Genomic DNA, 72089 nt, shown 5'->3' with positions numbered 1-72089 from the left:
AAAGCCTTGCTGAATTCAAACACCTGGGAGAGGGAGGCCTGTCTCTTGGGAACCAGAAAGGACAACCAAAATCCTGTAAAGAAAGGAACTCCAAAACAACTAACAAGCAATAGCTCAGGACAAGACAGAGGCCCAGAAAGATGGAGAATACCCTGCAAACTGCATTTGTCTTGGATAGACCTTCCAGGTAGGAGGGCTGAAGTTTAAGAAAATTTCTGTCATCACCAGATGCTTTCAAGAAACAGACATCTCAGGGAGTAAATCCCAGAGTAAATATTTTAAACCATTACAATACACAGTATGCAACAAAAGAGTACAAGACAAACTGAGAAAAAGGAAATGATGACCCATGCAAAGGAAAAGGAAAAAAATCCAGAAAACACCAAGGAAGAAATGAGAATGTGGACATATTGAACAAAGTCTTTCAAACAATGATCCTAAAAATGCTTAAAGAGATAGAGGAAAATATAGAGAAAGAAATAAGGATATTGGGAAAGTAATGAATGAGTAATAGGAGAGCTTCAGTAAAAAAAACATAGAAATTTTAAAATGGAACTAGATATAACGACTGGAGTTAAAGAACACAATAACTGAAATGAAAAATTCCCAGGAGGGGGAAATGGACTTGGCCCAGTGGTTAGGGCATCCGTCTACCACATGGGAAATCCGCGGTTCAAACCCCGGGCCGGGCCTCCTTGATCCATGTGGAGCTGGCCCGTGCGCAGTGCTGATTCGTGCAAGGAGTGCCCTGCCACGCAGGGGTGTCCCCTGCGTAGGGGAGCCCCACGCGCAAGGAGTGCGCCTGAAAGAAAATGCAGCCTGCCCAGGAATGGTGCTGACCACACTTCCTGTGCTGCTGATGACAACAAAAGTGGACAAAGAAACAAAGAAACAAGATGCAGCAAATAGACAAGGAGAACAGACAACTGGGGGGGGGGGGGATTAAATAAATAAATAAATCTTAAAAAAAAAAAAATTCCCAGGAAGGTTTCAGAATAGATTTGAACTGGCATAAGAAAAAATCAGTAAACTTGAAGACAATACACTTCAAATAGGTCAGGTTGAGGAGCAGAAAGAAAAAAGAAGTAGAAAAGGCAAAAAAGTAGGACATCTCTGGAACACCATCAAGTTAGCCAATATAAACATTATGTGAATCCCTGAAGGAGAAGAAAGAGAAAAATAATGAGGGAAAAATCATATTCAAAGAAATAATGACAAATTCCCAAACTTAGCAAAAGACATGATTATGCCAAGAGAAGAAAAATATACCCTTCATATATTGATCACACTATTGAATGCAAAGGACAAGGGAAGATTTCTGAAAGCTGCAAAAGAAGAGCAATGTGTTATGTACAATGGAATACCAATTAGATTGAGTTGATTTCTCATTGGAAACCATGAATGCAAGAAGTCAGTGAGTGGAAATACTTAAAGTGATGAAAGAAAGCAACTGTCAACCAAGAATTTTATGCTTTTCAAAATGACTTTCAGAAATGAGGGGCAGATTAAGACATTCTCAGATAAACAAAAGCTGAGGGAGTTAATCACCACTAAACTCTCCTTATGAGCAATGCTAAAGGTAGTTCTTCGCACTGAGAGGAAAGGACACTAGACAGTGTTTCAAAGTGACTCAAAGAAATAATAACTTACAATAAAGGTTACCTTTTGGGTAATTATAAATGCCAGAATTATTGTAGTGTACCACATGTATGTAAATCCACTTCTGACTTCCTACAGGTGCTAAACTGCAAATACATAAAAATTAATGATAACTCTTGTGGTTTGGGGCATACAATGTACAAAGATGTAAGTGGTAAAAGTGCAAAACATGAGGGGGAACAGAAGAGAATAGGAAAAATACATGTGCATGCTCTTGAAGTTAAGTTGGTACCAAACCAAATATTGCTATATATTTAGGATGTTAAGTCTAACCCCATGTTACCATAAGAAAAAAAATAAAAATTATATCCAGATGAATATGAGAAGGCACTCAATATTGTTCAAAACAAAAACTCAAATAAATATAACAGTGGGTATTAACAGAAGAATCGAGGGGGAAAAAGGTATAATACTTATAAAGTTTATAAGAAAATGAAAGAAGAAATTCCTGCATTATTGGTAGTGATTTTAAGTGTAAGTGGATTAAACTCTCCAGGCAAGAGGCAGAGATTGGCCTGACCCAACTATATACTGTCTGCAAAAGAATCATCTTAAATTCAAAGAAAAAAGTAGGTTCAGGGTGAAAGGATAGAAAAAAAGATATGCAGGTAGTACCGAAAAGAGAACTGGACTGGTTATAATAATATTGGATATAATAGACTTTAACTCAAAAAACAGTTACAAGGGAGGCAACCAGCAAGACAGCATCAGAGTATGGGGCTCCAAGAGTCACCTCGTGCTACAGGGGAGTTAGTAATCACTATTTAAAGCATATTTGGGGACTCCAGGAGACCATAAGAGCATCCTGTAAAATCCTTGAGAGAATAGAAGAAGGAGACTACCCATTTGCAGAGAAGATTTGTAAGTAGAGTCCTCTGTGCTGTGGAGGACAGTGCCCATCCTCCACTGATGGCACAAACCAACTTGGGAGCTATTCTGTGGCTGAAATTGGAAGCTCCACTTACCAAAAATGGAGGAGGAAGAGACAGTTGAGCACCAATTTCAGCTATTGATTAGTAAATTTGGCTGGCCAAAGTATAAACCTAAGAACAGCTAAAGTTTGAAACTGTCCAAGTCAGAAAGAGAGCCATAGCTGCCATTTTGACTCCACCCACACACACACATGAGGGAAAATGGGGCAGACTGAAAATCACAGTGCTGGTAAGGACCAGCTTCTTTCTGTCCAGATCAGTTTGCAACTCTAGCTTAAGCCTCAGCCCAACTTCCAACACTGAGGGAGCTCAGGGAACCTGCACCACCCTACAGGAAAATACAGGCCATGCAGAGGAGGCTCTTGATCACCCTACTCTGGTGGCACAGACCACCTCAGGAGCTATTCTGAGGCTGGAATTGAAAGCTCTGTTTCCCAAAAACAAGGGAGGAAGAGATGGTTGGCCACTGACTTCAACTACTGATTAATAAATTTGGCTGGCTAAAATATGACCTTAAAAACATCTAAAGCTTGAACCTGTCCAAATCAGAAAGAGGCTGGTAGCCACTATTTTGACTCCATCCCATGCATGAGGGGAAGCCAGGCTAATTGAAAATCACAGCGCTGGTAGGGACTGGTTTCTTTCCACCCAGATTGGACTGCAGCCCTAGCGTAGGCTTCAGTCCCATCTCTACCAGGGAGGAAGCTGGTGAACCCGGCACTAGCCTATTCTGGTAACTGCAGGGACATTTGGGTAGTACAGATTGAACAGTCAGAAGTATATTGGGGCAACTGCAGTCATTTTGGACCCTCAGAGCATAGATTGCTGCCCACATCTACAGCTCCATCCTGCCCCTGGCAGGGAAAGAAGGGGTATGAAACTTCATCAATCTCTCTCGGCAACTACAGACTAGGTCTGTATGACTTGGGATTATTACACATGGGCTGTGGCTATGTCCATACTCCTGGAAAAGGAGAAAGTTGGGAGACATGTCATTGATCCCTGAGGCAATGAGGGAAACTTGATCCTCCACAGTTTAGTGCACCAACTACATCTTTGGCTCCTACTAAACAACCAGCAAGAGAGAAAGCACAAGAAAGCCTTAAAATAGAGAGAAAAATTGCACCCAGAATCAATACATCTAGTAAGCCAAATACCAATACACCACCTGAAAATTAAAATCCATACCAAGAAACAGGAAGATATGGCCCAATTGAAGGAACAAGATAGGCCTCCAAATGACATAAAAGAATTGAGACAACAAATCATAGATGTTCAAACAAATCTCCTTAATAAATTCAATGAGATGACTAAAGAGATTAAGAATATTAAGAAGACACTAGATGAGCACAAAGAATAATTTGAAAGCATACATAGAAAAATAGTGGATCTTATGGGAATGAAGGGTGCAATAGATGAAATTTTAAAAACATTGGAATTATATAATAGCAAATTAAAAGAGGCAGAAGAAAAGATTGGTAAGCTTGAAGAAATGGCCTCTGAAAGTGAACATACAAAAGAGCAGATGAAGAAAAGAATGGAAAAAAATTGAACAAGGTCTCAGGGAAATAAACAACAGCAAGAGAACATGCATATGTCAGGGTGTCCCCAAAGGGGAAAAGAAAGGAAAAAGAGCAGAAGAAATATTAGAGGAAATAATGGTAGAGTATTTCCCAACCCTATTGAAGGACATAGATATCCATATCCAAGAAGCACAACATATTCCCATCTGTATAAATCTGAATAGACCAAGTCATAGATCCATACTAATCAGAATGTTAAAATGCCAAAGACAAAAAGTATTCTGAGAATAGCATGGGCAAAGCAATGCATAACATATAAGGGATACCCAATAAGATTAAGTGCCAGTTTCTCCTGAGAAACCATGGAGGCAAGAAGACAGTAGTATGATATATTTAAGATACTGCAAGAGAAGAACTTCCAGTCAAGAATCTTATATCCAGCAAGGTTGTCTTTCAAAAATGATGGTGAGTTTAGAAAATTCACAGATAAACAGAAACTGAAAGAGTTTATGACCAAGAGACCAGCTTTGCCTGAAACACTAAAAAGTGTTCTACAGTCTAAAAAGAAAAGACAGGACAAAGAGGCATGGAAGAGAGTCTAGAAATGAGGATTATACCAGTAAAAGTAATAGTCTCAAAATAGTGGAGAAAATAATATATGACAGGTAAAACCCAAAGGTAAAAAGGAGTGAAATAATTGCCTTTACAGTAATAACATTGAACGTTAATGGATTAAACTCCCCAATCAAAAGACACAGATTGGCAGAATGGATAAGAAAATATGAGTCACATATATGCTGTCTGAAAGAGACTCACCTTAGACCCAAGGATATAAATAGATTGAAAGTGAAGAGCTGGAAAAAGATATTCCATGCATGCAGTAAGAAAAGCAAAAACAAAAAAAGCCAAAGTAGCTATACTTGTATCTGATGAAATAAACTTACAAAGACAGTAGTAACACACAATTTGAGGAGGAAGTCAGGAAAAAAATTCCATTTACAATAGTGACTAAAGAATCAAATATTTAGGAATAAATTTAACCAAGGATGTAAGCACTTGTATTCAGAAAACTACAATGTATAGTTTAAAGAATTTTTTAAAAAAGATTTAAATAATTGGAAGACCAGTCCATGCTCACAGATTGGAAGAGTAAATATCATTAAGATGCCAATTCTACCCAAATTGATATACTAATACAATGCAATTCCAATAAAAATTCCAACAGCTTTTTAAAAATAAATGGAAAACATGATTATCAAATTTATTTGGAAGGGTAAAAGGTCCCAAATAGTCAGAAACATCTTAAAAAGGAAAAGTGAAGTGATGGACTCTCTCTTCTGGACTTTAAAACATAATGTCTAACTACAATGGTAAAAATAGCAATTTACAGCATAAAGACTGACCAGTGGAACCAAATTGATGATTCAGAAACAGACCCTCACACCTATGGTCAAGTGATTTTTGACAAGCCTGTCAAACACACCTAACTCAGGCCGAACAGTCCATTCAATGAATGGTGCTGGGAAAACTGGATGTCTACACAGAAAAGAAAAAAAGAGGACCCCTATCTCATACCTTATACAAAAATTAACTCAAAATGGATAAAAAACTTAAATATAAAAGCAAGAACCATAATGCTTCTAGAAGAAAATGTAAGAAAACATCTTCAAGACATGGTGGCAGGTGGTGGATTCTTAAAAGAGATAAGAGGAGGACTGAGATAGACTACTGATGTTTAATGCATGGAGAAGTTTTAATCAACTTTACTGTAAAAGTGTTGAAATGTACAGTTGATGATAACACATTTTAGTGAGCAACAGTTGGTTTACAAATAGGAATGTGGCTGAAAAGGGTAGTCTAGGGATGTAAATGACAATTGAAAGAAAGCTAGAGAATAATCTAGTGACTGAATAACACAGTAAACCCAGAGGTGAATGAGAATTGTGGTTGATGGTACAGATGTAATAGTGTCCTTTGTGAGCTAGAGCAGATGTACATCACTATTGCAGAGTGGTGGGAATCTGGAAAAAATACAACTGGAGGGACTTATGAACCATGGTTAACAGTAATAATGTAATACTCATTTATCTATGCCAAAGATGTACTGTGTTGATAATGGGGGCGTATGGAAAAAGTGCCAAGTGCATGCTATGGACCTGGTAATAGTCTGATGATGCTATCTCATAATCTCTAACAAATGTTCTACCATAGATGGTGTGTTACTAGAGGGGTGCTGTATGGGAATTTTGCACATATGCATTACTGTTTTGCAAGTTTACAACTTCTGTCATAAAAATATATTTAAAAAATAGTAATAGGTTAGGCTGAGGGAAAAACACACCAAATATAAGATATGGACTATAGTTAGTAGTAAGATTTTGACTATATTCTTTCATAATTTGTAACAAATATCTCACAACAATGCAGGGTGTTGTTGGTGGGTTGATGTATGGGACCCCTGTATAATGTTATGCATGGTTACTTTGTAAGTTCACGACTTTTACTATACACTTATTGTTTATGCATGTTCATGTATAAATGATATATCCTTTAAAATAACAATAATACTATGGATTGGGGGAAAATCCACCAAATGTAAGATATTTTGGTTAGTAGTAATATTTTGAAGATATTCTTTAATAATTAGTTAAAAATATTTCACAACAATGCAAGGTATTGGTGGTTGGGTGAGGTATGAAAGCCCTGTGTGATATTTTGTATTTGTTTTTTTATTTTCATAACTATTACTATGCACTTATTGTTCATGTATGTTTATGTATAAATGATATATTTTTAAAAAACAGTTAAAAGGGACAATGATGGTTTTATATACTCATAAAGGAGACAATTCAACCTGAAGATATAACAATTATAAATATATATGTACCTAATAGCAGAGCCTCAAAATATATGAAACAAATACTGACAGATTTGAAGGGTGAAATTGATATTTCTACATTAATAGTAGGAGACTTTAATACACCTGTCTCAAAAACAGGCAGAACACTAAGCAGAAGATCAATGAGGAAGTACACACTTGAATGATACTCTAAACCAACTAGACCTAACATACATATACGGAACTCTTCATCAACAAAAGCAGAATAAACATTGTTCTTGAGGGCAAATGGATTATTCACCAGAATAGATTATTTGTTAGGTCACAAAACAAGTCTCAACAAGTTCAAAAATATGAAATCATAAAAATGTATATTCTCTGGTCACAATGGAATGAAGCTATAAATCAATAACAGAGTGAGAAATGGAAGATTCACAACCATGTGGAAATTAGCAACATACTCTTAAACAACCAATGGAATAAAGAGGGAATCAGAAGAAAAATTAAGAAATATCTTGATGTGAATGAAATTGCAAATAAAACATCCTGGAACTTATGGGATGCAGCAAAGGGATAGCAGAGAGGGAAATTTATAGCTATAACTGCTTACATTTAAAAAGAAGAAAGGTGTCAAATCAGAGACCTAATATCAAAATTGGAAGAACTAGCAAAAGAAGAGCAAAATAAACCCAAAGCAAGATGGAAGGAAATAAAGATTTAGAGTGGAGATAAGTGAAATAGAAAACAATAAAAAAAAAATAGAGGTAATGAACAAAAACAAAAGTTGGTTTTTTAAAAAGATCAATAAAATTGACAAATCTTCATCTAGACTGACAGAGAAAAAGAGATACAATCAGAAATAAAAAGATGGACATTATTATCAACCTGCTGAAATAAAAAGGACTATAAAAGGATATTACAAACAACTGTATGCCTAAAAATTAGATAACCTAAAAGAAATGGACAAATTCTTATAAACATAAAACTTCCTACTTTAACTCAAGAAGAAATAGAAGATCTTAACTAACCAATTGCTAATAAAAAGATTGAATCAGTAATAAAAAAATCTCCCAACATAGAAAAGCGCCAGATCTGATGTTTTCTCAGGGGAATTCTACCAAGCATTTCAAGAAGACTTAACTACAATTCGGCTCAAATTTTTCCAAAAATTGAAGAGAATTGAACACTCCCTAATTCATTCTATGAGGCCAATATTACCAAATACCAAGCCAGATAAAGAAGATATAAGAAAGCTACAGATCAGTATCTCCTATGATTATAAATTCAAAGATCCTTAACAAAATACTAACAGAACAAATCCCACAGAATATTAAAAGAATTAAACACTAATTAAGTGGCATTTATCTTGGTAATGCAAGGTTGGTTCAATATAAGGAAATCAATTAATGTAATATACCACATTCACAAAACAAAGGAAAAACGCATGATCACCTCAGTTGGAGAAACAAAGGTGTTTGACAAAATCAAGATTCCCTTCTTGATACAAACACTTAAAACATTGGGAATAGAAGGAAATTTCTTCAACACGATAAAGTGCAAATATAAAAAGTTCAAAGTTAACACCTATTAATGAGGAAAAAGTAAAAGCTTTCCCTCTAAGATCAGGAAGAAGACAATGATGCCCACTTTCACCACTGTTATTCAACAGTGAACCAGAAGCTCTTGCAAGAGTGATTAAGCAAGAAAAAGTGATAAAAGGCATTCGAGTTGGAAAGGAAGAAGTAAAACTATCACTCTTTGCTGATAATATGATCCTTTATACAGAAAATACTAGGAAATCCACAACAAGGCTTCTAGTGCTAATAATTGGATCCTGCAAAGTGTCAGGGTACAAGATCAACACCAGAAAGTCAGTAGTGTTTCTATACATAAGCAATGAACAACTGGAACTAATATTCAAGGAAAACATTCCAATCACAGTAGCAACTAAAAGAATCATATGTTTAGGAATAAATCTAACCAGCAATTTAAAGGATTGTTATACAGAGAACAACAAAACATTGCTAATAGAAACCAAAGAAGACCTAAATAAATGGAAGAACATTCCATTTTCATGGATTGGAAGACTGAATAATGTTAAGAGGCCAGTCCTATCTAAAACAATTCAACGCAATGCCAATAAAAATGGTAAACAACCTTCTTTGCAGAAATGGAAAAGCCAATCAACAGATTTATATGAAAGAGGCCCGAATAACTGAAGCAATATTGAAAAAGAAGAATGAAGTTTGAGAACTCACACTGTCCAATCTTAAAACTTATGACAAAGTCAGAGTAAGCAAAACAGCATGGTACTGGCACAAGGACAAACATACAGGCCAATGGAATAGAATTGAGCATTTGGAAGTCAAGCCTCACATTTATGATAACTGATTTTTGACAAGGGAGAAAACAACACTCAGTTGGGAAGGACAGTCTCTTCAACAAATGGTGCTGGAGAAACTGGATCTCCATTTGTAAGAAAGAAAATGAAGGAAGGAAAGAAGAAAGGAAGGAAGGAAGGAAGAAAGGAAGGAAGGAAGGGAGACAGGGAGGGAAGGAGGGAGGGAGGGAGGAAAGAAGAAGACCCCCTACCTCACACCATATATAAAAATCAACTCCAAGTAAAATCAAAGACCTAAATATGAGATCTGTACTATCAAACTCCAAGAAGAAAATGTAGGGAATCATCTTCAGAATCTTTTGTTAGGCAATGGTTTCTTAAAATTATCACTGAAACCACAAGCAACGAAAGGAAAAATAGCTAAATGGAACCTTATCTAACATAATAACTTTCATGCCTCAAAGGATTTTATCATGAAATTAATAAATATGACAACTTACACAATGGGAGGAAATATTTGGGAACCACATATCTGATAAAGGATTAATATCCTTTCTATATAAAGAAAATTTTCAACTTAGAACAAAAAATCAAACAACCCAATCAAACACTGGGCAAAAGACATCCCTCCAAAGAAGATAAACAAGTGGCCAGAAAGCACATGAAGTGACGCTCAACATCATTAGTCATCAGGAAAATGCAAGGCAAAACCACAATGAGATATAACTTCACACCCATCTGAATGACAACTATTAAAAAATAATAATAACAAGTGTTAGAGAAGATGCAGAGTAAAAAGAACAATACTTTATCACCAGTGAAAATGTAGATATGGTACAATCACTGTGAAAAACAGTGGTCTAAGTATAGAATTACCATATGACCTGGCAATCCCACTACTAGGTACATAACCAAAGGAACTGAAAATGGGGCTCACACAGATATTTGCACACCAATATTCATAGCAGCATTATTCACAATTATGAAAAGATGGAAGTCACCTATGTGTCCACCAATGATGAATGGAAAAATAAAATATCATATAGACATACAATGGAATGTTATTCATCTGTTCAAAGGAATGAAGTCCTGATACATGTGACAACATGGATGAACTTCCAAAACATGTTGTGTGAAATAAGCTAGACACAATAGGACAAATATTGTATGATTTCACTGATTTGAAACAATTAGAATAAGCAAATTCATAGAGTCAGAATGTAGCATATAGTCTTCAGGGTATGGGGTTGAGATAGGGAAAGGGAAGTTAAGGCTTAAAATGTACAGAATTCTTCTTATTTGGAACAATGAAAGGGTTTCGGTAACGGATGGTGGTGATGGTAGTACCACACTGTGCACACAGCAGCACTGAAATACATATTAGAATTTGATTAAAAAGGGAAACGTTAGACTGTATATATGGTAACAGAATCACAAATTTTTGAAAAGTTGATGGAACCATGCTATACAAACAATGAATCTTACATTAAAGCATGGACTTTAATTAACAGCACAATATTTAAAATGTGCTATCATAAATTGTAGCAAATGTTCCACACCAATGCAATGTGTTGATGGTGGGGTGGTGTATTGAAATCCTGTATTTTATGCATGATTGTTCTGTAAATCCCCAACAACATCTCTAATAAAGAAAAAAGAATAAACAAAAGCATATTACATCAGGGAATCTTATGCATAAAGCAATTTGAAAGCAAATAAATCTCATGAATTTAACTTTTGAATAAATCTGGAGTTTTTGTATATAACATATATTTCTTGGGCCACAGCAAATAGCATCAGGTGGAACTGGGGTAGAAGTGAAAGGTAAACACTAAACTTAATGGAATAAATAAAGTGGAAACTTTCTGACATGTTTCTAACTAACTGGAATCCTCAAGTCTATTCTCTTTAAGTCTTTCACAGACTGAGAGGGAATGTTCTGAAAATTCCCATATGAGATTTGAACACCAGTTCTGGATTGCGCCACTAATAATTATTTTTAGGTGCCATGTTCTGCTACAGCCACCCCTGAGGCAACCCTCTCTGTCATTTGTCACTACATAAATACTGCCTGTCTGGTTGGTCCCAGTTTGGGTGTGGTGGTTATTCTGCCACTGTGGATGAGCATATTTATCTTTTCTCTTGTAATCATTCTCATCAGAGAAATTTTCGGTGTTTGATCTTAAAAAAGTAACAACAGTGTTTTATACCTTCTGTATTATTAAGAAACCCAAACTATACCGCACCTTAGTTATAATATGGCTTCCCTCTCCCAAAAATGCTTTGTCCTGATCCAAAGATGCTGGGGTAGGAGCAAGCATAGAGTTGATGAAGAGATGAGGCAGAGATTGTCCTTATACCCATCACAAAGACCTCCTTTTTCTTCCCAGGAGACCTGAACAGTTAAGGAGTGACCTGATTATGAAGTAGTTTGGGTATCTTAGTCCTGGTGACTTAGTCATGGGTGTTTTACTGAGTTATTGCAGACCATCCTAAAAAGTGTTCCAGGTAATCCTGCCCCTTAAAATATATAGGGGCATCAGACTTTTCAATGCACATGACTTTAAGCCTTCATTCTGAGTCTTGAGTCTCACACACACTCAGGTTCTTTAAAGTAAGGCACACACACCAACACACACACAAACGTGCCCACATGTTATAATAAATTTAAAAATCCAAGAGCATGTTCAATAAGGAAAGAGGAAAAATAAAAATGAAGCAAGCATATTTCAAACATTTTTTCTTAAAGTGTGCTATCAAAATAATTCCCTGCTGATGTTAAAATTTCAAATTTGTTTTGTTCCTATTTTTTCCAATAGAATGAAAAGCCAATTAGCTTTGTTCATTTATAGAGTCAATATTGTCCAATTAACACAAAAGTGTTCTAATTAAATACTGTCAATGGGGAAATTATTCTATCAAAAGAAATAACTCATGAAAAATGATTTCTAATCATTTGTTATCAAAAAGTATTCTTTCAAATGCATTTTTTAAAATGTCTTCATATGTGCATTTATTGTTGATGTATTATAGAATATGGCTGTCACAATTAATTTCAATCACTTTTTAAAAGGTGTAAGTTGGTAAAAAAAACTTGAGACTAGTACATCTGATCATGATGAGATGACATGTAAATTAAGTTGGTGAATAAAAAGCCTTTTGAGAAAACCAAGAGGGCAATAGTAAAAGTCATCCTATTTTTGTTGAAAAACAGTGCTTTGATATTTGTCTTTCTGTTCCACTTCCAATTCCCTTCATGAACAATTCAGTCCATATACCATTAGATGGAACTGAAAGCAAGAGACCACCATGCCAGACACTGGGCACAGTACTCTATGTGGATCTCAGAATCATGCAGGGTAAAGAGGATATTCCCTGGGAAGTTGGACCAGTGCAGGGAATCAGAACCAAAGTCTTGTTTAGTATGAACACATGAGGGTGCAGCTTGGCATGGGGTTTCAGAACCAAAGCATGGTATTTCAGCATCTTATGGAACTCCTTACATGAGCAAACTGAGAAGGGTGTTCATGTAGAAGGTAATAAGTGACACTCTGTGGGGTATTGGAGTCAAAAGGGATGAGGAAAACATCTATGGGGTGAGAGAGGAGTCACTGTGCCATGACAGGGTTCAAGAGAAGTGAGTAGGGCATATACAAGAAATAGGAGTTGCAGGGCAGTCTGGCATGGGCTGCTGGAGTGCAAATGGATTAAGGAGGGGTAATTCCAGTTTGGGTGACAGTGTTTGAGCAGCATGAGAAAGGTATTTCAGTGGGAGAAGGTTAGTGTACCATGATGCATTAGATCTTGAACAGACTAATGATGTCCTCAAAAGAGGAAATGTCTTCACTGAGTGCTGGAGCCCAAGGGAGTTGAGGAGGGCATCCACAAAGGACTGTCCAGCATGGGCGTCATGACACTAGCAGGGAGAGAGTATATTCATTAGAAGATCCGTTGTCAGAAGGTTATTGGATCCAAGTAGGGTGAAGAGGGTTGAGTGAAGAGGGCTTCCACATTTGGGGACAGTTGTTCTCAGGGAATTGGAACAAAAGCAGGGAAAGGAGAACATTCACATATGGGGAGGGAGCAGTGTAACCTAGTGCAAGCTGTGGAATGGAAAGGGCATCTGTGCATGGTAGAGGATGGCAGCAGTATGGGGAAATTGAACATGAAGTAGGTTTGATCACATAAATAAATATACCAAGGAAAATAGGAACTAGGTTTCTCACTATAAGAGAAAGGAGTTACGAATATAACCAAGGGAGAAAGTTTGTGTGAACACTATGAGATTATAGTGAAATTAAGTGTGAACTCATGATTAATAAAAATTATATGTATATATACATATATATGTGTGTGTTTATGTTCCCGTTTTCTAGGCTATCTCCATTGATAAAACCTGATAATAAGAATATCCCAATAACAATGAGCTTACCTTGAATTCAGATCCTGGTTTCTAAATTTCGTTCTTCCTTTTAAGGAACCAGGATTCCTTGGAGAAAAGTCTGATTCCAGAGGTAGGTCAGGAAAGGACAAAATGAGCTTAGAACATCCTGTCCTACCATAAAAGAGGAAAAGTTTAAAAAATGAGGTGGCATGAGAAAGCAGCCTGAGGGCTCCCACTGGCCAAATCTGGAAGAAAATTTAAGGATCAAAATAAATAATGAGAGTAATGGATTACAGCCTATTGAATAAATCAGGAAACTATGGCATATAGTCATATAAAAAGTAAATGAATAAATTGAATGTTTGTACACTGAAGAAGATGGTAGACACCACCTTAATCAAGTTATCAAAGTTAACATTACCAATAATGGAACAAATTGAAATCTTAGGCAGTCAATTAAGATGCAATGAGAATAACACAGTATTATGTTTATTATATCCTTTCCAAAGATACACAACCTGAATCTAATTGTGTGTAAATATCAGATAAACTCAAACTGAGGGACATTATACAAAATAAATGGCCTGTACCTACAAAGTTGGCATTGTATGAAAGCCAAGTAAAGACTGGGAAGATGACTGCACCACACAATTCTGTGTTGGATTTGCTATAAAATAATTTTTTGAGGGGAGTGGATGTGTCTAAGTGATTGAGCTCTGGCTCCCCACATACAAGATCCTGGGTTCAGTCCCTGGTCCAGTACCTCCAAAAAAAAAAAAAAGAAAAGGTTTTTTTGAAACCATTGGTAAAATTTAATGGAGTTTGTTGAGTAAATGACAGTAGTGTATCAATTTTAATTTTTCAATTTTGGTGGTTGTATTGTGGTTATGAAGAACAATGACCTTGTTTTAACAAGTACATACTTAAAAATTTGTGGGCAAAGGTGCATCATTGCAACAACAGTTTTACACGGTTAAGGAAAAGTAATTTATTTGTACCATATGTCAAGTTTCTCTGTAACATTGAGGTTGTTTCCAAATCAAAATTAAAAGAGTAAGAGCAACACACACACACACACACATATATATATATCAGCAAGGTATTATCCACATATACTAACATAATTGGAAGAATGAAAATAATTTGATGTTCCTTCCACCCTGCATCTGACCATGGAAAGAAGGCTATAAAATTTTTTAAAAGTCTGATTTGGTGTCAGAAGGGTTCCAGAACCACCTCCAATTCTTGCTCAATGTGTGGAACTGAGCACACATTGTCTTTTTCAGATTTCAGTCTTCCTCACCTAATATGGGACATTACTGCTTACGTTCTTTATGAGCTTATTCAAATTAGTCGGCTGTGAAAGCAATTTGAAAAATAAAGTAACATAGTCATATGAGTGCACTGGCCTCCACCTGTACTATGTGTTTCTGTTGCAAACTTCCTGATGTTTGCTCAAAATCAATCAATTAAATTCTGATTTAATCACTCTTCTAGTTGGTCTGGCATAAATTCCACATTTGTGTCATATGGTCCTCAAATGGGAATGTGATTTTGAATCTACAGTATTCCTTCTAGCTCCAGATACACAGTGGGCTGGAGAAATCTAACTACCTTTCTTTCAGGTGTTTTTGACAAGTACTCAGCCAAGCAGAGCTTGATTTCTGCAAGGATTCCTTCAAGTAGGCTGAGCTGGCTGAGTTCCATAAATGTTTCCTTACAAATCTGTCTTAACTTTGATATTAAGAACACTTGTACTTGATATTAATAGAAGTTAGGCAGCACAAAATTTTCCCTTTTTTGAAAAATTTTCAAAGTGCAGTAACCCTCTAAGGAAAAGAGTGGGCATTTTTGTCTATGTCAGTGTGCTTTGTGTAGTCTCTTATTTTTTCACGGTACTAATTTGGACCATTGGAAAAATTAGAAAGGTCACTTGGTTTCCTTCAGATAACTCAGAACCAGGCAATAATCTATAGCCTCCATGATTTTTAATCAACTCTGTAGTTATGATTTTACTGTAGATTTTGACACAGATGTGAAATTTATTTTTTAACTGGATGCCACAAAAGAAGATGTGTGAAAGAATTTGGCAACTTCCTCAAGCATAAATATTTAAAGAGCTTTCAACTCATGTCTCTTGGTATAGTTTGGTTTTTGTCAAACCATAACTCTTAAGCAGAATCAGTAAAAGCTCATGCTGAGCCATATTAAAGGAAAAAGGAAAACTCATACCTGTCTTTAATTTTTAAAATTTTGTTCATTATGGATCTACCGCATTAGTTTTTATCTTTGAAAAAATATTACATTAAATATTATTTAACTTGATTGCTGATATTTTAGACACCCTTAAATTTTGTGCCTCACTTGCCTCAGCCTTGTCCTGCTTCTGGTACCTAAAATAATGTTGGGGATAAAGAAGCTACATGATCGCATCCATTGATGCAAAAAAGGCATTTGACAAAATCCAGCATCATTTCTTAACTAAAAATGCTTCAAAAAAGTATTGATATGATATTTCTTTAACATGATACAGGACCTATATGAAAAACCCACATCCGACACTGTACTCAATGGTGAAAGACTGGAAGCTTTTCTTCTAAGATCAGTAAAAAAAAAAGGATATCCACTGTCACCATTGTTTTTTTTTTTTTTGACTTTGTAATAATATTACATTAAAAATATATATGTGAAGTCCCATTCAACCCCACCCCCCCACCCCCCCTCTTCCCCCACAACAACACTCGTTCCCATCATCATGACACATCCATTGGATTTGGTAAGTACATCTTTGGGCACCTCTGCACCTCATAGACAATGGTTCACATCATGGCCCATACTCTCCTCCATTCCATCCAGTGGGCCCTGTGAGGATTTACAATGTCCAGTGATTACCTCTGAAGCACCATCCAGGGCAGCTCCATGTCCCAAAGACACCTCCACCTCTCATCTCTTCCTGCCTTTCCCCATACCCATCGTCCACCATGTCCACTTTTCCCAATCCAATGCCACCTCTTCTATATGGACATTTCACCATTGTTAGTAAACATTTTGCTAGAAGTTCTAGCTACAACAATTAGGCAATAAAAAAAAATTAAAAGGCATCTAAGTTGGGAGAAGTACAACTTTCACTATTTGTGGATGACATGAACCTATATTAAGAAAGTTCCAAAAAATCTACAACAAAGCCACTAGAGTTACTAAACGAGTTCAGCAAAGTGGCGGGGTACAAGACTAACACGCAAAAATCAGTAGTGTTTCTATATACTAGTAATGAGAAATCTGAAGAGTAAATCAAGAAAAAAATTCCATTTACAATAGAAACTAAAGAATCAAAAAATTAGGAATACATGTAACCAAGGATGTAAAGGCTCCATCCGTACTCAGGAAACTACAAAACATTGTTAAAAGAAATCAAAGAAGACCTATCTGTGTCAAAGGAAAGATGTTCTATGTTCATGGATGGGAAGATTAATTATCATTAAGATGTCAATTCCGTAAATTGATTTACAGATTCAATGCAATTGCAATAAAAATTCCAACAGCCGACTTTGCAGAAATGGAAAAATTAAAGATCAAGTTTATTTGGAAAGGATAGGAGCCCCAAATAGCCAAAAACATCTTGAGAAAGAAGAATGAAGTTGGAGGACTTGTGCTCCCTGACTAGAAAGCATATTACAAAGATAAGGTAGTCAAAACACCGTGATACTTGCATAAATATAGACATACTGATTAATGGAATCAAATTATCCAGAGTTCAGAAAAAGACCCTCACATCTATGATCAACTGATTTTTACAAGGCTGCAAAGTCTATCATGTAGTTTATTGTGGAGAATGATCCACGAGCACTTGAAAAGAATTTATATTTTGCTATTTTGGGGTGCAATTTTCTGTATATGTCTTTTAGGTTTAGTTCATTTATCGTATTATTCAAGTTCTCTGTTTCCTTTTTGATCCTGTATCTAGATGTTCTATCCATTGATGAGCATGGTGTATTGAAGTCTCCAACTATTATAGTGAAAAGGAAGAATAATATAAAAACTCATTTGAGAAAGCCAATTCTACTTTTTATGTGGATTTTAAATGGTTATTAAATGATAAATCTGACTATGGTTATGTTTAATACTTGTAGAAAACAAGCCAAGTGCTGCCTTCTAATTCCATCAACTAAACTTTCTAACTCAACAGCATCTTCAGTTTGTCAGCAATGATTGTTATGCAGTTCTCTTTAGCTCGAATTTGTTTATATCATGCAAAAGGTGAGAAGAAAAATATTTCAGGAAACTGAACTTATAAACCTTAATGGACTATAAATTAGTCTGCCAAATATGGCAGGGGAGGATCACTGGTGCAGGGTGTCAGTAGTGGTGAACTGTGTGGTAAAGGGTGCACCCAGGGCATGTCTCTATGGAATAAGAATATATTCACATGGTCATAGGGTATTATTTCAGTGGGTGGAGACCTACACATTAACCAACAAAAGATTGAATTCTCATTCTGGTAGTCATGCTACATTATCTTACAGAGTGGCAAGAATCTCTAGTGTACATAGACAGTGCTTAATAAAAGAAGAGAGACCAATACACCAACCCCTTGATATTAATCCTTGTGCTTATGAACCTTATTCTTGTAAAGAAATTTAGCCTAATAAACTTAAGAGTTGCCTCCTGAAAAACCCCTTGTTGCTCAAATGTAGCCTCTGTCTAAGCCAAACTCAGCATATAAACTCATTACCTCCGCCTTCACCACCCTCCTGACATGAGACATGACTCTTTGGAAAGAGCTTCCCTAGCACCAAGAGATTATTACCAAGTGCTAACTAGCTATGCATTTGGAAAAGAACTTAACCAAAGGGGAAAATATTAAATACAAATGAGATTTTACAACTAAGAGATTTCAAAGTGAGTCAGGAGGTCATTCCAGAGGTTATGCTTATGCACATTTCAGGAGGTTCTCACTGACTGCCACAGTCAACAAAGTCTCAAACAGCGGTGCTTCCAAGGGCTCTAGAGACATCTGTACACTATAGGCAAGGCACACACCCCATGAATCAGTACCCCACTGTGTGTGTGGGGGGGCTTACCTTGAAATACACATTAATCTATTTCCCCAGTGTAAGAGTTAGACTCATTTTATATTTTCCTTACACATGATTCTCCTACTCCTTTTATTTGAATCAGTAATTAGTACTATACCCATTAAATATATGTCCCAGACACTTAAATCTTCCAACTGTTCATATGTCAGTTGAGATCTGAATCTCAGCAAAGTTGCAGCCAAAACCTACTCTTCAATTCATCAAACTTGCCTGGGACAACTAACACAAAGATGATAATGGACAATGTCCATCTCAAAAATCAGAGTGTATCTATAACTGCATGCAAGACAGTTCTACCCAACTGCCCCAAGGGATCTAAGCCCCTCTCACTCAGAAGCAGAGTGGGCATCATAATCCCAAAGTGATCAAGATTGAGGAATGAACGAACATAAGGGGGGAGTGCAAACATGCACCAAAGTAGACTTATTATTATTGTAATAACAGAAGAACTTATAACATTGATATAAAGATAATAGCTTACTGGAGATTCTGAAGGGAAGGGGAAGGAAGAATAGATATAAGATGGGGCATTGTGGTGGCATTGGAATTGTTCTGCATGACATTGCAATGAAGGATACAGGTCATTATATATTTTGTCAAAACCTATAAAATTGTACAGTGCAAAGTGTAAACTATAATATAAACTATAGATCATGGTTATAATAATTTTTCAATACTTGTTTATGAATTGTACCAAATGTATCACACTAATGTAAAATGCCATTAATAGGGGGAAATATGAGGGGGAGGGTGGAGTATATGGGAGTCCCCTATATTTTTTACGTAACCTTTCTGTAATAAAGTTTCTTTAAAAATAAAGCTTAAAAAATAAAAAAATAAAAAAGTCTGCCAAATTGAATTTTTTTTATCAAGAAATAAAGGTAACAGTTGAGCACATTTCAATTAATCCCTTTTAAATTCTTCTATTGCTACTTTTGAAGATCTGCAAGAAATCTGACAAGTAATGTCATTTTTTCACACCTTCTCCATAGAGATGGTCATTTAGATGATTGTGATGGATAGTAAGATATATCCAGAAATTATTAGGCAAAGGAACACTTTCTTTCCCAAACATTAATTGCTTGAATCTATATTTAAAAACTGCCATACTGATTCTTGCTCATCCTAAAATCTGTGCTGCCACTTGCAATCGTTCTGAAAGCTTTTTCTTTCCTGTTGAACATCCAGCAATGTTTCACAAAACAGCATGCTTTCATTCACAGTGTTTTCCAAAATATGTCTCACAAATGCCAACAACTGAGCACAACCTGAAACATCTGTGGATTTGTCCATTTATGGGGCATAGTAATCACTTTCCATACTCTTTAAAACCAGCTGTTCACAAACATTAATTGCTATGTCACTTATACACTTTAGAACAGCAGCATTTGACAATGGTGCACGTGTTAATTTGTTTACCACATCTGGATCTTTTTCTGTGAAAACCAACTTCATGGCAGATGGCAATAGAAGAGTTGTAGCAATTATGTCGTTTAGGAGGACTCTGAGTTCCTATGGGTAGAGTCTACATTTAAGTGACTAAAATTTTATATTAAAACCATTATGTAAATTTCTCAAATTTCTGGCTTAAGAGTTCCACAATCTATGTTTTGTTTTATTTTTAGAAATATGCACATTGATTCTACAATAGCAAAATTATTTTAAAGACCTAACAATTTCATATGACAGATCCTTAAAAACTATACTAGTGCCTGTCTTAGAAGATATGGAAATGTTGGTGCCTCTCTTTCTTAAATGAGCTAAGAACATCAAAACTGATCCATAGGTAGGGTGATCAAATTAAAAAAAACCCAGGATGCTTAAAACAGAACTGAAGAAGGTGACATTGTAAGATTTGTCTAGAACAGTGGAAGGCCACCATAGTTTGGGGAGCCACACTGGTTCTATTTGGTTTCGTTGTTGCTGTTTTCTTGCTGGAGTCTTCTGTTTGCTTCCACAAAAACCCCCAGCAATAACAAAAACCAACTCTATCCTGAATATCCAACCTGCCTGAGGAAAAAAGTTCATAACCATTCCATTAAATATTTAGTCTTCTGAAATACCTCTGGAATTGATATATTAATACTCTCTAGTAGGTCTAATTCACTGCCCTGCCTTGGCTTGACTCCTCAAACTATTTTACACTCTTGAACAATGAAGATCTTTATTTCCTTGACTGTCTTTCCTGGTTCTTACTCCACATAATTGATCATGAATTCTCAGGGTAATTATTATTAATTTTTGGTCTAATTCCTCTTCTTACATCTACACTTTTAAATGTTGGTGCTCCCCACAAACAATGTCAAAGGCAAACAAATCCTAAGGATACCTGAAGAATTTAAAACAAAGGCTAACTTTCTTAATGGATCATTTCCACCACCAACAACAAAATGCTATAACATCTGATATTTAAAAATATATATCTCCTTTGACCTTATAGCCCTTATGCTACTGCCCCATTTCTTCTTTCTTTAGAGCAAATGTGTAGTTGCCTATATTTAATGTCTCCAATTCTTTTCCTCTTATCTCTTGAATTTAGTTTAACCACGATTTAGCAATCAACCAATCAGTTCTCATCAAGTCACCAATGACATATATGTTGCTAAATCTAATGGTTGATTTTAAGTCCTGATTTTATATAACTTATGTGGCAGTTTGAAGCTGGGTAGACCCCAGAAGATCACGTCCTTAGAGCTAATCCATTCCTGTGCATCCGAACCTATTGTAGATGGGAAATTTGATTAGATCACTCAGTAGGGTACGACCCAGGACAGGTCCTAATCCTTTGACTGGAGTCCTTTATAAAAAGAGGAATAAAAACCTCAGACACAGAAAAAAAGAAGACACAGAGAAATCCTGAGAGGCTGAGAGAGAGGTCCTGGAGGCTGGAGGCTGGAATCAGCAGAGCAAAGAGGCACAGAAAGTGGCCACCAAGAAGCTAAAAGAGATGGGACCCAGTGGAGAGGTGAGGGAAGAAACATATGCCTGATTGCCCCAGCTCAGCTCGGGGTGAAAGTAAGCCTGGAGGAAAAGGCAGAGACTGACAGAGCCTGCCATGTGCCTGATCACCCACAGCTAAGTTCGGAGAGAAAGCCTCTTAGACGACACTGCCACGTGCCTGGTCACCCACAGCTGCAACTGGTGAAACAGCATCTCTTGATGATGCCTTGATTTGGACACAGGCTTAGAAACTATAAGCTTTTAACTTAAATTTCCATTATAAATGCCAACCTATTTCTGGTATATTGCTCCCAGCACTTTTAGCAAGCTAAAACAACTTATCAGTAGTATTTGACATAATTATTCCCTCTCCTTCCTAGAAACACTTCCCTCACTTTGCTCCTAAAACACCATTTTCTATAGTTTCTCCTCTCCCATGTGACCATTCCTGATTCTCTTTTTCATTTTACCTTCAGTTCAAGGATTTCTAAATATTAGAATGCTCTAGTGCTTAGTCCTTGTACATCTTTACTTTTCTGTGGACCCTCACTTCCTAGAGTATCTCATCCTCCTTATGAGAGGGCATATTTTATAGTAAAAACTTCAAAGTTTATTTCTAGCCAATATTTCTCCTCAATTTGAGATTGTATAAAAGGCTGTTTATTGAAAATCTTCACCTGTGGTGTAATTGGTATCTCAACCTGAAAGGAGTGTTTGAATAAGAGGCTAAATTTTAAAAACATAAATTCATGTGTTAAATTGAACGTGAGACCCATTTCCAGACTTACTGTTCCTATAGTGTTCTCCATGTCAGTAAATAAGAATTCCATTATTCAATTTGTTTTGGATACCCATGCTTGTCTAACTCTCTTTTCTGACAGTTCTCATACAATCCAGCAGCAAATTATGTGAGCTCTCCCTTCAAAATATACTCAGAAGCAAGCTATTTCTCCCCCTTTCACTGTTACTCTCCTGGTTCCAGTTACCATCATCTCTGGCTTTGGCCTCTTAACTAGTTTTCCTTCTTCACCTGCCCAGGTCCCTTCCAAAATAGTCTACTCTGAAAACAGTAGATAGATATTTTGGAAATGGAAATCAAATCATACCTCTCCTTTCCTCAAAACCCTTCAGGGATTTCTGTCCCCCTCAGAGTAAGATTTAGCCCTCTTTCAAGGCACATAATACTTTTTATCTTTTAATCAATGACTGAATTCTGGCTGTACATTAATTTCATCTGATAAGCATCTAAAAGATAGGAATTTTGGTGTTCCACTCTAAATTCAGACTTAATTTGTATAGGATGGGGCCTGTTTATTGGTGTAAGGAGAAGATTAAGTTTAATTTTCACGTATAGATGAAGCCAGAGCTGGCTCTGCAGTTAGAGGAGGGATGGAAAGGGATTCTAGAGGCTTTGGCACCAAGAATTTGAAAATTGGCACCAAAGCAAGGGGAAGCAAATGGTGAGAAGCAAGAACAGGGCAAAAACGAGAATGGGGCCAATAGTTAAATTGGTGCCAGGAGTGAAGTCAGCACCAAGCCCGCCCAGTCTGCCGGAATGTAGGGAACGAGGGACTGGCAAGTTGAAGCTGGAGCCATGTAATTTAGTTAGACCTCTTGGATAGGCTGTAACCCCTGATGTACCCAATCTAATGGGGAAAAGGAGAGGAACTTGCATGTTAAGTTTAGGGTATAAACATCACAGTTTCTTGCTGTTTGGCATGCTGGCCATTTTATCCAGGCAGCACTCATTCTTGCAAGATTGTTAATAAAATTCTTTTCTCCTCCACAATCAGGTGAGCTTTTGTTTTCTTACAGGTACAGCTTTCATTCTAACAATTGGTAATTTTTTAAAGCTCTTGCAGATAAATTTGAGAACTGCTGCCTCATTGTCCAGCTAATAACTGCTGTTCTAACCACCATTTAAGCCACTCTTCCCCTTGCTTGCTCCAGTAAAGCACATCAGCTGTTTTGTTGTCCCTCTGACTTACCAAGCACATCCCTCACTTAGAGCCATTACACTTGTTGTGTTGCTTTTCCTCTTTTGACCCTCCCATCCTCCATTATCTCCCTGGTTCTCATATTCTCGTTTCCTTTAAATCTCTGCTGAATTAACGCATAATTGGTGAAGATGTAGCTAACAGCAACTACATAAAAATTATAATACAGCAATTCCACCACAGCTACCCCCACCACTCTTTATCCTCATTTTGTCAACTGTGTATTTACTAATTTACTCTCTATCACCCCAACCCCTAATAAATATAAGTTCTAGTGGTCTGATTTGTTCAATGTTACAGAAATTGTAGGAATAAAGCAAAGCCTGACCTCAATAAGTACTGAATGTGTGTTTGTGCAATTAATGAATGAATACACAAAGAATAAACAGTAAGAAATAGACTTAGAACTAAATTCTTAAAAGTTCAAAGAATATACACAGCAAGTGGATCAATCAGGGTCCATTAAGGTAGTCAAAGAAAGACAATGCAAAGAAGATTCATTCAAAAGGGACTATTTACACAGTGTAGGGAATCCACAGTGTAGGGAATCCACATAAGATAAGTGTAGAAATCCAGGTCTAGTAAAATTTCAGCTGGTTCCAACCCTAGGTCTTGAGGAACAATGGAAGGAAATGGCTAACAGAACCTGGACTATGAGAGCAGTATAAAGTCTATGTCTGAGAGGAGCTGTGACCTTAGACCCAGTAACACGGTTTGCTTAAAATGGTTCACTGTGCAGGAAGGGATTACCAGGGGAATATTCTGATTTTTACCTTCTTCCCTTCATCTCTCTTCCCCATCAGGATCCCATTGGCTGAATCCAATGAGAAACTACAGAACATGAAACCCCATTGATGTAACCCATATGGGTTAGCTCCCTAGACAGAGAGCAATGTAGAAAAAAAGTGGATCTGGAGTGGAAAACAAAAGTGGAAAACAAAAGCTATTTAGTACATTTCAGCCCTTTTGCTGCTCAAACCCAACTTTTTTTCCTTTACCTACATTGTTTCAGTTTGCCAAAGCGTTGCCAATGCAATGTGCCAGAAATGGTTTGGCTTTTATAAAGGGGATTTATTTGAGATAAAAGCTTACAATTCCAAAGCCATGAAAAATCCAACTTGAGGCCCTGTAAGAGGTGTTTTCTCACCGAAGTCAGCTGCTATTTTCTGCCAGAGTTTGAGATCAGCTGAGTGCAACCAGGAATAGGGTCTATCACTTCCCAGGCCTCCTCTACCAGTCTTGGATGCTCCACATTCTTCCTGAGATCAGCTGCAAGCTATTGGTGTATGGCTTGTCTCTCGCTGGGTCTCAGTTCTTTGAGCCTCTCTGGGACCTCTCTCCTCTTGAGTTGCTCAGTAAGCTCAGTCTCCAAGGCTTTGTGTTTAAGCAATCTTCTAGTCCTTTTTCATATGGCAGGGTCAAAAACAGTGCTTCCTTTTCCTGTGTCTGTCTGTCTCTTTCTCTGTGCATCTCAGTTTTTATCAGACCCAGCAAGATGGTGGAGACTCAACATGAATCACACCCCATTGACTTGGTCAATCAAAAGCCCTAAAGCTATCTTTTCAGGTAATCTAATCAAAGGACCCTCAACCTAATTCAATGCAATCAAAGGGTATCGCAACCACAGAAATAGATTAGTTTAAAAACCTAATCTTTCTATTTTGGGCATTCATAAAATAATTTCAAAGGACTTACACACCTGGACTTAGTTTCCCTAATATGGGTGAAAGCACAAAGCCCCATCAATGAACATATCATTGAAAGTGATGTCAATTTCGTCATATTCTCAGCTGAATTCTAAAGTATTAGGTGCCATCAGTGCTGATTGTAAAATGTACTAGGGACTAAAATGGGGAATATAAATAATTCAATCCCATAGCTCTATAGCTGGTAATAGGATTTGTATTAAGGACATAGATGACTTCCACTCAGTTCATTTCCTCTAACCCTTTACTCCCAGGTTAACTCAAAGAGTTCTTTATCTGGTTGTAAGACCCAATTCCTTTATTCTTATAAGTTCTGAATCCTTGTGTTTATTAGGTTATTGCAGTTTTGCATTGACCCTAACTATTTGGCCAGGGAGTAATAAGAAGCACTCCAATTAATCTCTTGAATTTCAAAAATAGCATTCTCACAAAAATGTTAGATCAACACTCATTTCCCTGTAGAAAGTGGGATCCACAGTACTAGCCAATAAAGGATACCTCTTTCTGTTAGTTCAGTTTCATGAAGAGTCATGGAAACATATGAAGTTGGAAACAGTCTCGAATTCCAATTCATAGTTATGATTTCTGGTGGAAACATTAATCTTTTGGGCATAGAATCCCTAACTCCATTGAACGAAAGGTCACTAAGATGGAGGAACACATTTTTTCCAATTGACTCTTCTCACCTCTACCTTTTGCTTTCTGGTTCCTACATCTGGTTATGAAGGAGATGGCACAATATATTATCTAGTTGTTGAAGACATTTACACCATTCTCTAGATGTGAACCCCAACCTTGATGGGTGGAATCCTCTAGCTGGCATGGTAACTAAGCCTTCAGCAGGTTTTCAACCACTGAATCAGGCCAGCTGTTTCTATATTATGGAACACATGCTATTACCAGGGTATTCCATGGTACTGAGTCACATGTTCTTTGACATAAAATGTCCCTTGGTTTGATGCAATGTTAAGATGAAAAAGTCCACAATTAGGAGAGATGTTGTGAGGAGGAAAGGTATATTCATATATCAAATATATCTTCCCTTATGAGAACAAAATGTGGCCTCCTTCATGATGGTGGGTCCAATATAATTAGTTTTCCATCAGGTGGCAGGCTTGTCCCCTCAATCCACCTGCACTTTCTAGAGATGATACCATGTTTAGGTTCAGCCTTTGCTCAAATCAATTGGAAGCCAGAATTTACTGATGCTATTCATCTACACTGGAGAGAACAAGATAGATAGGGAAAGAGAGTAGATCTGGGAAGCAAACAGAAAATATCAATACAATCAAAGAAAAATGTAAATAATAAATATATATAAAGTTATTAAACTTAATTCATAATTAAAGTTCTACTATTTAAAAAACGGCAAGCTATATTTCACGTATTGGATAGACAAAAAATTTTAAACAAAATTGATAATAGTACTGGTGAATAGAGGATGTGGTAAAAGAGGAACTGCCCAACTCTGTGAGTAAAAGTAAAATTTAACAAGACCCATGGGAAGCAAATTTTCATTAAAAATCAGGTGTACTAAAATAGATTCTACTTCAACTAATGTAGGAAAGAAATATTCAGAAACAGCATAGAAATATTAGTCAAGTTGCTAATTGCTTCACTGTGTAATAAACACAGCATGGAAACAATTTCAAAGTCCATAAATATGGGCTAAGAAATAAATTATAGCACAACGAAGTACAATGATTTCATTCAGGTGTATTGGTCAAAAGGATTTAAAAATCTACATCTGCTACCATGAAATGAATTTCATGATATAGAAGGAATTAAAGGAAGTTGTAAGGCAATTTGTAGAGTATGTTTCATAGAGGTTTAAAAAGTATATATAATCTAAATATCAATAGGATATCTTATAATAAAATTCAACCATGATCAAATTCCATGATCTGGGTCTGTAAATATTCCTCTCTATCTTTGCTATTTCAAATGTTTTCTCCTTCTATTCTCTCAAACATGAGGATGGAAGATGGATTTGGAGCACATATTCACACACACACCTGAATTTTTTTTATGATTATTATTCTTTTGTAACTTCACTAAAACTTTGGGGGAGATAGAAGAGAAATATAAGTGAAGATCCCCAAAATTGTAGCCATTTTCCTTGCTCCAACCTCAGTTTTACTCTTCTTTTCTTCTCTCCCCCTAGAAAAAGGAAAATTATTTGCTGGGTTTACTGAAAGTCTTCCCCTTATTTTGCACATACTTCAGTTCTTTCAGTCACTTAAGGTAGTTGCCTTCTACCTTAAGCTTACGTAGTTAAAATTTTTTTCCAAATATTGCAATCTTCCTGGAAGCAGTTCTGTGGAATACCATTTCCTCTGTTTAATTGTGTTACCCTGCATATGTGAATATTCTTTAAAATATGTATTAGATGGTATTCATCAAATGGTTAGCAGTAGATACCTATAAGACTGGCTGGGAGAGTGCATAGTAGGAATTTTATTTATTTTCCAAAAAACATTTATCACTTTTATAAATTTACAAAACATTTTTAAAAGTATTGGCATGCCACCAAATTTAATCCAGGTCTGTATATCCTTCTATCTGTCTTCTTCTTGTCATCATATTCACTCCAAAGATTTTAATTACTTTCTGTATTGCAATGATTACAAATACAGTCTGGATCTATCTCAAGCTTCAAATCTCTGTGTTTCCTACTGGAAATTCCTTACTCCATGAAGAGATATGTATTTTCTACCTTCTTTATGCCAGGTGCCACTGTAAGTGTTGAGCACACACTGACTAAAGTGACATAGTCTGTATTCATTCAGTTGAAAATCTCTTGGATTGGCATATAATAAACAAGTAGACAAGCAAATAAACATCTTTTAACATGTAAGACAACCCTCCAATAAATGAATATAAAGCTGCAATAAAAAATAAGCAGAGTCTACACTAGATTGGATGGTCAGGGAAGCCCTCTCGGTGGAGATGATATTTCAGGTGAGGTCTGATGGAGGAGAACTGACCAGCCCTGTGAAGAGGAGTTTCCAGGCAAAGGGATAGCAGTGGGCAAGTCCAAGTTGGGGGAGTGCTTGCTGTGTCTTTCACAGTGAAAGAAAGCTGTGTGATTGGGTATAGGAATTGAAGAGGGGTGTGGCATAAAATAAGCTTGGGGACCTAAGCGTACGAACTCATTCACTGCAATCCTTGACCATTTTGGACTGTTTCTTAAAAGTAATGCGACTCAAGGAGGGGATGTAGCTCAGTAGGCTGAGCACCTGCTTCCTACATGGCAGACCCCGAGTTTGGTCCCCAGAGTCTCCTGAAAACATAGCAAAAACAAATAAACAACAAACAAACAAATGAAAAAACAAACTCAGGGGAGCTGATATGATTATGAACAATCTTAATGTTTGGACTTATATGTATGTTTTTTAAATCTCTTCATCTACTTTATGGTTTATATTACAAAAAGATATCAGAAAGGTAGGTGGAAGATCATTAAAAATTTATGAGGCATTTGGATTTTCCTATTATCATTCTCCAGTCTACATTCCAGAAACCTGGATATGTTTTTGACTCCTCTGTTCCCTTCACCTACTTTCCCATTCTGTAATCAAGTATTGATACTTAACATCTCTCATAGGTATAATTTCTTCTTTTTCCCTAGATTTACAGCCTTAAATTCGGGTTACATACACTTTGTCTAGACTATTATAATACAAGAGGCTTCCTAACATATTTCAATGACTCCCATCATTCGTATCAATCCTGACCATGAAAACTGATTGCTGAGTTATTTTAAGTAAAATCAAATTTAAACATGATCATCCACCATTTAAAACTGTTCCCAGACTGTACACAGTTATTTTATATAGAAAATATATATTTATTTATATAGGAAATATGCTATTTACTGTGCACTTATACAGACCATATTGACATACGAAATCTTTATAATAACCCTATACATTAGGTTTTATCTCTGATTATACTGGGCATATGAAGAAACTTAAGCTTAGATAGAGTAAATGAGGTCATTTTGTTCCATAGCCAAGTAAATCCACACTTGGCAGTGGCTTGATTGATAGATTGAAAATCACTTTGAGGCTATTTGTGAGGGAGCTCCCCAGCTCAAGCTTACAGGCAAATGTATCTTATTTAAAAGCCTTTAAAACATCTTTAGCTTTTTGGCATGGATCATCTTGCCAACAGCTTGATATGCTTGCTGTCCTAGGGAATTTTAAGACCACTCTAGAAAGTTATAACAGTTTGGGATTCAGCCTAGTAGAAATATTCTTTGTGGTGGATATAATAGTGTTTCAGTTTGTTTCATTTATTGGCATTGGAATTTTTTTCTCATATTTTTGGAAAATTTCCCTAAATTCACTTACATACTATGTTTATTTTCAATAAATAATTAAGCATTCGACAGTTTCAAATGTATGATCTTTAAAATGACCAGAACTATATCACATTTTGCTCATCATAAGACTAAGCTATACAATAAGGAGTATAGATTTCTGTTAAGTTGACAGTCATTGGAACTGTAGCTTGCTCTTCCTTCCCACTTTCGAGCTGAGCTTGGTAGGCTCAATATCTGTGCTTATTGTTCTCAACCCTCTTCTCACTATACCAACAGTCTTCTGGAATCAACTTAATTTCCTGGATGTTACCAGCTATTCCAACCAATATTGGCCCCAGTGGGCCTTAATAAAGCAATTTTTTATAACAAAAGCTAACATAAGATGACAACAATTGAGTTCCATAGAAAGCCAGTCTGTTATCAAAATATACATCAGATTTCCTTCACCTTATTGCCTTTCTTCTTCTCTCCTAGTTAAGAGGAGGAAGAATTGCAGGTGATTTGTAACTCAAATACCAAGGTTTTCTTTCTAACATGAAGATTCTCCCCATAAAGTTCTTGAGGCAACAATTTAATAATCTTTTTTTTTTTTTTTTTTTTTATTAATTTTTTTTATTTTTTATTGACTTTGTAATAATCTTACATTAAAAATATATATGTGAGGTCCCATTCAACCCCACCCCCCCACCCCCCCTCTCCCCCCCCCCCAACAACACTCGTTCCCATCATCATGACACATCCATTGGATTTGGTAAGTACATCTTTGGGCACCTCTGCACCTCATATACATTGGTTCACATCATGGCCCATACTCTCCTCTATTCCATCATGTAGGCCCTGTGAGGATTTACAATGTCCGGTGATTACCTCTGAAGCACCATCCAGGGCAGCTCCATGTCCCGAAGACGCCTTCACCTCTCATCTCTTCCTGCCTTTCCCCATACCCTTTGTCCATTATGTCCACTTTTCCCAATCCAATGCCACCTCTTCTATGTGGACACTGGATTGGTTGTGTCCATTGCACCTTTATGTCAAGAGGAGGCTCAGATTCCACCTGGATGCTGGATGCAATCCTCCCATTTTCGGTTGTAATCACTCTAGGCTCCATGGTGTGGTGGTTGTCCTTCTTCACCTCCATCTTAGCTGAGTGTGGTAAGTCCAATAAATCAGATTGTAGGTGCTGGAGTCTGTTGAGGCTCAGGATCTGGCTATCACATTGTCAGTCCAGAGATTCAAATCCCCTAAATATATCTTAAACCCCAACATTAACTGCACCTCCAGCACATTAGCATGAAAGTCTTATGAAGGGAGATCCCATCTGAGTCCAGATTCATCACACATAAACACCATTTCCAAAGAGGGGCCATCTGCCCTGGTAGTTAACCCCATCGGCCATGACCATAACTCCCATGGGTCTCTTTAGCCCTCAAAGGAACCAATATCTGGGGGTTGTATCTGCTTTATCTGTCTCTCTGACTCTGCTCAGTTGTGCATGAGGGCAAACCTTCTGCCAGCCTCCAGACTCTTTTTTAGAAACTCGTAGCCATATAAACTCATTTCTCCTTTCCATTTCCCCCTTACTTTAGGTCAAACAGCATTTTAAAGTCATGGTATTTTATGTAGACATGGATATTCTGCTGATCCGCATTGAACCTTCCATATAAGGTCATTTTCCAGTTGCATCATCAGTTGGTAGTTGATAGTGGTCCCTCGTTGCCAGGGAGGCTCATCCCCGGGTGTCATGTCCCACGCTGGGGGGAAGGCATTGCATTTACATGCTGAGTTTGGCTTCGAGACTGGCCACATTTGAGTAACATGAAGGCTGACAGAAGGAAATTCCCAGGCACAAAGTTGCTCTAGGCCTTGTTATTATTTTGGGTTTATCAGCTCACAAGCATAGTCATTAGTATCAGGGGCTCACTGTTGAACCCTCACTCCCTCCCGGTCCCCACCACTGTACCTGGGAGACTGTCGCTGCTCACCTAGGGACCACGACAGAGCACCACTGGCCAGGAACCCAGTACCCCCCCTACTGTGGTTTTTAATTGTTGCCACTATGAGTATATCCAAACATTACCATGCACCCTGGACATATGTTCTGTACAGCTCCCTGTCAGCCATATATCACCTGTCATTGGTATCCCATACCAGTATCCCTCCATTGCCATTGTTGAAACATTCTGTGATCCAGAACTCCCCGAAATTTGAAGCCCAATATAATGTCATGGTCCCTTACTAGGGAATGGCATATAGCGATGAGTTTAAAGGATAGATAAAGAACTTGGATAAAGTTAGATAAAGAACTTAGATAAAGAATGTTGACTTGAAAAAATTCCACATCCTATTTTTTTCTTTTTTTTTTTTTCCCCCCCCCCCCCTAATTATTCAGATTTTCTTCACAGGAGTCCTAGACCACAGCAATGTATATATATAATATACAGCACTCCCACACATCCACCAGAAAACCTTTTCCCTTCCACAGTGATACTCTTACGCCCTATTCATATCATATTTACTTAAAGTGATGTACAGAGTCTGAGACATTAGCTTTCTAACAAGGTGACATCTGTGTTTACATTATGGTGCATACTTTAGGATACACAGTTCTTTACATTTTTAGTTATCCTATGTTTTACATTATGGTTTACATTATCAGTCTGTCATCTCCTATATGTTATGGTGTAATATTACATGTTTTATATCCATCCTTGTGTACTCTCAAGAAACTCCTCTCTTACCCCCCATTTACTTTGGTTCCACACATTTAACGTCCATTTTCCCTTCCACCTTGGTCCCCTCAGTGATAGCCAACCTCCGTTTCCTGAGGAGCCACTTCCAGAGATAGATGGAATAGTGTTCAGGGCCTAACTTGCTCAACTGCCCCAATGCCCTGGGAGCCACCCTTTCTCTCGAGGGATACAGTTCCCTCTATTGGATGGCATTAGTCCTCCCCAGGATGTGGGTCCACCCCCACTCTCACTACTTGGGTTTCTACCCCATGGTGTCACCCACTCTGGCAGAATGAGCATTTAGACATTCCCCAGGAGCCCGTCCTGCATCAGACCCTCCCCTCCGAGCATTCTAAACAGGTAACCCTCTTTATTATACTTTGATATGATTTTCTTGGCATTTTACTCTCCACCAACACCTGACCCTCTCATGGTTCGTATGCTACCCCTCCCTCCCCCCACTTTTGGGCAACGTTACCCACCCGTCCCTCCCCAGCCACCCTCAAACCCGCAAAGCCCCAAGCAAAGGCAACCCCTTGCCCCCCTTTTATCTCTTCTTTGTGTTCATACTTACCACCATCTCGTCTTAAATTCCACCCCTGCAGACATCGGCTCATATCCTTCCTCCACCCTCCGATTTCCTGCAAGCCTATCGTTCAGTCTCTTGCTATCTAGGGCAGCTTGTTTATTTCATATCATTGAGGTCATGTAGTATTTGTCCTTCAATGTCTGGGTTGCTTCACTCAACATAAGGTTCTCAAGATTCATCCATGTTATCACATGTGTTTGTAGTGTGTTTGTTCTTACAGCCGAGTAGTATTCCATTGTGTGTATATACCACATTTTATTGATCCACTCGTCTGTTGATGGGCATTTGGGTTGATTCCAACTTTTGGCAATAGTGAACAATGCTGCTATGAACATTGGTGTACATATATTGGTTTGTGTTTTTGTTTTCAGTTCTGCTGGGTATATTCCCAGCAGTGGTATTGCTGGGTCATATGGCAAATCTATGGCTAGTTTTTTGAGAAACCGCCATACTGTTCTCCAGAATGGCTGGATCCTTCTGCATTCCCACCAGCAGTGGATGAGTGTTCCCCTTCCTTCACATCCTCTCCAGCACTTGTATTCTTCTGTTTTTTTCATAGCTGCCAATCTTATGGGTGTAAGATGGTATCTCATTGTGGTTTTGATTTGCATTTCCCTGATAGCTAGAGATTTGGAACATTTTTTCATGTGCTTTCTTGCCATTTGTATTTCTTCTTCGGAGAAGTGTCTGTTTAAGTCTTTTTCCCATTTTTTAAATGGATTGTTTATCTTTTTATTTTCAAGATGTAGGAGTTCTTTATATATGCAAGTTATAAGTTTCTTATCAGATATATGATTGCCAAATATTTTCTCCCACTGTGTGGGCTCCCTTTTTACTTTCTTGACAAACTCCTTTGAGGTGCAGAAGGCTTTAATTTTGAGGAAGTCCCATTTATCTATTAGTTCTTTTGCTGCTCGTGCTTTTGGTGAGATATTCATAAATCCATTACCTATTACAAGGTCCTGTAGATGTTTCCCTACACTGCTTTCTAAGGTTTTTATGGTCTTGGCTCTTATATTTAGGTCTTTGATCCATCTTGAGTTGATCTTTGTATAAGGTGTGAGATGGTAATCCTCTTTCATTCTTCTACATATGGCTATCCAGTTCTCCAGACACCATTTGTTGAATAGGCCACTCTCTCCCAGTTGAGAGGGTTTGGTGGCTTTATCGAATATTATGTGGTTGTATATGTGAGGTTCTATATCAGAGCTTTCAATTCTATTCCATTGGTCTATATGTCTCTCCTTATGCCAATACCATGCTGTTTTCACCACCGTAGCTTTATAGTATGTTTTGAAGTCAGGTAGTGTGATTCCTCCAATTTCGTTTTTCTTTTTCAGTATGTCTTTGGCTATTCGGGGTCTCTTTCCTTTCCAAATAAATTTCATAGTTAGTTTTTCTAGTTCCTTAAAGAAGGCTGCATTGATTTTTATTGGGATTGCATTGAATGTGTAGATCAATTTTGGTAGGATAGACATCTTAATAATGTTCAGTCTTCCTATCCATGAACAAGGAATAGTCTTCCATTTATTTAGGTCTTCTTTGATTTCCTTGAACAATCTTGTATAGTTCTCAGTGTATAAGTTCTTTACCTCTTTAGTTAAATTTATTCCTAAGTATTTGATTTTTTTATTTACTATTGTGAATGGTATTTGTTTCTTGATTTCCTCCTGATCTTGCTCATTATTGGTGTACAGAAATGCTACTGATTTTTGCGCATTGATCTTATAACCTGCGACTTTACTAAACTCATTTATGAGTTCTAGAATCTTCGTTGTAGATCTCTCAGGGTTTTCTATGTATAGGATCATGTCATCTGCAAATAATGAAATTTTGACTTCTTCCTTTCCAATTTGAATGCCTTTTATTTCTGGTTCTTGCCTCAGTGCTCGAGCAAGTACTTCTAAGACAATGTTAAATAGGAGCGGCGACAGTGGGCATCCTTGTCTTGTTCCTGAGTTTAGAGGGAAGGAGTCTAGGATTTCTCCATTGTAAACAATATTGGCTTTAGGTTTTTCATATATACTCTTTATCATGTTCAAAAAATTTCCTTGTATTCCAGTCATTTGGAGTGTTTTTATCAAGAAAGGGTGCTGTATTTTGTCAAATGCTTTTTCTGCATCAATAGATATAATCATGTGATTTTTTTCCTTCAATCTGTTTATATGGTGTATTACGTTGATTGATTTTCTTATGTTGAACCATCCTTGCATACCTGGGATGAATCCCACTTGGTCATGGTGTATAATTCGTTTAATGTGTTGTTGAATACGATTAGCAAGTATTTTGTTAAGTATTTTTGCGTCTAGGTTCATTAGAGAAATTGGTCTGTAATTTTCCTTTCTTGTGATGTCTTTGTTTGGCTTTGGTACTAGGGTAATGTTGGCATCATAGAAGGAGTTGGGTAATGTTCTTTCTGTTTCAATGGTTTGGAATAGTTTCAGCAGGATTGGTGTCAGTTCTTTCCGGAATGTTTTATAGAATTCACCTGTGAAGCCATCTGGCCCTGGGCTCTTCTTAGTTGGGAGATTTTTAATAACTGATTCTATCTCTCTGCTTGTGATTGGTTTGTTAAGATCATCAATTTCTTCTTTTGTCAATATGGGCTGTTTATGTGTTTCTAGGAATTTGTCCATTTCCTCTAGATTGTCATTTTTGTTGGAATATAGTTTTTCAAAATATCCTCTTATGATAGTCTTTATTTCTGTGGGGTCAGTGGTGATATCGCCTTTCTCATTTCTTATTTTGTGTATTTGCATCTTCTCTCTTTTTTTCTTTGTTAGTGTTGCTAAAGGTTTGTCAATTTTGTTAATCTTCTCAAAAAACCAGCTCTTGGTCTTGTTTATCTGTTCAAGTGCTTTCTTATTTTCTATTTCATTTAGTTCTGCTCTTATCTTTGTTATTTCCTTCCTTCTTCTTCCTGTTGGGTTACTTTGTTGTTGTTTTTCTAATTCCTTCAAATGTGCAGTTAGTTCTTCAATTTTTGCTCTTTCTTCTTTTTTGATATATGAATTTATGGCTATAAACTTCCCTCTCAGTACTGCTTTTGCTGCATCCCATAAATTTTGGTATGTTGTGTTATCATTATCATTTGTTTCAAGGTAGTCATTGATTTCTTTTGAGATTTCCTCTTTGACCCACTGTTTTTCTAAGAGTGTGTTGTTTAATTTCCAAATCGTGGTGTGAAATCTGGGCTTCTTTCCCTTGCAAATCTCCAACTTGACTCCACTGTGGTCAGAGATAATGTTTTGTATGATTTCAATCTTTCTGAATTCGTTCAGCCTTTCTTTGTGGCCTAGCATATGATCTATCTTGGAGAATGATCCATGTGCGCTTGAGAAAAATGTATATCCTGCTGTGTTTGGGTGTAGCGATCTATATATGTCTATTAGATCGAGCTCCTCTAATATACTATTCAGATGTTTTGTTTCTTTGGTGATTCTCTTTTGAGATGTTCTGTCCAGAGTTGATAGTGGTGTATTAAAATCCCCCACTATAATTGTAGATGTATCTATTCTTTCACTTAGTTTTTCCAGCGTTTGCCTGACGTATTTAGAGGCACCCTTGTTAGGGGCATAGATATTTATGATTGTTCGATCTTCTTGACAGATTTTCCCTTTGACTAAAATGTAGTATCCTTCTTTGTCTCTCACAATTGTTTCACATTTAAAGTCTATTTTGTCTGATATTAATATAGCTACTCCTGCCTTTTTTTGGTTATTGTTAGCTTGTATGATTGTTTTCCAGCCTTTCACTTTCAATCTCCATGCGTCTCTGGGTCTAAGATGTGTCTCTTGTAGACAGCATATGGATGGGTCATATTTCCTTATCCAGTGTCCCAGTCTGAATCTTTTGATAGGTGAGTTTAATCCATTGACATTCAGTGTTATTACTATCAAGGAATTATTTGTGTTAGCCATATTTTGATTGGATTTGTGTTTGTCATATTTTGTTTGTATATTTTTTTTTTGTCTTTTTTGTTGTTGTTGTTGGTCTTATACTCTCCTCCAACTTTGCCTTTCCTGTTTTTTCCTTTCTTCCTGCAGAACTCCCTTTAGAATTTCTTGAAGGGGAGGTTTCTTGTTGGTATACTCTTTCAGTTTCTGTTTGTCTGCGAATATTTTGAACTCTCCATCATGTTTGAATGCTAGTTTAGCTGGATAGAGTATTCTTGGTTGGAAATTTTTTTCCTTTAGTACCTTGACTATATCATACCACTGTCTTCTTGCCTCCATGGTTTCAGAAGAGAAATCAGCACTTAATCTAATTGAGCTTCCCTTGTATGTGATGGTTTTCTTTTCTCTTGCTGCTTTTAGGATTTTCTCTTTGTCTTGAGCATTGGATAATTTGACAAGTATATGTCTTGGGGTGGGCCTGTTGGGGTTTATGACTTGTGGAGTGTTAATAATCTTTTTGAAGATTTTTTTTATTTTTCTGATATTGCAACCAAACCTAACCACTATATACCAAGAAAAAATATTGTTGATATATGTTAAGCACAAATATAGGAAATATTTTTAAAACTCACACTTTTTCCACTAAGGTGGAAACTTGCTGTCCTGTAGTCAAGAGATGTGACCCGATTTAACAAGCTCTAGCAAAACTCTCTTGCTAAATTATAATTTTCCAAAAAGGAAAATAATAATGACTCTTACATAAGCATCGATGAGCCCCTCTCAGAAATTTTCTTCAATTCATTAAGTAGTAAGGGAACCAGTAAGATGATATAAGCAGTTGAGAGGAGAATATGAAGAACAGAGGTATGAAGAGGTATTCAAAAACACTAGAATGAATTTACAAAAAGATGCAAACTGGTTAATACTATGCTTAGCAATAAAATGAAACATCTAGTATTATCTTTTCTATGAGTAGAAATTATCTGTATCTTAACCAGACAAAATTAATTTACCTTACCATAGGCAAGAAACATTTGCAATCCTACTTTTTTACTCCATAAGTTAAATTCTATTGCTAAAGTGTTATAAAATCATTTACTTAATGGAAGGTCAATCAAAGGTAAACACCTCTATAGAATCAGATATTCCCCCAAGAATCTGCTAGACAATGTAAAACAAAGGATACCCAATGATCTCTTTGACCCATTTCTAAGCATTGGACATGCTTTATTGACATCCCACATCCTCAAACCCTATACACTACTAATATCCTATAAATGAAACTGTATGACCAGTATATCTCATAAAGTAGGCTAATTGAGTACACTTTTCCCCATATTTGATAATACCCAATGGAGCAGTTCTGCTAGTAATGTCCATTTAAATGCCATTTGGGAGAGAGATCCTTCTGGGTCCTGAATGAATCTCTTTTTCCACTATCCTTGCCTGAATATAGGTTTCCGGCACTGACTATTGGTTAACATTCGCAAGTTTTGTGATGTCCAGATGCAACATACAATCATCACTCAGCATATACACAAGCATCAGATTCTCATAAAAATCAGGCTGCTATGCATAATAATAAAATGCATGAAACCTTTTATAGAAATTCAAATCTGCTGCAACTTTTATTATTTCTTTGCAAAACTAAAATTCAGATTTTCTGTTGATACTATATTTTTCAAGCTAGCATTCCTGACGGTTGGAAAGTGGGTGGATAAAGGGGGTTACAGGGAAGGCATAGATGGGATGTAGAACTGGAAGGCATGAGACAACAATCAGACTTCCCTGCTGTATAGAATTTTTTTTTTCAAATAGGCACTCAATAAATAATCTCCCTGCTTTTATTCATTTATGGCCTGATTTATTTTTAACATCCCATGGCAATAGTTTAGAATTTTCCAGGACTTCTCTGATAATCTGCCTAAGGCTGAAATATCCTGCAATGGAGCATTTGGATAGAAAATTCAACCTAGATTAGCTTTAAATGTAGTACATCTTCATCACAGATGTTCTGCTGCTTCCTCTGAGAGTCTGTTTCCAGCATTTCACCCTAAGGTCCAAAGTGAGGAATTCACAGGAAATGCTGGATTGTCCTACTCCTCTTTCCTAAAGTTTATGCTGTGGACTTGGGCCGTTTTTCCCCCTATTTTAAATCAAATAATGTTTTAACAAATTGAAGCATTATTTAAGTTGCTCCAGTGCCCAGTTTAAAAATCAATGGGAGCTGAAAATTTGACTTGGCAATGATCTGTGAATGACAGTAATGAGCGTGGGGGAGACGAAGAACATGAACTTTTCAAAGTACCTTAAAAATGACATTGTTATTTAAAGTACTGATCACTTAGTGATTTTTTAAAAATGTGATTTTCTTGCTTCACCAAGAGAAGATTAAGCTGTGCTTTTCATTGCATTGGAAATATCCTCTTTGTTCACTCCAGGCCCAGCTGCTGCCCCAGAAAGCTCCACAGATTTCTCTTCAGAGCTGTACTGGCTGCTCTAGATTGGAAGTTGGAATGGTCCTTTTAGCAGTCTGGTAACTGGGAGCTGGATTTCGGTGAACATTTTCAGAACTCACCATTGGAAAATCATCTTTGTATGAACCATGTTTTTGTTTTTGTTTCATTTTGTTTTGGGCTGTGGTTTCCTTGTACTGCTAGAATCACTTAAACCACTTTACCAACTTCTTGGTATAAAACTCATATGTGAAGCTTAATAAGCTAACCTTTCTTGTGACACAGTGAAGCTAAACATTTGAATGCTTTTAAATAATTCTATCCCCTTCCTCAGCTTTCCTGAACTAACCTTGACAATAGCATGACAAATTAACATCACCCTGGAACCCCAAATCTCTTCTGATTGGCACTTACCCAGGAACAGTCTCACTAACATTTCTTCCTCTGCCTCTTTCCTTTACTCTACCCCTTTCCTTTGGTGAGTTTCTACTCACACAGAGTAGTATAATATCTCCTTCTGTTTCCAGTTTTTCTTTTTTGTTCTGGCAGACAACATCCTAAGCTCTGAATCTTTGTCTAACCTCTCCCAGACAGTAAAATCTAACTGTCTTTTATTTCATTCTTTAAGTGAGCAATTTAGTCTAAGGCTAAGTGATCATATATCTCATAAACTATGAAAGCAATCCATGCTATTAGTTCTTGATATTTATTCTCTGTGTTAAAGCTATATTTATACTTTTTTGTCACTAGCTAGGTTTCTTTGGGGAAAATCAGGTCTTATTCATTTTTCTATTACCAATCTTAAGCACATGGGTGCTTTGCAAATGCAAATTTATAATCTACACTGTACAGTTGAACGTCACTAGGGTATTTGCTATATTAACATAATTGAAAGAAAAAAATAAGATAATTGACATACGGCAGTCACAACCTTAGGACACAGGAGAACACCATGTGAAGACAGAGGGAATGTGAACAAAGAGGTAGAGATGCATCTTACAAGCCAAGAAATGCCAAGGACTGCCAGAAACCTCCAGAAGCTAGAAGAGGCAAAGAGGGATTCACCCCTCCGTGTTCCAGATAGAGACCATTTCAGCTGATGCTTGAAGGGCTGGTAGGATATCCAGGTGGAGCTGTCCAGCAGACTCTTGGAAATATGAATCTGCAATTTGCCTAGGGATAGAGATTTGGAAGGATAGTTTAGCCAGAATAGTGGATAAGATCTTCAAGGGGAGACTGGAGTGTGGAATGAGAAGAGAGTTAGGTTTGGAACCACTGAGCACTGTTCTTCAGTGGGACAAAAACAAGAGGTGGCCCCCTAAAGGAGGTTGGAAAGGAATTAGGCAGTAGGTGACCTCAGGAATTGCAGAAGCTGAGCACAAGTTTCAAAAAACAACAAGAGGAACAGTGTTGCAGAGAAATAAATTAAGAATTGTAAATTATCCTCTGGACTTCAACACAAAAAGTCATTTAGGTGACTTGAGGGCAGAAACAGATGGACAGTGTCCAGGTGACCTGCAGATGAGAAAGTGGAATCAGGTGTTTCCAAAGCCTCACAGACAGTGCTCTGTAGCTACACTAAGTTGAGACTGTGACATCTTGCTGGGCAAACAGGGCCACTTTCATGTCCATGGTCTCAGCTCCCAGTACATGACAAAAGGATTCCTGGAGATCCTGGGAGGTTTAGGGAGAAATCTGGCAAATGGTAGGCTCCAGGTATCCAGGAAGGGGAAGTGGGAAGTGCAGCGACAGAATAGAATCCTTCTTTAGAATTTGTAAAATTTATTAATAAGCCAAGCATTATTTTAAATACTGAGTTTTCTTTTGCATGTGCTCCATGCAGGAAACTGACTTGAAGGCGAATCAGTATTATATGAGTATTTTATAATTCAGCCTCATCAAGGATAGTTGTGACGGTGGGAATGAGGTGGCAGTGAGGGCTGGTGTTCCTGTGGTTTTCAAATCATATACATAGGTGGTATAGAAGTGACTATGTAAACCTGGCTCAATTCAATAACTCTAAAGGCTTTCTGATATATTTTAAACATTTCTCCAGAAATAGTTTAGTTTAAAGAGATTCGCTACAGCAAACAAGCATTTGTAATCTTTACGTTTACCGTACATTAATAAACATATTATATGAAGGCTATATTATGCTAACAGCAGATATTATAAGTTAAATTATTCTTCTTGTTACAAAAGCAATATATATACACCATAATTTTAAAGACTACCTATGGAGTCAAAAATAAGAAAATTAAAATACCTGTAACCTCTTCTACTCCCTAGAAAAACAGTTCATAGATAGATAGATAAATAGACACACACAGAGACAAATAATTTTATAATAAATTACTCTCTCACTGTATTGATTTTTCAGTGCCAATTCATAGTCATTGCAAATATTTCTTTAGTGATTTACTATAATTTATTTAACTGATATCAAATATCACATGTCAAGGGATCATGACTAATTTCAAACATTTAACTAGTGACTATTTTAGAATCTCATAACATTTTAAAACTATATTAAAATTATACAAAGTTTTGTAAAAATGTTACAAAAGTTGTTGTAATAAGTAATAAACTTGTCTGCCCATATACTTTATGCCATATACTTTATGCGAGATTTGAGACATGAACATTTTTGTAAATAATACTAAAAAAGAGTTATCTAAATTCTAGTGGTACTATGTTCCAAACTAATTTTTAGAGATTCTTTTATTTATTAAATCAAGTTTCATTGGGAAAAAAAAGAACTTTCAATATATTTGAAATGCAATACACAGAAGTATTTTGGATTACTGAATCTTTGAAGAACTAAGATATTCTATTAATCAAAAGAGACAAAAGGAACACAAATCAAATTTCTCATATAAACCAAAATCAATAGAAATCTGTCAGGGTAATTTAAGCAATACTTTATTATTAACTTCAAATATTAGCTTGTGTGGTTAAATGATTTTATTTATTTTTATCTAAGTTTTTTCTTGAACAGAAGATTCTAGGGCATATTTTTTGAGCATGTAGAGACTTTAGATATTAACCAAATATTCCATAGTTTGGAGAGTAAATATTGCATTTCCTCCATCTTTAGATTGCCACAGTGACTTGCACATAAATGTTCTCATTTTTTTAATTGAATTAAATTGAAAAAGAGGAAACTGTGTCTCGAGAAGTTAAGTGCCTTGCCCACTAATTCATAGATACATATATGTCATTAGAACTTAGACTTTTTTGTTCCAATTATTAGTAATATTATGACAGTCTCTCTCTTTCAACATACATTTATTTAATGATGGAAAGTTGTCATATATGTAACTCTTCTCTAATGAAACCCCATAGTGGTGTGGAATTTCTTACACCATACTCAGTTGCCCATGCAGGATGAAACAGGTAAAGTAAATGAGAGAATCAGGCCAATGTTGAGTGCCTAAATATACGTTGGATAAATGGCAGTGACTGTGATAAATTGCATAACTTAGGTCTTGTCTATAAGTCATCTTTTCTTAGTTCCAGGAAATTTCAGAGATTTGTTACTGCTGGGCATGGGGCAGGAGACTCCCCTACTCAACCCTCAATAAAGACACAAAGCAAAGTTTTTCCATCATTGAGGGAAAGGAGCAGGAATACAGATAAAGCACCCACCCCATGGATCAGGAACACAAGGCGTGTCTAAAACTGAGACTGGATCAGGAGAAGAGAGGAAGTATTTCCAACCCCCACCCCCTACAACACTAATATAAACCTAGCAGGAAGCAACAAGAACAATAACCAGCCGTTGTGTCCTGATGGGAAACGGCCGAGAGTAAGGAGTGAGAGTCACCTCTGTGGTGCAGGCACATAGAACCTTCTGAGAGCTTGGGATGTTGCACAAACATTGAGAATAACTCTTCAGCACCTCAAATTCCACCCTAAACAAAAGGAAATAGCAGCCCACAGCTGGCAGTATCTGAACTTTGTGGTGACAGAAAGTGACTGCAGAGGTTTAGAGCTATGTATGCCAGAAAAAAACAACAACAAACGTATTTCTTAAATATAATCCACTCCTGGAGGTGGAAATCCATTGTAAATAATACCTTTTGATGAGGTTACTCCAGTTAAGGTGAGACCCAACTGAATCAGGGTAGGTCTCAATTCTATTGCTAGAGTTCTTTATAAGCAGAATGAATTCAGGCACCCAGGGAGAAAGCCAGAGGAAGGAGCCAGAAGTCAACCGAATCTAGAGAAGACAGGAGAGGCTGCCATGTGCATTGCCATGTGACAGAAAACTCAAGGACCAGGAATTGCCAGCAGCCAGCTTCAGAATGTCATAATCTTCTGGCCAAAAAGCATCACCTTGATTATGTCTTGATTTTGACTTCTTCTAGCCTCAAAACTGTGAACCAATAAATTCTTGTTGTTCAAGCCAACCCATTGCATGGCATTTGTTTTAGCATCCAGGAAACTAAAACAGTGACTACAGCAATATAAATTACAGCTTAGAAACCTGCAAATTGGCTCAATTCACATGTTAATGGCTGCAAAAGGACCATACCCATTACTAGTATAAATATTATTTCTCTCAGTCTCTACTGTTCTGCTACCATAATGACTAATATTTATTTAAAATTATGAAACAACCAGAAAAGCAAGAAAATGCAAAATACTATCAAAAGAAAAACCAAACAATAAAATAATGCCATCAAAGAACCAAATTTTTATATACTAGACAGTGATTTCAAAATAATTAATATGTTAAACTATGTAGTGAAAAAGTTGAAATATATTAGACCAGGAGGAAAATTCCAGCAGAGAGATGGAAATGATAAGAAAATATCAAATGAAAATGCTAGAAAGAAAAAAATCCCCCATCCTCACAATATCAGACACAAAAATTTCATTTACAGAATTATCAGCATAGCAAACACAATTTAGGAAAGAATCAGGAAACTAGAGGTAAGTCCATAGAAACTATCCACACTGAAATGCAAGCAGCAAAAAGGAGTGAGGAAAGTATAACAAAGTATTCAATAGCTGTGGAACAAAAGCAAACAGAAAAAATGCATTTAACTGGAGTCCCAGAAAGAGAAGAGAGGGTGAATGAGGCAGAAGAAATATGTAAAGTGAAATAGGCCAAGAATTTTCCAAAAATTAATAAAACACAACCAAAAATTTCACTGATCCAAAAATTTCAGAGAAACCCAAGCAGGAAAAAGACAAAAGATAAAAAGACTAGTTTTACACATCTTTACCAACCTGCTAAAAACTGGAAAGAAAAAGAAAATTTGAAGACAGACTGAGGAAAAAAAAACATTATGTAGAGAGGAAAACTAGGTAAGCAGCACAACGTAATTTATCAGAAACTTTACAAGTCAGAGGACAGGAACGCAACAACTTTGAAGTATGGAAAAATATCTTTTTACCCACAGTGCCCTACTTAGGAAATGTACCTTTCAAAAATGAAGACAAATTAAAATATGCTCAACCAATTTTTGGGAAAGGTACAAAAGCAATTTGATTAGAGAGAAGAATGTTATCTCTTTCAACAAACAGTGCTGCACCAACTGGTCGTCCAGAAGCAAAAACTGATAGAGAAAATGGAAATAGATAAACCAATCATTACAGATGGCAATATTTACAACCCACTCTCAGTAACTGACAGAAAAAGTTGATGGAAAATTAGTTCGAATACAGAGAAGCTGAACAATGCCATCAACTCAAATTACCTAATCCATATTTAAAGAAAACTCCACCCACCAAAAGTTGGATATGCATCATTTTCACGTGCACATGGAACATTTATCTGGATAGGCAGAATTCTAGGATATTAAAGAAAAATAAATTTAAAAGAATATAAATCATACAATGTGCCAATAAAGAAAATAAATGGCTAAAAAGTGCTTCTAAATAATGCATGGATAAAAAAGGAAATCATAATGAAATTAGAAATATTTTGAATTAAATGAAAATAAGAATAACATACCAAAATTTGTGATATTCAGCTAAAGTCGTGCTTAGAGGGAAATTTATAACATCCATTGCTTATGTTAGAAAACAAAGATAGGTTTCAAGTCTGTAATATAAGCTGTCACATCAAAGAACCAGAAATGATGATTAAACCCAAAGCAAACAGAAGGGAATACATAATAAATATGGGGACAGAAATCAGTGAAACTAAAAACAAGAAACCAATAGATAAAATAGGGACAATTTAAAAAAAATTAATAAAATTGATAAATCTCTAGCCAGACTGATCAAGAAAAAAAAAGAAGAGATATACAAATTACCAATATCAGGTAATTTGAAATGGAAATAAAGAGGCCATTTCACTACAGAATACACAAACATTTAATTTACAACATTGAAGTGGAGGCAGTGGCCACTGGAGGATCTGGGGGCAGGGAGGGGGATAAAACAAGTATAATATGGGGGCTTTTTTGGGACTTGGAAATCATCCAGAATGATATTGCATAACATGCAGAATTGTGGGGAAGAGAGTATAAACTACAATGTAAACTATGCTCCATGCTCAGTGGCAATGCCCCAGGATGTATTTATCAATTCAATGAACGTGCCACAATAATAAAGGATGTTGCTCATGTAGGAAGGGATGGGAGGTGTGGGGAGTGAGACATATGAGAAGCCCTGTATTTTTTGTGTAACATTTATGTAATCTAAGTTTTTTAAAAAAAAATAAAAAATATTATTTTTAAAAATTAAGACAATAGGGAAATATTACAAAAATGTATTCATGCCAATAAATCTGATGACTTAGAGCAAATACATAAATTCCTTGAAAGTCACACACTGCCAACCATAGATAATCTGAATAGCCAGATATCTATGAAATAAATTGAATTTATCTTTAAAAGCTTTTCCCTCTTCTCTCCCTCAAAACATAATCAATAACTCTAGGCTAGATGACTTCACAATATTTAAGAAAGAAATTATGTCAATTGTACGCAAATATCTTTCCATTAAGTATTTATGAGTTACTAAGGGAAAAGCAAGATCTTTATCTGGAAAACACCATATTAACAGTGATTAAAGTCAGGCTCACTAATAATGGGAGAAATCCACATTTTCTCTCTTGAGCTGATGCACCAAGAACAAATTTTAACAACTGTCATATTCAAGTGTAAAGTGCATAACAAAAATGAGTGGTATTCTGTAAGATAACTGGCCTATCCTCTTTTAAAATGTCAATGTCCTGAAAGACAAACAAAGACTGAGGAAATAAGCACCTCGATTCAACACATCTGAAATGACATTTATTTTTTCTCCACATATGTATTCCTTCATCTGATATTTTTATGATATATATTGGCAACACCACAAGCACAGTCACGCAGGAGACCAATCAGAGGATCACATTTATTGAAAGACTTATTCTTCAACCTCTAAACTTATGAATTACCAAATTCTTCTAATTTAATCTCTGAAATATCATTCAGATCTTCTCAAACCTTTTTTAATAGCATTATTTAAGATACTAATCAGAGGCCACAAAAATTCCATCATTTAAAATGTATAATTCAATGCAATGTCTTTTAATATGTTTACAGAATGGTACAACTATCAACACAATCAAACTTCAAGCATTTATTATTTATTCATTTATTTATTACCTTTTTTAAAAGATACATAGATCACACAAAATGTCACATCAAAAAATATAAGAGGTTCCCATATACCCCATTCCCCACATCCCCCACTCCTCCCACATCAACAACATCTTTCATTATTGTGCTCCACTCATTGCATTTGATGAATACATTTTGCAGCACTGCTACACAGCATGGATTATAGTTTACTTTGTAGTTTATACTCTCTCCCAGTCCATTCAGTGGGTTGTGGTAGGATGTATAATGTCCTGCATCTGTCCCTGCAATATCATTCAGGACAACTCCACCTCCCCAAAATGCCCCCATATCACGCCTCTTTTTCCCTCTCCCAGCCTTCAGCAACTACTGTGGCCACTGTCTCCACACCAGTGGTATAATTTCTTCCATTGCTACAGTCACAATAATTCTGTAGTAGAATAACAGTAAGTCCACTCTAATCCATATTTTATTCCTCCATCCTGAGGATCCTGGGACGGTGATGCCCATTCCACCTCTAAATTGAGAGGGGGCTTAGATCCCACAAGGTTGATGGATGGAATTCTCTTGGTTGCAGTTGGAGACTCTCTTGGTTCTTTGGTGTGATTGTTGACCATTCTCGCCTCCTTGTTAGCTGTCCTGGATAAGTTCTCCAATGAACAGGAGAGTAGGTTTTGCAACTCTGCTGAGGCTCAGGGCCCAGCTGGCACATGGACAGTTCAGAGATTCAAGTCTCCTGGGCATACACCAACCCCAGCACCAACCACAGGTTCAGTAAATGTGACGGAAGAGGCACATGTAGAGAAGTCACATCTGAGTCCAACTCCATCACACTCAGGAGCACAAATTCCAAAGTAGGGACCACTGGCAAGGCACCAAACTCCAGATCAATCTACCATGACCATAGGACATGGGTGTCTCCATAGCCCTCAGGAGGACCAGTACCTGGGGTTGTATCTACTTTGGCTGTCTCTGAGTTCTTGCTCACACATGCCTAAGTGCGACCCCTTTGATGATTTCTTGACTCATTTTGAAGCCTCTTAGCGATATAAACTCATTTTTCTTTACCGTTTTCCCCTTTCATTCAAAATTTTTTTCTAGTTGCATCACTAGCTGGTGCTTGGTTGATTGATCCCTCGGCACCAGAGAGTCTCATCCCCAGGAGTCATTCCTCACACTGAGGGGAGGGTATTGGATTTACATGCTGAGTTTGGCTTAGAGAGTGGCTACATTTGAGCAACACGGAGGCTCTCAAGAGGTAACTCTTAGGCACCCTGCAGCTCTAGGCCACACTGAAATTTTAAGCACACAGGGTCATAAGCATAGTCATCAGTATCAAGGGCCCATCATTGGACCATCCCTCTTCACTAGTCTTTCCCTTGCACTTGCAGGATTGTTGCTGTTCCACTGGAGAATGCGACAGAGCTACCCATGGGAACTCAGCACTCTCTCAGTTGTCATGTGAAACTCTACCCATTATGTCAATACCTAAGCAACATCTGAACATATCTATATACCTTATAGGCATGCCCTGGAAAACTCCCTCCCATCCATGCATCCCCCATCAATGACACCCCATGCCAATGCTCCTCCCCTGCTATTTGAACCCCTCTGTGATCCAAATTTCTTAAAAAATGAAGCCAAATATATAGCCAAATTATTTCATTGAAACATGAAATAATATGTTTAAAGATCAGAAATAAAATACACAATAATTTAGAAAAACTAAAATAAAGTAAAAAATAAATTGGGGTATTAATAAACTGAAAAATATCATAAAAAATTTTTTGACATTTGCCTTTCATCACTCTAATAGGCATTGCCCTGTATGTACAGTGGCAAGGCAATTGCTTCCATTTCTTCCTCAGTGTCTACAGGACCACCAAAAGAAACCCTATTTCCATAAGCAGTTACTTCCTACTCTCTACTCAATCTCTTCAGTCTCCACAAACACTAATCTACTTTCTGTCTCTATAGTTTGGCAGATTGAAGACATCTCATATATATGGAATAATTTATTTGTGGTATACTCATATAACATGTTTTCAATGTTCATCCATACTGTAGCATGTATCAGTAATCTATTCTTTTTGTTGATTGAACTATTGTCCATTGTATGTATATACCACATTTTGTTTATGCTTTTATCACTTCATGGACATGTGGGCTGTTTCTACTTTTTGAGTACTATAAAATATGCTGCTATGAACATTTATGTACAAGTTTTTGCATGAATATATGTTTTAATTTCTCTTGGGTGTTTACTGAGGGTGGAATTGCTGGGCCATATGGTAACTCTAAGTTTAACAATTTTAGAACCTTCCAGATTATTTTCCAAAATCACTTCATTATTTTACATGCCCACCAACAATATGTGAGGGTTCCAATGTTTCCACATTTTCCCCAAAACTTGTTATATATTTTTACTATAGCTATTCTATTTTGTGTGAAGTAGTATTATCATTGTGATTTGGTTTGCACTTACCTAATGGACAGTGACTGAGTATTTTCACACGTGCCTATTCGTCATTTGTATATACTGTAGTGAAATATCTATTCCGATCCTTTCCCATTTTTAATGAGTTATTTATTATTACATTTCATGTGTCCTTTAAATAATCTTGGTACAAGTTCTTTATCAGATATATGACTTGCAAACACTTTCTCCCCTCTCTTCATTTCCTGATGATATCACTTGTCACACACTCCATTTGTTCACACAGTAAAAATTTGAATGCTGGTCCTTATCATTTCTGGATCAGTTCTGAATTGTTCTATAGAATTCCGAATGAACTCCTTGCATTCAGTTTCTACCCTCTCACATTATTTCATTATGTCATGTCAGTTGTCCTCCAAAACCTAAAAATAGATTCCTATTCTTTACTTACAAGCTATGTGTGACTCCTCTTTGTATTTAGAATAAATTCTTAGCTCTTAAAAATTCTACAAAAATTTTTAAAAATACTGGCTCCAAAATAGGATTTTGGTATTGTTTCAAATGTCGATTCCCTTCTTATTCCATGAACCTTGAGTTTCTTCCAGTCTAACCAAATTTTTAGGCTATTACCAATTACTTGACAATTTACTTCTATAACTTTGTACCTTTGTTCACATCTGGAATATCTTTCTTGTCTTCCATCTCCAATAGCAAATCCATACATTCCTCTGGAAAGACTTTTTCAATAACCATGTCCCCTACATTGTTTTAGCATTTCTTTCATTATGTCCAGCATGTCTTGCTCATACCAGGCAGATGTTTTTTAATGAGTAAATATGAAAAGTAAAATTTTAAAAGAGATCTTTAGAAATGGACGTTAAATGTGTGGAACCAAAGTAAATGGGGGGTAAGAGAGGAGTTTCTTGAGAGTACACAAGGATGGATATAAAACATGTAATATTACACCATAACATATAGGAGATGACAGACTGATAATGTAAACCATAATGTAAAACATAGGATAACTAAAAATGTAAAGAACTGTGTATCCTAAAGTATGCACCATAATGTAAATACAGATGTCACCTTGTTAGAAAGCTAATGTCTCAGACTCTGTACATCACTTTAAGTAAATATGATATGAATAGGGCGTAAGAGTATCACTGTGGAAGGGAAAAGGTTTTCTGGTGGATATGTGGGAGTGCTGTATATTATATATATACATTGCTGTGGTCTAGGACTCCTGTGAAGAAAAGCTGAATAATTAGGGGGGGGGGGGGGGAAAAAAAAAAAAAAAAAAAAAAAAAGAAAAAAATAGGATGTGGAATTTTTTCAAGTCAACATTCTTTATCTAAGTTCTTTATCTAACTTTATCCAAGTTCTTTATCTATCCTTTAAACTCATCGCTATATGCCATTCCCTAGTAAGGGACCATGACATTATATTGGGCTTCAAATTTCGGGGAGTTCTGGATCACAGAGTGTTTCAACAATGGCAATGGAGGGATACTGGTATGGGATACCAATGACAGATGATATATGACTGACAGGGAGCTGTACAGAACATATGTCCAGGGTGCATGGTAATGTTTGGATATACTCATAGTGGCAACAATTAAAAACCACAGTAGGGGGGGTACTGGGTTCCCGGCCAGTGGTGCTCTGTCGTGGTCCCTAGGGGAGCAGCGACAGTCTCCCAGGTACAGTGGTGGGGACCGGGAGGGAGTGAGGGTTCAACAGTGAGCCCCTGATACTAATGACTATGCTTGTGAGCTGATAAACCCAAAATAATAACAAGGCCTAGAGCAACTTTGTGCCTGGGAATTTCCTTCTGTCAGCCTTCATGTTACTCAAATGTGGCCAGTATCGAAGCCAAACTCAGCATGTAAATGCAATGCCTTCCCCCCAGCGTGGGACATGACACCCGGGGATGAGCCTCCCTGGCAACGAGGGACCACTATCAACTACCAACTGATGATGCAACTGGAAAATGACCTTATACGGAAGGTTCAATGCGGATCAGCAGAATATCCATGTCTACATAAAATACCATGACTTTAAAATGCTGTTTGACCTAAAGTAAGGGGGAAATGGAAAGGAGAAATGAGTTTATATGGCTACGAGTTTCTAAAAAAGAGTCTGGAGGCTGGCAGAAGGTTTGCCCTCATGCACAACTGAGCAGAGTCAGAGAGACAGATAAAGCAGATACAACCCCCAGATATTGGTTCCTTTGAGGGCTAAAGAGACCCATGGGAGTTATGGTCATGGCTGATGGGGTTAACTACCAGGGCAGATGGCCCCTCTTTGGAAATGGTGTTTATGTGTGATGAATCTGGACTCAGATGGGATCTCCCTTCATAAGACTTTCATGCTAATGTGCTGGAGGTGCAGTTAATGTTGGGGTTTAAGATATATTTAGGGGATTTGAATCTCTGGACTGACAATGTGATAGCCAGATCCTGAGCCTCAACAGACTCCAGCACCTACAATCTGATTTATTGGACTTACCACACTCAGCTAAGATGGAGGTGAAGAAGGACAACCACCACACCATGGAGCCTAGAGTGATTACAACTGAAAATGGGAGGATTGCATCCAGCATCCAGGTGGAATCTGAGCCTCCTCTTGACATAAAGGTGCAATGGACACAACCAATCCAGTGTCCACATAGAAGAGGTGGCATTGGATTGGGAAAAGTGGACATAATGGACAAAGGGTATGGGGAAAGGCAGGAAGAGATGAGAGGTGGAGGCATCTTCGGGACATGGAGCTGCCCTGGATGGTGCTTCAGAGGTAATCACCGGACATTGTAAATCCTCACAGGGCCTACATGATGGAATAGAGGAGAGTATGGGACATGATGTGAACCAATGTATATGAGGTGCAGAGGTGCCCAAAGATGTACTTACCAAATCCAATGGATGTGTCATGATGATGGGAACGAGTGTTGTTGGGGGGGGGGAGAGGGGGGGTGGGGGGGTGGGGTTGAATGGGACCTCACATATATATTTTTAATGTAATATTATTACAAAGTCAATAAAAAATAAAAAAATTAAAAAAAAAAAAAAGAGATCTTTAGAATTTATTTGTCATATTAGAAACAAGTATTTGTTTACAAAGACGTTAACTGCAATGTGTGTGTGTTTTTATATTAATTTTTTCTATTCATTTAAAAAATATATATTATATTCAAAAAATATGAAGTCCCCATTCACCCACACCGCCCCCACCCCACCACTCCCCCCACAGTAACACTCTCCCCCATCATAATGACACATCCATTGCATCTGGTGAGTACATCTCTGGGCATCGCTGCACCCCATGGCCAATGGTCCACACCATAGTCCACACTCTCCCACGTTCCATCCAGTGGGCCATGGGAAGACATACAATGTCCAGCAATTGTCCCTGCAGCACCACCCAGGACAACTCCAAGTCCCGAAAATGCCTCCACATCTCATCTCTTCCTCCCATTCCCTGCACCCAGCAGCCACCATGGCCACTTTTTCCACACCAATGCCACATTTTCTCGATTATTAACCACAATAGTTCAGGAATAGAATATCATTAAGTCCACTCTAATCCTTACTGTATTCCTCCTTCCTGTGGACCTTGGCTTGGTTGTGTCCATTCCACATCTATGTCAAGAGGGGGCTTAGATTCCACATGGATACTGGATGCAATCCTCCTGCTTTCAGTTGTAGGCACTCTAGGCTTCATGGTGTGGTGGTTGACATTATTCAACTCCATGTTAGCTGAGTGGGGTAAGTCCAATAAATCAGAGTGTAGGAGCTGAAGTCTGTTGAGGCTCAGGGCCTGGCTATCATACTGTCAGTCCAGAGATTCAAATCCCCTAGATATATCTTAAACCCCAGCACCAACTACAATTCCAGTAAAGTAGCATGAAAGTCTTGTGAAAAGAGATCCCATCTGAGTCCAGCTCCATCATGCAGAAACACCAGCTCCAAAGAAGGGCCAACTGACATGGCAGTGAACTCCATCTGCCATGACAATAGAACCTGTGGGTCTCTTTAGCCCTCCAAAGAACCAATACCTGGAGTTGTATCTACTTTATTTGTCTCTGAGACTCTGCTCAGGTGTGCATAAGGGCAATCCTTCTGACAACCTCCAGACTCTTTTTTAGAGACTCATAGCCATATAAACTCATTTGTCCTTTCCATTTCCCCCTTAATTTAGGTCAAACAGCATTTTTAACTCCTGTTTTTATATGTAGACAGGGATATTCTGCTGGTCTGCGTTGAACCTTTAATTCGAGGTCATTTTCTAGTTACACCATCAGCTGGTACTTGATAGTGATCCCTTGGTGCCAGGGAGGCTCATCCCTGGGTGTCATGTCCCATGCTGGGGGGAAGGCATTGCATTTACATGCTGAGTTTGGCTTTGAGACTGGCCACATTTGAGAACACAGAGGCTGTCGGGAGAGAACTCTTTTTTTTTTTTTTTTAAGATTTATTTTTTATTTATTTAATTTCCCTCCCCTCCCCTGGTTGTCTGTTTTCTGTGTCTTTTTTTTTTTATTGACTTTGTAATAATATTACATTAAAAATATATATGTGAGGTCCCATTCAACCCCACCCCCCCACCCCACCTCTCCCCCCCCCCCCAGCAACACTCCCTCCCATCATCATGACACATCCATTGGATTTGGTAAGTACATCTTTGGGCACCTCTGCACCTCATAGTCAATGGTCCACATCATGGCCCATACTCTCCCCCATTCCATCCAGTAGGCCCTGTGAGGATATACAATGTCCGGTGATTGCCTCTGAAGCACCATCCAGGGCAGCTCCAAGTCCCAAAGATGCCTCCACCTCTCATCTCTTCCTGCCTTTCCCCATACCCATCAGCCACCATGTCTACTTTTCCCAATCCAATGCCACCTCTTCTATGTGGACATTGGATTGGTTGTGTCCATTGCACCTCTATGTCAAGAGGAGGCTCAGATTCCACATGGATGCTGGATGCAATCCTCCCATTTTCAGTTGTAATCACTCTAGGCTCCATGGTGTGGTGGTTGTCCTTCTTCAACTCCATCTTAGCTGAGTGTGGTAAGTCCAATAGATCAGATTGTAGGTGCTGGAGTCTGTTGAGGCTCAGGACCTGGCTATCACATTGTCAGTCCAGAGATTCAAATCCCCTAAATATATCTTAAACCCCAACATTAACTGCACCTCCAGCACATTAGCATGAAAGTCTTATGAAGGGAGATCCCATCTGAGTCCAGATTCATCACACATAAACACCATTTCCAAAGAGGGGCCATCTGACCTGGTAGTTAACCCCATCGGCCATGACCATAACTCCCATGGGTCTCTTTAGCCCTCAAAGGAACCAATATCTGGGGGTTGTATCTGCTTTATCTGTCTCTCTGACTCTGCTCAGTTGTGCATAAGGGCAATCCTTCTGCCAGCCTCCAGACTCTTTTTTAGAAACTCGTAGCCATATAAACTCATTTCTCCTTTCCATTTCCCCTTACTTTAGGTCAAACAGCATTTTAAAGTCATGTTATTTTATGTAGACAGGGATATTCTGCTGATCTGCATTGAACCTTCCGTATAAGGTCATTTTCCAGTTGCATCATCAGTTGGTAGTTGATAGTGGTCCCTCGGTGCCAGGGAGGCTCATCCCCGGGTGTCATGTCCCACGCTGGGGGGAAGCATTGCATGTACATGCTGAGTTTGGCTTCGAGACTGGCCACTTTTGAGTAACATGAAGGCTGACATGAGGAAATTCCAAGGCACAATGTTGCTCTAGGCCTTGTTCTTATTTTAGGCTTATCAGCTCACAAGCATAGTCATTAGCATCAGGGGCTCACTGTTGAACCCTCACTCCCTCCCGGTCCCCGCCGCTGTACCTGGGAGACTGTCGCTGCTCCCCTAGGGACCACGACAGAGCACCACTGGCCAGGAACCCAGTACCCCCCCTGCTGTGGTTTTTAATTGTTACCACTATGAGTATATCCAAACATTACCATGCACCCTGGACATATGTTCTGTACAGCTCCCTGTCAGCCATATATTACCTGTCAATGGCATCCCATACCAGTATCCCTCCATTGCCATTGTTGAAAAACTCTGTGATCCAGAACTCCCCGAAATTTGAAGCCCAATATAATGTCAGGGTTCCTTACTAGGGAATGGCATATAGCGATGGGTTTAAAGGTTAGATAAAGAACACGTGTTTACTTGGAAAAAATTCTACATCCTATCTTTTTCTTTTTTTTTTCCCCCTAATTATTCAGCTTCTCTTCACAGGAGCCCTAGACCACAGCAATGCATATATATAATGTACAGCACTCCCATACATCCACCACAAAACCTTTTCCCTTCCACAGTGCTACTCTTACACCCTATTCACATCATATTTACTTAACGTGATGTATAGAGTATGAGACACTAGCTTTCTAACAAGGTGAGATCTGTGCTTACATTATGTTGCATACTTTAGGATACACAGTTTTTTACATTCTTAGTTATCCTATGATTTACATTATGGTTTACATTATCAGTCTGTTATCTCCTATATGTTATGGTGTAATATTACATGCTTTATATCCATCCTTGTGTACTCTCAAGAAACTCCTCTCTTACCCCCCATTTACCTTGGTTCCACACATTTAACGTCCATTTTCCTTTCCACCTTGGTGCCCACAGTGACAGCCAACCTCCGTTTCCTGAGGAGCCACTTCTAGATATAGATGGAATAGTGTTCAGGGCCTAACTTGCTCAACTGCCCCAATGCCCTGGGAGCCACCCTTTCTCTCGAGGGATACAGTTCCCTCTATTTGATGGCATTAGTCCTCCCCAGGATGTGGGTCCACCCCCACTCTCACTACTTGGGTCTCTACCCAATGGTACAACCCACCCTGGCAAAATGAGCATTCAGATATTCCCCAGGAGCCCATCCTGCGTCAGACCATCCCCTCCGAGCATCCTAAACAGGTAACCTTCCTAATTATATTTTGATACAGTTTTCTCAGCATTTTACTCTCAACCAACACCTGACACTCTCCTATGTTGCCCCTCCCTCCCCCCAATTTTTGGGCAATATTACCCCTCTGCCATCCCCAGCCCCCCTCAAACCCGCAAAGCCCCACCAAAGGCAACCCCTTGCCCCCCTTTTATCTCTTCTTTGTGTTCATACTTACCACCACCTCGTCTTAAATTCCACCCCTGCAGACATCGGCTCACATCCTTCCTCCACCCTCCGATTTCCTGTAAGCCTATCGTTCAGTCTCTTGCTATCTAGGGCAGCTTGCTTATTTCATATCATTGAGGTCATGTAGTATTTGTCCTTCAATGCCTGGGTTGCTTCACTCAACATAAGGTTCTCAAGATTCATCCATGTTATCACGTGTGTTTGTAGTGTATTTGTTCTTAAAGCTGAGTAGTATTCCATTGTATTTATATACCACATTTTATTGATCCACTCATCTGTTGATGGGCATTTGGGTTGATTCCAACTTTCGGCGATAGTGAACAATGCTGCTATGAACATTGGTGTACATATATCGGTCTGTGTCCTTGTTTTCAGTTCTGCTGGGTATATACCCAGCAGAGGTATTGCTGGGTCATATGGCAAACCTATGGTTTTTTGAGAAACCTCCAAACTGTCCTCCAGAATGGTTGGATCCTTCTGCATTCCCACCAGCAGTGGATGAGTGTTCCCATTTCTTCACATCCTCTCCAGCATTTGCATTCTTCTGTTTTTTTCATAGCTGCCAATCTTATGGGAGTAAGATGGTATCTCATTGTAGTTTTGATTTGCATTTCCCTGATAACTAGAAATTTGGAGCATTTTTTCATGTGCTTTTTAGCCATTTGTATTTCTTCTTTGGAGAAGTGTCTGTTTAAATCTTTTTTCCCATTTTTTAAATGGGTTGTTTATCTTTTTATTTTCAAGATATATGAGTTCTTTATATATGCAAGTTATAAGTCTCTTATCAGATATATGGTTGCCAAATATTTTCTCCCATTGTGTAGGCTCCCTTTTTACTTTCTTGACAAACTCCTTTGAGGTGCAGAAGGCTTTAATTTGAGGAAGTCCCATTTATCTATTTGTTTTTTTGCTGCTTGTGCTTTTGGTGTGATATTCATGAAGCCATTTCCTATTACAAGGTCCTGTAGATGTTTCCCTACACTGCTTTCCAAGGTCTTTATGGTCTTGGCTCTTATATTTAGGTCTTTGATCCATCTTGAGTTGATCTTTGTATAAGGTGTGAGATGGTAATCCTCTTTCATTCTTCTACATATGGATATCCAGTTCTCCAGGCACCATTTGTTGAATAGGCCATTCTCTCCCAGTTGAGAGGGTTTTGTGGCTTTATTGAATATTATATGGCTATATATAAGAGGTTCTATATCAGAACTTTCAATTTGATTCCATTGGTCTGTGTGTCTCTCCTTCTGCCAATACCATGCTATTTTCACTACTGTAGCTTTGTAGTATGTTTTGAAGTCAGGTAGTGTGATTCCTCCAATTTCATTTTTCTTTTTCAATATGTCTTTGGCTATTTTGGGCCTCTTTCCTTTCCAAATAAATTTCATAGTTAGTTTTTCTAGTTCCTTAAAGAAGGCTGTGTTGATTTTTATTGGGATTGCATTGAACGTGTAGATCAGTTTTGGTAGGATAGACATCTTAATAATATTTAGTCTTCCTATCCATGAACAGGGAATATTCTTCCATTTATTTAGATCTTCTTTGATTTCCTTGAACAGTCTTGTATAGTTCTCAGTGTATAAGTTTTTTACATCTTAGTTAAATTTATTCCTAAATATTTGATTTTTTATTTACTATTGTAAATGGTATTTGTTTCTTGATTTACTCCTGATCTTGCTCATTATTGGTGTACAGAAATGCTACTGATTTTTGCACATTGATCTTATAGCCTGCAACTTTACTAAACTCATTTATGAGTTCTAGAAGCTTTGTTGTAGATCTCTCAGGGTTTTCTATGTATAGGATCATATCATCTGCAAATAATGAAATTTTGACTTCTTCCTTTCCAATTTGAATGCCTTTTATTTCTGGTTCTTGCCTCAGCGCTCGAGCAAGTACTTCTAAGACAATGTTAAATAGAAGGGGAGGCAGTGGGCATCCTTGTCTTGTTCCTGATTTTAGAGGGAAGGATTTTAGGATTTCTCCATTGTAAACAATGTTGGCTGTAGGTTTTTCATATTTACTCTTTATCATGCTCAAAAAATTTCCTTGTATTCTGATCTTTTGGAGTGTTTTTATCATGAAAGGGTGCTGTATTTTGTCAAATGCTTTTCCTGCATCTATAGATATAATCATGTGATTTTTTTCCTTCAATCTGTTTATATGGTGTATTACATTGATTGATTTTCTTATGTTGAACCATCCTTGCATACCTGGAATGAATCCCACTGGTCGAGAAGTATAATTCATTTAAAGTGTTGTTGAATACGATTAGCAAGTATTTTGTTAAGTATTTTTGCGTCTAGGTTCATTAGAGAAATTGGTCTGTAATTTTCCTTTCTTGTGGTGTCTTTGTTTGGCTTTGGTACTAGGGTAATGTTGGCATCATAGAAGGAATTAGGCAATGTTCCTTCTGTTTCGATTTTTTGGAATAGTTTCAGCAAGATTGGTGTTAGTTCTTTCCAGAATGTTTTGTAGAATTCACCTGTGAAGCTGTCTGGCCCTGGGCTCTTCTTAGTTGGGAGGTTTTTAATGACTGATTCTATCTCTTTACTTGTGATTGGTTTGTTGAGATCATCAATTTCTTCTTTTGTCAATATAGGCTGCTTATGTGTTTCTAGAAATTTGTCCATTTCCTCTGAATTGTCATTTTTGTTGGAATATAGTTTTTCAAAGTATCCTCTTATGATAGTCTTTATTTCTGTGGGGTCAGTGGTGATATCTCCTTTCTCATTTCATATTTTGTGTATTTGCATCTTCTTTCTTTTTTTCTTTGTTAGTCTCACTAAAGGTTTGTCAATTTTGTTGATCTTCTCAAAAAACCAGCTCTTGGTCTTGTTTATCTTTTCAAGTGCTTTCTTATTTTTTATTTCATTTGTTCTGTTCTTATCTTTGTTATTTCCTTCCTTCTTCTTCCTGTTGGATTACTTTGTTGTTTTTTTTCTAATTCCTCCAAATGTGCAGTTAGTTCTTCAATTTTTGCTCTTTCTTCTTTTTTGATATATGAATTTATGGCTATAAATTTCCCTCTCAGTACTGCTTTTGCTGCATCCCATAAATTTTGGTATGTTGTGTTATCATTATCATTTGTTTCAAGGTAGTCATTGATTTCTTTTGAGATTTCCTCTTTGGCCCACTGTTTTTCTAAGAGTGTGCTGTTTAATTTCCAAATCATGGTGTGAAATCTGGGCCTCTGGCCCTTGAAAATTTCCAGCTTCACTCCACTGTGGTCAGAGATATTATTTTGTATGAATTTGATCTTTCTGAATTCATTAAGCCTTTCTTTGTGGCCTAGCATATGGTCTATCTTGGAGAAAGATCCATGTGCACTTGAGAAAAATGTATACCCTGCTGTGTTTGGGTGTAATGCTCTATATATGTCTATTAGATCCAGCTCCTCTAATATACTGTTCAAATATTTTGTTTCTTTAGTGATTCTCTTTTGAGATGTTCTGTCCAGAGTTGATAGTGGTGTATTAAAATCCCCCATTGTAATTGTAGATGCATCTATTCTTTCATTTAGTCTTTCCAGTGTTTGCCTCACGTATTTAGAGGCACCCTTGTTAGGAGCATAAATATTTATGATTGTTTGATCTTCTTGACAGATTGGCCCTTTCACTAATATGTAGTATCCTTCTTTGTCTCTCACAATTGTTTCACATTTAAAGTCTATTTTGTCTGATATTAATATAGCTACTCCTGCCTTTTTTTGGTTATTGTTTGCTTGTAAGATTGTTTTCCAACCATTCACTTTCAGCCTCCATGAGTCTCTGGGTCTAAGATGTGTCTCTTGTAGACAGCATATAGATGGGTCATATTTCCTTATCCAATGTCCCAGTCTGAATCTTTTGATAGGTGAGTTTAATCCATTGACATTCAGTGTTATTACTTTCAAGGAATTATTTGTGTTAGCCATATTTTGATTGGACTTGTGTTTGTCATATTTTGTTTGTTTGTTTTTCCTTTCTCTTTTTGTCTTTTTTGTTGCTCTTACACTCTCCTCTAATTCTGCCTTTCCTGTTTTTTCCTTTCTTCCTGCAGAAATCCCTTTAGAATTTCTTGAAGGGGAGGTTTCTTGTTGGCATACTCTTTCAGTTTCTGTTTATCTGTGAATATTTTGAAATCTCCATCACTTTTGAATGCTAGTTTAGCTGGATAGAGTATTCTTGGTTGGAAATTTTTTTCTTTAATACCTTGACTATATCATACCACTGCCTTTTTGCCTCCATGGTTTCAGATGAGAATTCAGCACTTAATCTTATGGAGCTTCCCTTGTATGTGATGGTTTTCTTTTCTCTTGCTGCTTTTAGAATTTTCTCTTTGTCTTGAGTGTTGGATAATTTGACAAGTATATGTCTTGGGGTGGGCCTGTTGGGGTTTATGACAATTGGGGTGCGCTGTGCTTCTTGGATATGTACATCTGTCTCTTTCAGTAGATTTGGGAAGTTTTCAGCCATTATTTCCTGCAACACTCCTTCTGACCCCTTTCCCTTCTCTTCTCCTTCAGGGATTCCTATAATACGTATGTTTGAGCATTTTGCGTTGTCATTCAGGTCCCTAAGTCCTAGCTGGATTTTTTCTATCTTTTTATCGACCAATTCTACTATTTGTTTGATTTCCGATGTACTGTCTTCCACATCACTAATTCTCTGCTCTGCGTCTTGGAGTCTGCTGATATTTGCTGCAAGTGTATTTTTGATTTCTTGAACTGTGGTATTCATTCCCATCATATCTGTTATCTTTTTGCGTATGTCTGCAATTTCCCCCCAAGTGTTGTCTTTATGTTGTTAACCTCTTCCTTTACTTCATTAAATTTGTCGGTGATAAATGTTCTGAAATCTTTAATTACTTGTGCGAAGTTCTGCTCCCCTTCCTGGTTTTTAGTTTGTTCATTGGATTCAGTGGTGTTTTCCTGATTACTGGTTTGGTTTGTAGATTTTTGTTGCTGTCTGGTCATCATTTTATCTTGACGGGTTTAATCAGTTCCTTAGCTTCTTTGTCTAGTCTTGGGGATTAATTAGCTGTTGTTTTTGTGTAATTGTTATATCTTCTCTTTGTCACTTTGTTCTTCTTATTCTAATTTCTTATTGCTAGTTGAGTTCACTTTAAAGGAAAGTATTAGGGCCAGGGAAAGGCAATTGTGTAAGCAAGGAAAAAGTGTAAAGTAGTATTGGTGATAAATGTTAACAGAGCAACAATATGAGATTTGGGAGGATGGATATTAGATTCATGTAAGTTGTGTAGAAGTTATAGCAGTAGGTAGAGTACCTATAATGAGGTAATCAACTGAATATGGGAGGAATATGGTATGAATTAAAAAGCTAGTGTTTTCGTGAGAGGGAAAGAAAAAAGAAAGGCAATAGTTTCAAGAGTGGATAAAAGACAGAAAACAAAACAAAGGTATTAGAAATTAAGAGTTAGACACTTTGGGGATCAAAGAAAGGGAGGTGGAATATAGGAGAGACAGTAGATGATGGGGGGTATCAAGTTGTAGGGGAAAGGGGATAGTGTAGGTAGCCAAAATCAATTCGCACAGAAATGAAGCAGCAGAGGATGAGGAAACCCAGCAAATGTGAGGTGTTCCCTGCAGCACCTATTGTATAATTAAGATAAAATAAAATAAGAAGAAAATGAGGGACAAGAGAGAGAGGGGAAAAAAAGAGAAGAAAGGAAGAAAGAAAAAGGGGGTGGGTAAAGGGCAGGGAACAGGTAGGGAAAAGAAAAAAAAGATACAGAACAACCACAACAGCAACAACAACAACAAAAAAAACCCTAAATAACTGGAAAAAAAAAAAGACTTTGGGGGATATGCTGGGAGAAAAGACTAGGAGATAATGCAATGTTAGCAATCAGGACATTAAAAAAAATAAAAAATAAAATAAAATAAAAATACAAACAAAACAAAATGAAAGAAAAAAGAAAAAACACAAACGTTGAGGGCTAGGACATTCAAGGACCTCAGATGGACCTCAGGGCATGATGGATTCAGGGATGGAAAGTCTGATATATTGAAGACTCAAGAGGTGTGCATGTCTGGGGTGTGGGCCACCAGGGTTTAGGGGACTCAGACCTGGCCACCTCAAATCTGGTTATCAGGGAGCATGGGAGCCCCACAGTGCAACACAGCCTTCAGGGATCCCCGCAGCTTGGTGCCAGCCCTATGGGTGAGGTCACATCCGCAAACGCTATCTTATGTGTCTGAACCCCGCAATTCACTCATTCACTGGCGTCTATTCTGTGGATGTATTACCAATTCGGCTTCAGGACACCTCCCACCCTGTAAGCCCCAGGAACGGCCACCTGCGGGTGCCTCTACATTGCAGCCAATTTAATGACGCAGATCAGTAGCCAAGCCCGTGGGTGGGGCTCCAGCCGGAAACACCGATAACAGAGTCCAAAACTGAAATTCCCACGCTTCCCAAAATATTCCCCTAATCGGCTTCCAGACGTCTACCGCCCTGCCAGACCCTGTAACAGCCTCCTTATGGCGTCTCTTTATTGATATCAATTTAAGTCCACTGCAGATGGCAGCCGGGCTTGGCGGGGCTCTAGGCGGAAGCGCTGTTATTTGCATCCGCAATCAAAAATTCCCCGCTTCACAATAAAACTCCCGTTTGTCTCCCCAAATTGGTCTGCAAAGGCCTCCCGTCCTGTTAACCCCCCAATAGCCCTCTCAGAGCTTATGAATTCCCCAGTAACGCAGAGCCTCCAGATATCGTCGCCGCAGCACCGGTGCCCCGGCTCCACCCACCCCAGGAGGGAGCTGTTCTGCGTGCAGCTCCCACCTTCATGCAATAGAGTCTCAATTATATCTTGTAGACGAATCCTCTCCGTTACCTTCCCACCAAATCAATGTCCAGACATCGCCTGCCCTGCAAAAATCCTGAAACAGCCTGGTCCCGAAGAATCTCCAATGCTGCCCAGCCGCTTCTTTGCAGGAGAGATTATCAGTTAAACTCACTCAGCCACCATCTTGCCCTGCCCTCTCCCTCTTGCCCCGCCCTCTCCCGTTTGTGTGTTAATGGTGAAAAATCCTGGGGAAAAATTCATTTTCGCTTAGAACACAGTTCATTATACCCTACTTTCAGGAAATCTGTGTTAGCATTTGTTTCAGGTTGCTGAAAGCTGCCAATGCAAAATACCAGAAATGGGTTGGTTTTTATAATGGGAATTTATTAAGGTAAAATCTTACAGTTCCAAGACTATGAAAATGTCCAAGTCAAAGCATCATCAAGAAATGCTGTCTCACCAAGGTGGAGCTATGGGTGATCAGACTTATGGTGGCATCATCTAATCACCTAAAGATGATTTCTTTTGCAGCTCACTGTAAGTGACCAAGCACATGGCATAATGGTGGCCTGCTTATCTCTCACCTCTCCTTTAGGCCTGTGGATTCTGCTTTAGGCTGCTCATCTGTGGCTTCTCTTTGTGACTGTAGTTTTTTCTGTGTGTCACTGCTTTCAGTCCTCCATGAATGAAGGACTCCGGTTAAAGGGTTAGGACTTTTGCTGGGTCCTACAATCTAATCAAAGGCCCTTAACTGAAGCAATCTAATCAAAAGGTCCCTTAGCTGAATCTAACCAAAAGGTTCCACATAACAATAGATTTACAAGCACAGGAATGCCTTACCTTAAGAACATAATTTTCTGGGGTCCACAAATGACAAAATCAGCATGATTGGTAGACATATATTACCACTTCTACAAATGACCTTTTGTAGTTCATAATATCAGCAAATCTGGTTCCAGAAATAGAGAATTTTGCATCAATAGGTAATATCACATTTTTCATCATGTGATTTTTATTTCCTTGGCAATAAAATAACTGTATTATATCAGGTTAAATCTAATGTTCCATCTAATCCTAATATGTGTCAACTTTATGATAGGCATCTCCATATGATCTGTGACAGCAGTCATGCCTTTTAGGGATTATTTTTCTCATTGCATTTTCTATCAGCATTTAAATGACAACTTTTTAATGGGAATATTGTTCAAAAGATTCACACCTTCAAAGACAGTGGTACTGTATTTGTCAGCCAAAAGGGTGCTGATGCAAAGTACCAGAAATCAGTTGGCTTTTATAAAGAGTATTTATCTGGAGTAGGAGCTTACAGTTACCAGGCCACAAAGCATAGGTTACTTCCCTCACCAAAGTCTATTTCCATGTGTTGGAAAAAGATGGCTGCTGATGTCTGCCTGGGTTCAGGCTTCCTGGGTTCCTCTCTTCCCAAGTTTTGCTTCTCTCCCAACTCAGGGTTCCTCTCTTCCTGCGGCTTGCTTCTCTTTCCTCTGTGTGCTTACTTTCTAGGGCTCCAGCTTAAGTCTTCTGCATCCAACTCCAACATTAAAAACCCTCTAACTCTGTTCTTCACCATCCTTTTACCTGTGCGTGGGGACTCAACACACTATTGACCCAATCAAAGCCCTAATCATAATTTAATCACACCAAGGCACAGACCAGTTTACAAAACATAATCCAATATCTATTTTTGGAATTCCTAATTATATCAAATTGCTACCAGTAACTTTATATTTTAGAGTCCTTCCCTTAGTAATGATGTGCATGAAAGTTTTACAATTGTAAACATGTTCCAGACATCCATTCTTAGGCTCTAACTAGTTGTTGAAAAGAATTTGTGGATATTTTAAAAGGCTTCAATGAATATTTTTTCTCTTCCCCTTAAATTCCAAACATGAGTTTTACTTTTATGCCTTATACTGCAATTGAATGCTGATAAGAAAAATTTGCTTTGACTCTAGGAAATTGTTTCCCCTTGCTTTTTTCATTATAACCTATACCTTATGTATTCCAATTGTCTCCTATTTCTCAGCCTCACTAATCTAATTATCGCTAACCAATTTGTCAGGCTAGGCTATCTCCTTTATACTCCTCAGCATTTTTTGAAGACCTTTTCCTCTTTTCCTCCCATTTTCTTCTTCATCATTATCATCTTCATCACCATTATATCAATAATAATAATAATAATATATCATTATTGGGTATCTTTTATGTTTCAGGATCATTCTAGCTATTTTCCTAATGCTATTCTGGTTAATCACTACAAATATACTATGAGGTAACTATTATTAACTCCAATTATAGTTAAGAAAACTGAGAATCAGAATGATTAAGTAATTTTTCCAGAGTGCTATTTATACGAAGTTGAGAAACTTGGATGTGATATTAGAAAAAAGGTGACTTTAAACCATACTTTATAGTTTCATACGTCCACTGAATATATACAGAATTTTTTGTTTATATCTCATGCATATTGAGAATTTCCAGATGAATATTTTCTTACATATCTATATGGAATTTCAGAAGGCTGGTGTAGCAGTTTGATATGGTTATGAATTCCAAAAATAGATGATGGATTATGTTTGTAATCTGATCTGTACCAGACATGAATGAGTTATTAAGGCACTGAGATAAAAGGATGGCAAAGAACAGAGCTGGGGGTTTCTGTTGTTGGAGTTTTGATGTTGGAGTTTGATGCTGAATACTTAAGCTGGAGCCCTGGGAAGTAAGCTCACGGAGAAAAGAGAAACCAGCCTCAGGAAGAAAGAAAACTTGAACCCAGAGAAAAGCAAGCCCCAGGAACATCGGAACTCAGGAAGCCTGAACCCTCTCAGATGTTGGCAGCCATCTTGCTCCAAATAGACTGAGGGGAGTAACTTAAGCTTTATGGCCTGGTATAAGTAAGTTCCTACCCCAAATAAATACCCTTTATAAAAACCAACCAGTTTCTGGTGTTTTGCATTAGCACTCCTTTCGCTGACTAATACAAGTGGGTCTAAAATCACGAAGTTGAGGTGCCAGGAAGGAACAATTAATGAATTGGATAGATCTAAATTTGTGCCCCAGCTCCATGTGAACTCTATCTAGCTGGGCCCTACAGGAAGTCAGTGAATCTCTCTGAGACTCAGCTTCTTCCTCTGATGAATAGAAAGAGCATTGTTTACTTTACATAGGTTAAGATGGCACCTATTATTGTTATTTTAGTATCAGTAGTGCCAGATCACACTTTAATCCAAGAAACCACTGATGAAGCTAGAGAAAGATGTGAACTTAAAAAAGTCTTTAGAATTTGAAGCAAGTCCAAGTTAAAATGGCTTTTATGTTACTTCAAACAAATCACTCAACTACTTTATTATAAATTTTTTTCTGAATTATCAAATAATAACAGTACATTCTAAAATGTCAATTGGGAAAACTCTAGTCTGGTGCAAACTTGTTTCATTTTTCTTCCTGCTTCTCCCCTGTAAGCACAATTATGCAATCTGGAAATGGTAAAGAGACAACCAAAGAGAACTCCAGAAGATGAAAAGAAGAAGGCAACTCTTTAGGATACCAGGTCTGGAGGAACTGCATGGTATTGGGCAGCTTAATTCCCCTCACTTATCAGAGAAAGGCACCTAGACCCAGTGATTTCCTAACCCCATCCTAACAACGAAAGGCAGTTAGATAGACTCAGTCCTCCCCGGATAAGCAGACATGGGGAACCTGACACCACAGCCAAGAGGAATTAATCTGGAACCCTGCCAGAAACAAGTGACTAAGGTAGAGATTATCATACCCTGCCATGCTTGAGACTCATCCTTATCCAAAAGGAGATACTAAAGCAGGTAGATAGAGATGGTAAAAGTGCTGAACTCTTAATCCTTAGAGGATGAGGATTCTTCCCTGCTCAGAGACATGGGAGCAGACAGAGGGACAGAGTAGAGAGGTGGACCCAATGAAAGAGACCTAATTACAGGAAATGGTTCAGTCAGGGGAATCTTTGTCCTCACAGTGCACAAACTCTCCTCTCCTGCCCAGAGACCAGGGAGCAAACAGGTGAACTGGAAAAAGGATGCAGCCACAGCAAAATGCCTGGTCTGGAATTCAGATTCTTTTCCCCTGCCAAGAGATAGTAGGGTGGCCAAGTAGGCAAGGGACCCAACTTCAGTATGAGGATCAGTCTGAGAGGAAAAGTGGGCACAAGTAGGGGACTCCCACTATATCCTTGCTCTACTGAGAGACATCTGGTATCCAGGGGTGGTGAAACTCCTTTCACATCCTTATGAAGTATCAACAAAGCCCATGGGAGCCCCTGTGGCATCAGATAAACCAAGCAAAAAAAAAAAAAAAATCCCACAAAAGCTCTGATAATTAAACTTCAATTGAGTCAAGTCTCACATGCTAAACTTAGAGTGGCCTATGCTAAAATAAAATAAAATAAAATAAATAAATAAATAAACCAGAGTCTTCTAACATAATAGACAAAGAAATATCCAGGATGCAGTAGAAAATCACTCATTGCATCAAGAACCAAAAAAATTACAACTTGAATTGAAAACTCAGTCAACTAAAACTCATAAAAATGAAGCAAATGCTGGAATTATCTAAGGTTTTTAAATTGACTATCATAAAAAATCTTTCAACAATCAATTACAAATTTTCTTGAAATAAATGAAAAAATAGAAAACTCAGCAAAGAAAAAAATGCATAAAAAAAGAACAAAATGGAATAAAAACCTCATTGGATCGATTGTAGAATGGTGATGACAGAGAATAGAATCAGGCAACATGAGGGCAGAACAATAGAATTCATGCAATGTGAATAGAGAGAAAAGAACCTAAAAACAGAAAAAGATAAGTGGCCCATTATCTATAGGAAAACATGAATTTGAATGACAACAGATTTCTCATCTGATAGCATGGAGGCCAGAAAGAAATGGCATAATATTTTTCAAATGCTAAAAATAAAACACAAACAACTCTATCTCTAATTCTAACCCAGCAAAACTATACTTCAGGAATGAAAGGGAAATAAAAACATTCTCAACCTGAAACTAATACCTTCAAGTTTGGCTAAAGGAATTTCTTCAATCAGAAAGGTAATGATAAATAAAAAGGAATCTCAAGGCCCAGATGGTTTCACTGCAGATCGTTTAAAGAACGTTTAAAGAAAAATTAGCAGGAATTTTACAAATCTTTTCCAGGAACTAGAAGAGAAAGAAACACTTCCCAACTCATTGCTTGAGGTCAGTATACTCTTATATCAAAATATAACAGAGTGCAATAAAAGAAAAGTACAGTCTAATAGCTGTCATGAATTTACACCCCAAAATCCTCAAAAATATTAGCAAACTATATCCAACAAAGTGCAAAAAGAATTTTACACCATGATTACATGGGATTTATTGCAGATATGCAAGACTTGTTTAACATTTGAAAATCAAACAATGCAATCCACTCTTTTCAACAAGCTAAAGAAAGATCATTTAATCATATCAATTGATGCAGAAGATATATTTGACAAAATTATATCAGCAATGTAGGGATAGAGGATAATTACCTCAACTTGATAAAAAGCATTTATCAAAAACATACAGCTATTCTCATATTCATTATGAAAGACTGAATATTTCTGGCAAGACTTAGAACATTCTCCCCACTCTTACTCAAATCTGCTTTCTGTCTCCCAGAAATTTGTTAAAATTACTCATCCTCTCATGGCTTCCATTCAGTTTTCTTCACTGTGATTTATACTATCTGTCATTTTCTTATTATTTTAATGATGTGTCAAAAGAAAGAGTTTGTATTGTTTCTAATTTTAAAACTTGTCACATTATAATTCTCCACAGAAAAAATATAATAGTTGCTGTAGACTTTACCAGTGGTAATTTAAAAATCAAGGATTATTTCTTTTTTTTCTAAAAAAACATAACCAGAAGCTATAAGCATAATTATGGTTATACAGTTAACAAGTAATTGAATCATGGGTTTCTTTCATCTTACTCAGCATTCATGTTTCATGTGATTTTAGCCACTAGTACATCATGATTAAAAATAAGTATGCTCAGTATAACAAATATACCATACTGATATATGGTATTAATAATAGGATGGTTTGTGGTAAAAATACACCAAATATAACCTATGGACTATACATAGCAGTAATATCATGCCAATGTTCTTTCATCATTTGCAGCAAATGTTTCACTGCAATGTAAGATGTTGGTGGCAGGGTGATGTGTGTAAATCTTGTATGGTATGAATGATTGCTCCCTAAAAATCAAAAATCAAAAATGGTATGTTCAATTTCTTCCAAAGTATTTTATTTGTTATGGAGTCAATTCTAAGCACAGAATACTCCATCAATGAATACTTTTTAGTTTTTCTGTAAATGACCACAAATGCAATTTCAATGTGCAAGTGGAGGGCAGTTTTGTATTCTTTAAATCTCAGTTGGTTTTCTAACATATCCCCTCCAACCCCAAAAATCAATCTCCTTTCTAACCTTGTCATAAGTTTCACTGACAGTAAAGGCACTCATCTCAGTGGAGCAGAAAAGTAAAAACAGAATCATTGCAAGGAACTACTGACATATTGCATTTATTTCATTTAGTTCAAGAACCAAAACATCCAACTCATCTTAACCCTGTCAATAATAACAAAATATCTTCAATCTCCTAACAACTACAAAACTTCAATTATACACCTATTATTTTTTTTTCCTGCCTGACGTTCTATTTTTCAGAGGGGTCATTTAGTGTACCTCTGTGTTCCTGATTAGAAGACAGGAACAAAAGCAATGGCAAAAACAATAACCAAGATAAGCACTTAAAGCACATGAGGAAAGCAATTATGGACACTCCTAGTGAAACCACTTTCTGTGAAGGTTTATGTTAAGATATAATATTTTTTATCATATGGAGAACTACTCTTAAAATTTAATTAGCAGTGAAGGGAAAAGGCAATGGAAAACTTTATCTTAAGGCAAGTTGGCTTTGGATGGCTAGACATCTACATGGTAGCTTTCTCTTGGTAGCTATAAAGAAAGGGATAAGGCCTCTCAAAAAAAAAAATGCGAAACTGAGGCAGTCAGTCAATGTAACCATCCAGTTATATAAAATCGTCATGAATATCCAACTCTTTAGCCAAGCTAAAACCAGGGAATGGCTTACTTTCTATTAGAGGTTTGCAATAATTAACAAGCTGTACCTCAGTTTCCTCTGATATGCATTGGGAAAAGGCATACCCCCTTCCTGTGCCTGAGAACATGGCATGGCACTTTCCCACAGGTTAAACAAAAAAACCTCATAGAGACAGGAGTAAAGCAAGATAGAGGTCTTCACCATGTGCATATCAGAAGAAGATGGAGATCTTTACTACCTCTACTGCATATCAGAGGGAGAATGAGATGGAAACCTTCACTATTTATGTATCCTTTAATCCCTACAGATGAAAAGAAACATCTGCTTCTGCAACATTCCAAGAGACCATAACTCCCTAACCCACTATCTTCTGGTCACCATCAGGGAAAATTTTCACCTCTAGGGCTTCCTATTGGTCCCTGCCCCTCACTTGGACCCTCAACCCCCTCCCACCAACTATCATTTCCCTGCCTAGGAAAGTTCTGTATAAATTCAAGTCCCCCCCTTCCAGGAGTGGGCTGAAGTCTCTCTTCACGCCCCTAACATGCTGGTGGGGGGACTGAAGTCTGTTCTTCAGACCCCCTCCATTGGGAGAGCTTCTCAATAAATAAATTCTTTGCTTATGGTCAACCAGTCTCTGTGTCCCAGTAAGAGCCATATTTTCTCCAACACTTTCTATGGGGTGAACTACAGAAATATATAATCCTTCACTAACTGTTTTTTGTGACCACTAAGCCTTACGGGTTGGAGGAGGCAGGGTAGGGTAGGGAAAGTGTACAGGTTTTCTAAAACTTTTCAGGTTTAAAAATTTTTTTTCAACTAGAACAACCCAAGAAACCATTGTCATTCTTGGTACTACATTGTTTTATCTAGAAATACCTCTTATTAAGGTAATAATTAGAGTAGAACTCCTTTGTTTTATTATAAATTGCTTTTTACTAAATGGAAGCCAACTGCTGGAATAAAGACTCCTATATATCAGGGGTATAACATAATGGAAATCTATTTCTGGTCTATATGCAGCACAAAGCAGGTCATCAGGGGCCACTGCTCCACATTGTCATTCAAGAGATCCATTTTTGTATGTAGTTTCCCCAATCTAGTTGGTCCAGCATTTCCTAAGACACGTGAGTCCTGACTATATCTTTAATTCTTGCAAACAGGTGAAGGAGAGACATCTTGGAGAATCGAGACATTTTTGTTATCTCATTTCATTTCATTTTAGAGGCTATCCCTCAAAGTAGCCTATACAACTTCTCTCAATGCCATTAGGTAGATCTCATTCCTATAGCCTTACCTGAACTGTTTACATAATTTGGGGGCCCAATACAAAATGAAAATGCAGAGTGCCTTATTCAAATATATTAAGACCTTCAAGGTATCAGCAACAGAGCATTAAACCAAGTATAGGGTCCTGATAAACTTAGGGCCCTGAAAAACTATACAGGTCACATGTCCATAAAACCTGCCCTAAGTTTTACTTAAATTCCAGGGAAACTGGGAAATGTGATCTAGCTGGGATCTCCAGCAAGAAAAGGCTATGGAAACTGGCC

Source organism: Dasypus novemcinctus, chromosome 7 (assembly GCF_030445035.2).
Source record: "Dasypus novemcinctus isolate mDasNov1 chromosome 7, mDasNov1.1.hap2, whole genome shotgun sequence".
NCBI lineage: Eukaryota > Metazoa > Chordata > Mammalia > Cingulata > Dasypodidae > Dasypus > Dasypus novemcinctus.
The sequence above is the reverse complement of the archived record's forward strand: the minus strand, read 5'-3'. Positions refer to the sequence as shown.